Source organism: Rhineura floridana, chromosome 11 (genome assembly GCF_030035675.1).
Source record: "Rhineura floridana isolate rRhiFlo1 chromosome 11, rRhiFlo1.hap2, whole genome shotgun sequence".
In the NCBI taxonomy this organism is placed as follows: Eukaryota; Metazoa; Chordata; class Lepidosauria; order Squamata; family Rhineuridae; genus Rhineura; species Rhineura floridana.
In genome coordinates, this window is record NC_084490.1 from 38,142,115 (window position 1) to 38,213,815 (window position 71,701).

General features: G+C 45.0%; 2 protein-coding genes across 6 annotated transcripts; both read left to right on the top strand.

Annotated features, from left to right (window-relative positions):
- Positions 1 to 6,250: 6,250 nt before the first annotated feature.
- LOC133366624 (zinc finger protein 436-like) lies at positions 6,251 to 18,234 on the top strand. 2 transcript variants are annotated; one of them, XM_061589914.1, is made up of 2 exons: positions 6,251 to 6,506; positions 9,992 to 18,234. In XM_061589914.1, exon 2 carries the CDS (start codon positions 10,303 to 10,305, stop codon positions 10,948 to 10,950), a length of 648 nt encoding a protein of 215 aa, XP_061445898.1. In that variant the 5' UTR covers positions 6,251 to 6,506; positions 9,992 to 10,302; the 3' UTR covers positions 10,951 to 18,234. The 2 variants fall into 2 exon arrangements, with proteins under 2 accessions (XP_061445898.1, XP_061445899.1); XM_061589915.1 differs by having other exon boundaries at positions 9,995 to 18,234.
- A 4,554-nt stretch (positions 18,235 to 22,788) lies between these two features.
- Positions 22,789 to 51,233, top strand: LOC133366406 (zinc finger protein 3-like). 4 transcript variants are annotated; one of them, XM_061589464.1, is made up of 7 exons: positions 22,789 to 22,915; positions 23,531 to 23,588; positions 24,220 to 24,347; positions 25,251 to 25,373; positions 33,614 to 33,647; positions 43,230 to 43,318; positions 49,204 to 51,233. In XM_061589464.1, the coding sequence occupies exons 3-7, from the start codon at positions 24,248 to 24,250 to the stop codon at positions 49,887 to 49,889; spliced, it is 1,032 nt and encodes a 343-aa protein (XP_061445448.1). In that variant the 5' UTR covers positions 22,789 to 22,915; positions 23,531 to 23,588; positions 24,220 to 24,247; the 3' UTR covers positions 49,890 to 51,233. The 4 variants fall into 4 exon arrangements, with proteins under 4 accessions (XP_061445448.1, XP_061445447.1, XP_061445445.1 ...); XM_061589463.1 differs by having other exon boundaries at positions 22,790 to 22,915; positions 23,258 to 23,588; XM_061589461.1 differs by lacking the exon at positions 22,789 to 22,915 and having other exon boundaries at positions 22,929 to 23,588.
- Positions 51,234 to 71,701: the final 20,468 nt, after the last annotated feature.

A 71,701-nucleotide genomic window follows, 5' to 3' on the forward strand; every position in this document is an offset into this window, starting at 1 on the left:
TGGGTCAGTTGTAGTTTTTCCTGCATATTGGACATGACATCCTAGTTTTTGTGCATTCAATGACATAAATTATATTGCAGGACCTGCAAGTAATGTTTTGTTTGATGTAATATGTTCTGCCTGTCCTAGTGCTTTTGAAAGTAGCTGTCTCCATGAGGTACACACAAGTGATACATTTGGAGTGACAAAGAGGAGATCCAGGATTGCTGATAGGTGGCTTAAGTACAGCTCTCACTAACAGTTTGCATAAATTAGGAGGGTGGCGAAATGTTACAACAGGAGACTTCTTGATGGTTGTAGCAACATGTTCAGAGTTTGGTAGCAATATAATAATATAATTTATGTCATCGAATACAAAAAACCAGGATGTCATATCTAATAGGAAAGTTTTGGGTAGTATTTTGAAGCCAAAACCAAGTACTGTATAGTTTTCTTAGAATTCTTTGTCCCACTGAAGCCTGCTTGGCTTATTATTAACTTGCTCCGCTGGTGAGATATTTTTATTCCCAAAGACTCCACATTTATCTTCTAATTGAAAACAGTGGGGGTGGAGGTGGAAGGAAGACTTTGCAATTTCTTAAATGGCCTTGAGAAGAGGCCTGCACTGATTTTTGGGGCAAATCATAATAGGTTTCCCTAGGTCCTTAGATATGGACTACCTGCAGGTTATAGGTAAGGTCATTTAGATGCTAATACACTGAAGTAGAGCAATCAGGATTAGCTTGCTTTTCCCTTGTCTTTAGGGACACTGTCCTCCTGTCTTTTCTCTCCATTGTTACACTCTTTGAAAATATGTTTATACAGCTTCCTGTTAAGTTATATGGTTGAGTCCATCATTTATCTCTTTGGATTCTTAGCTCACCAAGAGTGCTGGAATAAAGAAACACATGATGGCTGACTCCCTATTTATGAAAATATAAAGTCCAGCAGTTCTCTAGACAAACCTAGAGAAGTGCTCAGTTTATTTAACACCCAGACTGGTGAGCTCTGGATAACTCAATAGTCAGACAAACAACCTGGTCCATTGGCATCCACAGAAGAGTGCTTAAAAGAACTCAGATGTGAAATTTCTGGTCTTCTAACAAAAATATGTAATTTATCCTTAATTTCAGCCTCCATACCTGAGAACTTGAAAGTGGCCAATGTTACACTAATGTTTAAAAGATATGCAGAGGAGATGTGGGTAATTACTGACTGGTTAGCTTAACATTCATTCTGGAAAAAACTGCTGGAAAGCATTAATAAAGATAGAATTACCAAGCATGTAGAAAAACAAGTCTCACTGAAACATGGCTTCCACAAAAGTAAGTCCTGTCTAACTACCCCAGGCATGGGGAACCTTTGGCCCTCCAGATGTTGCTGAACTACAACTCACATTAGCCCTAGCAAGCATGGCCAATGGCCAGGGATGATGGGAGTTGTAGTTTAGCAACATCTGGAGGGTCAAAAGTTTCCCACACCTGCATTACCCTTTTAGAGCTCTTTGAGGTGTCGACAAACATATAAGCTTTAGAATAAAATCCTTTTATGGATTAGTAACTGGTTAAAGAAGAGGAATCAGAGAATAAAAATAAATGGTCAGTTCTCACAAATTAATGGCGGGATGTAAGGAGTGGAGTCATCAAGATATCTGTGTTGGGACTGGCACTTTTTAATGAGCTCATAAGTGATCTGGAGTTACGATTGAGCTGAGAGATAGCCAAGTTTGCTTGATGACACCATATTGTTCAGGACAATAAAAACAAAAAGGGATTGTGAGAAGCTTCCAAAGGATCTTTCCAAGCTGGCAGAAAGATCATTAAAATGGCAAAAAGATGCAACGTAAGCAAGCTAAAATGATGCACATCAGGGTAAATAATCCACATATACGCTAATGGGGCCTGAACTGGCAGTGACTGGCCAGGAAAGAGACCTTGCAGTTGTAGTGGGTAACTCGATGAATACATGGAGCCAGTGGGCAGCTGTGAACAAGGTCCACTAAGGATCATTAGGAAAGGAACAAGAATAAATATGCCAATGTCAATGCTATGATACAAATTATGGTGTGACTACACTTGGTATGGACAGCCAGTGTGGTGTAGTGGTTAAGGTGTTGGACTGAGACCTGGGAGACTAGGGTTCGAATCCCCACACAGCCATGAAGCTCACTGGGTGACCTTGGACCAGTCACTGCCTCTCAGCCTCAGACGGAGGCAATGGTAAACCCCCTCTGAATACCGCTTACCATGAAAACCCTATTTATAGGGTCGCCATAAGTCAGGATTGACTTGAAGGCAGTCCATTTCCATTTCACACTTGGTATATTGTGTGCAGTTCTGGTTGCTACATCTCAAAAAATATATTGTAGAGCTAGAAAAGGTTCAGAAAAGAACAATGAAATGATCAAGGGATTGGAACAACTCCCCAATGAGGAACGTTTGCAACATTTGGGGCTTTTTAGTTTAGAACAAAGGTAAGGGGAAACATCATAGCGATGTACAATATTATGCATGGTATGGAGAAAGTGGAGAGAGATTTTTCTTTCTCCTAATACTAGAAATGGAGTAATCCAACAAAGCTAAATGTCGGAAGATTCAGGACAGGTGAAGTACTTATTAAACCATGGAATTCGCTCCCACAAGAGGGTGATGGCCACCAACGTGAATGGTCTTAAAAGGGGGTTAGACAAATTCATGGAGGATATAACTATCACCTTGCTGTGATTTTATGAAAGTGTGGTTTATAAATATTTAAATAAGTAGATAGTGCGTACAGCTGGTATAGCAGTGGGAAAGAGGGCCTGGCTGGGAGTCCAGAGTCTGGAAGTTCAAACCCCCGCTTGTGTCTCCTGGGTGTAAAGGGCCAGCTAAAGATCACCCCCACAGTGAGTGGCTCAGGGGTTACGTGCCCTGCCACCTGTGCAGTGGTGGGCAAGCTGCATAGTCCCAAGGAGCCCATTTGCCCCCCAGCTGGCAGTTGTGGACAAGGAAGGGGCTGGCTTGTGCAGCTGTGGCAAGCTGAGCAGGCCCTAGCCAGCTGGGGAGGACTAGCCTCAGAGGGAGGCAACAGTCAACCCCCTCTGAATACCGCTTACCATGAAATCCCTATTCATAGGGTCACCATAAGTCAGGATCGACTTGAAGGCAGTCCATGTCCATTTTTCCCTAACTTTCAATTGCTACTAGCCATGGTTGCTTTGTACTACCTCCACCATTGGAGGCAGTATGCCTCTGAATACCAGTTGCTGGAAGTCACAAGTGGGGAGAGCACCATTGTGCTCATGTTTTGTTTGCAGGCTTCCCATCCGATTGGTCAGTGTGAGAATAAGATGCTGGACTTGATGGGCCTTTGGTCTGATACAGCACATTGCATACTTATACAGCTGAGTTTTTTTTCTGATGTAAACTGCTTTGAGATATTTGACAGTAAATGGTCTATAAATAACATAAATAAATAAATGTTCTTACATTCTTATGAAGAAAGGTTAAAGACAGATAGGAGCAGCAGAAGACAAGCATTTAATCCAGTGAAGTCTTGTTCACATATCTCAGATGAGAGAGAGATTTATTGCAGGATGGGAAATCTGTTGTTTGGCTGTTTTATTTTAACTATGTGTGGATGTATGCTCCAGCATAGGGGGCAGGGAGCACATAGTCTCCAAAAGGACAAGAAAACGGAAGCTTCATAAAATGTTTATTAATAATAATATTAAAAATATTTATTAATAAAATGATGAGGCAGTAGTTTTCTCATTTGAGTCCGAAGAAAATACAATAACTTGCAACCGTTTGAGAAGATTTTGTGTGGGCACCCAGGGAGTAATATGTATTTGTGAAGAGGGCTAGGAGGGAATGGGAGAGATGTTAGGAACTTCAGCACCAGTCTTCAAGCACCCCACTGCTATCTGTCTTTCTCTCTCACTGAATTTCAAACTGCATTCTGTACCTTTAGACCATACTAGCCCTGGCCGTAGAGCCGTCTGGTACTACATCATATTATGGTAAACATTCTGACAATAAAACAATTGCAAGGCCCAAATGTTCCTCCATTTCTTATCAGGACTGGGCCGAGACCAATCTTTTATTTCCCAGTGCCAGATATCTTCTGCATACACAGCCCTTCCCTGACAGCACTTACCGACTGAATTGGCTATGGGGGTGGTGAGGGCAGGATTAAGGGGTTGTGCCTTTCTGAAAGTAGTATATGAGGGCTGGAAGGACGTGGCATGTTAACAAAAATGCCTCAGACCTCTTTCCAAGAGCCCCCAAATTACCTTCTTTCTTACTTATTTTTGGCATTTATGGCCTTCCTTCTCACTGAAGTTTCAATGCATCTAACAGTGGCCACTTAAAATAAAACAGAGAAAAACAGTGACGATCATCCATATAATAACTAGCAACAGGAGACAAAAATCAAATACATAAGCAGACAATAATAAAAACCAATTCCCAACCAAAAGAATAAATTGGCCTTGTTCCCAGCTGAAAAAAATTGAATATTCTTAGTATAGATAGATCATACAAGAAACAGAAAATTTTCTAAATAGACAATTTCAGATGCTAGACAAGATTGGGGTAAGGGTTGCCTGGTGCAGTTCCATCTGTGATTTATAGGAGAATTTAGAGGATAATTTGTGATTTATAGGTGAGAGATAAGTGAAATCCCAGAAACACAGCCCACCAATGCTCTTACTCCAGCCTTCATGTGGCTGAAGTTTAAAGTGAACTAAATTTGTGTTATAAACAATATCTCTGGGGTCATGTTGCCACTTGCTGAGCATTGCCAGTGCAGGTCCCAAAACAGTTTCAGGGCACCCCTGACATGCATACCACACTGGAGAAACAACAAAGCCTTGTCCTCCCTTCCCAATCTTATCATCCCATAATTTTAACAAAGGGAATGCTGAAAGAGAACAGCAGTATAAACCAGGTATGAGAGGTAGCAGTCTTTGGGGAGGTTGAGGAAAGAAGCAGTGATATGTCTGGGAGAAGTGGCAACAGGAAGGCTACCAAAAATGTGCACTTAGACATTTCTCTGTCTGTCTGGGGGTTTTTTACTTAGACATTTCTAGATGTATTATAATTTAAAACTGGAAGCTATCTATCACTTCCCTTATTCCAGTTCAGGTCTCGTCAGTGCCTGGATGGAGGACCGCCTGGGAACCATATGTAGGTTGCCTTGGGTTTCTAGCATGAAAAGAAAGGTGGGGTATAAATGTAATAAATAATAAATAAATAAATATGCCACAAGTTAAAACACATACACAAACGCACACCTAGGTTTAAAATCATCCAAGGGAAGGAACATCAGCTGCACACACTGTCTCAGGGTTGTATTTAATGTTTACTCAGAGTAGATCTGCTAAAATTAATGGACCTACACTAATTATGTCCATTAAATGTAATAGGTCTAAGAGTAAAAGTTCATTGAATACAACCCGATATGAGCATGTGGATTGCACAGATCTAATTTTTTTATATGCATATTTGTGTACGTCTGTCCACAGATGAGCACTTTCAAATGACTTTTGTCTCAATGTTTTCTGTTCACACTGTGTTGTCCCCTCCCTTCAATTAGTACTCCCCCCCCCGAGTTCTGGAAACTTGAGCTCCATTGTGGGCGTGAGTGCAGGTATTTGTTTACCTGTGCATATGACCAATTTATTTTTATTATTATTGAGACAAAAGTAGGGATAATGGTATTTACCTACCTTACTGGGTTGTTGTACAAAAAATGTATGTCAAATGCTTTGAAAACCCAACAGCACTATACAGATTATTGACCTTATTGCTTGACCTGATCCTATGCCAGTTTATTCAAAAGTAATTGCCACTGAATTTAATTGCATTTTCTCCCAAATGTGGCAAAGGATGGTTATCTCCAGAAAAAGCAAGTGAGCACCTGTGGGGAATGATGATGGGTCCATCTACGTAGCCGCTGAACTGCTACAAAACTTGAACCGGATATTAATAATATTTAGCATTTATACTGCACTTCATTGTGCTCAAAGCGCTTCACGCACATAATCTCAGTAATCCATGCCATAACCCTTCAAGACAGGCCACGGTTATTTTTAAACCCATATTGCATGTAATTAATGTTCATCTATCTCCGGATTCTAATCAGGATTTTTAAAAAAACACAAACACCTAATCTCAAATCTGAAAATGTTTGCAAACGGTGCAAGCTTGCATTCTCTTTTCCGTATCCTGGTGCCATAAAAGCATTCTTCCCTTTGCTCTTTTTTACTTTTTTCAACCCAGCGCAATGGCTCTGCACTGATTCGGTTCTCTTCGTTGGCTGGAAGAGGGTTAAAACCATCGAGCTGGAGTTGCCGCGCAAGTGGGAGTGGAGACAGGGGACAGGATGCAGTAAGGGGTGCTTTCCTGTGCTTGAACCCACCACTGCCCCCCCCACACACCCCACACACGCACAGGGTGGCTGTTTCCCTCCCAGGGACCGAGGTTGGAACGTGCCTGCCAAAGGCGCGCAAAACCCTTTTGGATTCCTGCGTTGGGATTGCATTGGTGAGAGCACCTAGGACGTATCGGGTGGCGTCCAGTATATGGGGCAGGGAAGGGCAGTGCGCGTGCATGAAAACCACCCATTTATGGGGGAGATGCCTGCCAAGGGCAATTCCCGCCTCCTAGTTCCGTAACCCAGATCCTTTTGCGGCAGGGAGCTTTTTCTTTATTTTTTTCTGACTTTATTTTTCCTTCTCCCAGTTGCTCTTTATCCCTTCCATTTCCGCGACTGAGCAGGGCCTAATTTTGAAAACAGAATTCATTGTCGGCTTTTCAATGTGCAGATTTAAGGCAGCAATCCTGTAACTACTTACCTGGGAGCAAGCCCATTGAAAGTCAGGCTTGGTTCTGAGTAAGCATGTGTAGGATTTCACTGATAATCTGTCTCGTGTGATGCAAAAAGTCTTTATGGGTGTGACTGTCTGATGCTGTATTCCAAGCACCATTCCGTTGTTTTTCTGTGTACCATTTAATACATAGTGTAAGTTCTGTGAAGGGGGGACTTAAATACCTTATTAACCTAAATATCACAAAATTGTGTGCAAGGTTTTGAATTCCCCAGAACTTGAAAGAAAACAAATGGGGATGGGGAGAGGGAGGAAAGAGTTGGCTGTTGTTGAAGGTATGGCGTCTGTATGTGGTCCTGAATGGAGGGGTAGCAGATACTTAGAAGATGCCATTAGGCTGCTATGCAGGTACTGTATCAGGTTGCACCAAGGCCTGCTGGGAACAAGGAACTAAGGATGGCTGATTTCTCCCATCTCTGGAACCACAACAACTGTTACCTTGGTCTGTTTCCATCCTTAGGTGAAAGACACAGGCACCTTGGTAGGAATCAAGAGAACTGAAGCAATCTTTATGTTAGCAAAGGTGGAAATTAAAAACACTCCTACTTGACAAAGTCCCTGCCTAGAGAGTATATAGTCTATGTTAGATAGACAAGATGGTGACAGTAGGATAGGTAAAGTAAGGGGACAGTGGAGATGATGGTAATGTCAATTAAAAGTTTAGAGGGGGAGATGGATTTTGAGGAGGGGAGGCTTTACTCTGAAGAGAGGCGGAGGCTGCTGCATACCAGGAGTGTGAGAAAAAGGCAAATTGCTTATGGTAGAGCCTTAATCCTTTCTATCACTCTTTTCCTAGTTTACAGCTGTAATCCTATCCATGCTTACTTGGGAGCTAGTCCCATTCAACTCAGTGGAACTTGCTGCTGAGTAAATAAACATGCACAGGATTCACCTGCATGTGGCGTATGCACAGCACCTTTCTTTTTAGTTTTCCTGTTCTGTTCTTCAGTCTAAATGTATAATTTTCACATGATATATTTGTTCTATGCAACTCTGTGAGTGTCTGACACAATGGATATCCTTTAAATGAAGTCTGGAATGTAGCCCAAAGTCAGCAAACAGAAAAAAGTTAACAAATTGCAAAAGTTTAGAAAAAAAGTTAAGTATAAATAATACATAAATGTAAGGATTTTAATATATCAAACAGTAAAAGCAAATTTTAAATGCTTATTCCAAAGGCACTCAATTATCACCAGTTCATGAGACAAATACAATTAAAATTTTCTTTTTTACTTTTATTCATTATTCACTGGAATTGGACTGTAAAGGTGATTTGTGGCATCCCACATTAGTCTGTCATATATATTGTTTCCTGTTTGAAAGGAATTTTTATTCAAAAGCCTGGATTTTATGCCCTCAGCCATTGAAGAAGACAGCTTGTCAAAACGAGTCTGGCCAAACACCAAAGGAGCACTTAAAAAAAAATGTATTTGTATCATCAACTGGTGATATAAGTGCCTTTGGAATAAGCATTTAGAGTTTGCTTTTACAGTTTAATATATTAAAATTCTTACATTTTTCTAAACTTAGACCAAAGTCAGACCATTGGTTGATCTAGCTCAGTACTGTTGACACTGATTGGCAGCAGCTCTCCAGGTTTTCAGGCAGGAGTCTTTGCTAGCCCTATCTGAAGTTGCCAGGGGTTGAACCAGGGACCTTTTCTATATAAAAAATGTGCTGAGCTGTGTATGGCTCTTCCCCAGTCCCATGTTGCATCAAGGCCCACAGCTTAGCTTTGCAAATATCTGAGGAGTACAGTAGCAGGAACTTCTCAAGAGCTTTTAGGAGTGCCAGCCACACAAAAGCTGGAAACTCAGGATTTGGACATTCTCCTATCTTTAGTCTCTATAATCTGTAGTCTTGGAGGACTGTTGGCTGAGAGAAGCCAGAGAGCAGATGAAAGTGGTATTTCACATATTGATTTAATTTAAGTAGACAAGTCTTCAACAGCAGATCCCTAATCATAAACATTTTAAAACTTGTTAGATGTGCAGCAGTCCAGTTTTCAAGCCTTGAAATGCTGAGATTAAAATAAATTCCCTGAGACTGCAGTCCTGTGTATGTCTACTCAGAAGTAATTCCCGTTGAATTCAGTTAGATTTTTTGTGTAAGGTTATAGCCTTAAGCATAAAGATTCATACTCTCAGAACTTAGTTTTGCTGTGCTGATATAAAAATCAATCTAAGAATAAACATTAAAAATTACAGAAGCTGGGAGGGAGGATTCTCAAGCTTGTATAACAAGAGTGCAGATAAATGAACTAAAATAATTTGCTGCATATTTTCAAAGGAACAAAAATTACAGCAAAAAAGAAAACATCTCCATTGAAATTTACTTTATATTTTTGCCCCAGCATATAATAAAATGACAACATTGCTTTGCCAAGATACCTTGTTAATTGCCTGCTTTCTTTTGATACATATACAAATACTGACTGAATTATTTTGGCAACACGTCCTGTCATTGATATCCATTCTCTGCTTATGAAGAATCAAACTTTGAATAGCAGTAAGTGAGTTTAGAACTAATTGGATTTCGGAAGACGCTTCACATCAGTGGAATGACTGCTGCTGTGGGTTGCCATCCCTTACCTTTAGCCAACCCCTATCCATCTGCAGCTGTATCGCTCGCTAGCTTCCAGGGACCAGAACAGACCACCATACAACACACAATATCCTGAATTACATTATACCTTTGAGTAGATTCACACTCAGCCAATTTGGGAGCCAATCTTGCCTGAAAAGTACAATTTGAAATTAAAAAACAACATTTCTTTATCAGTGTCCTATTAACAAGTAAGCCTAAAACTTACTAGATCTAAAGGTATAATGTGCACAATGCCCATCAATGGTGCTGTATTATTATTATTATGGCTGTTGCTAAGAGCTGGTGTGCGAACAAAATTGAACATAGAACTTTGACACAACTTAATAGCAAAATGCTGTTTTTTATCTACCAAACACCCCCCCCATATATGCTGTGGGGAGTGGGAGGTGGAACATATACTGAGTGAAAGTTTTCATAAATGTTATTGATTCACATTCCATTGTCTCCCTTTCTCACCACCTTATTCCTCAGCTTCAGCAGTAACTCATGCCTCCTCCTTTTTTTCTTCTTCTTTTGCTCTCTTTTTTTCTCCAGCAGGTTGTAGAGGCAAAGGAAGCCCTGCAGATCCAGAGATTGTTATTGAGAGAAGGCTTAGAAAGAGAGAAGTGATTTGAAGATGGCTTAGAAGAAAACTAAAGAGTCCCAAAATCAAAACGGCTAACTCGGGATGGTTGGCCACAGAATTATCCTGTGGGAGAAGTGCTGAGATAGGCCAGACCAATAGCTTTGCACTGGCAGGAAGTGTCTTTAACCACTACTGGCCAAGCCAGGCCGAGGTGAGGTGTGTCGAGGCAGGCACTTCCTTTTCCTACCCAGGAGCCTTCCCAGGACCAGCAGCAGTCGCCATGGGGGAGAGGTCCCACACGTGCCCCTACTGTGGGAAAGGCTTCCGCCGCAACTCACACTTAACACGACACCTTGCCACCCACTCTGGGCTTCAGCGCCCCTTGGGTGGGAAGCGTCTTGGCCAGCAGGTGCAGGAAGAAGATCGCCCCTACAGCTGCAATTACTGTGGGAAGACGTTTGCCCGCAGCGCTCACCTGACGCGGCACCAGGAGACCCATTCGGGGGAGAGGCCCTACAAGTGCACCTATTGCGGGAAGGCCTTTGGGCGCAACTCCCACCTGACCCGGCACCACAGCACGCATACGGGAGAGCGCCCGTATGAGTGCGGGGTCTGCGGTAAAGCTTTCACCCGCAGCGCCCACGTCACCCGCCACCAGGGCACACACACAGGGGAGCGGCCTTTCCGCTGCACACGCTGTGGCAAGCGCTTCACCCGCAGTGCACACCTCCAGCGCCACCAGGGGATCCACAGTGGAGATAAACCCTTCTCCTGCGGCGACTGCGGGAAGGGGTTCACACGCAATGCCCACCTAGAGCGCCACCGCGCCACACATTCAGGGGAAAAGCCATTCAAATGTGCCAGCTGTGGAAAAGGATTTGGGGCAGCCTCCCACCTTGTAAGACACCAGAGAACCCATAAAGTTTAGTTAGATGGGATTGTTCCTATATTCATCCAAATGGGGATCAGAAATGGCCAGTACAGAGTACTTGGATGTACTTTTGTTATTATATCAGGATGCCACTTTTCCTGTCTTCATTATATAAAATACCCAGGTGATTTGGGAGAGAACTGGGCGCGACAGATTCAGTAGTATTTATACATGGTCTGCAGGGAGGCCACAGCAATGTGAACTTCACTCAGTTCAGATACAGGCCCAGTGACAATAATTTTAGATGGTAGAGCTGCAGAGTTCTCCCACTTTCAGACAGTGTTAAATCTCACTGATGCCACCTGTGCATGGATGTTTTCTCTCTCCAGTGTCACAAATGAAGACCACCTTTTTTAATTCCAACTTGGCTATCAAGAAATATGCCACATGTCAAAAATAAGAAACTCATCGGAAGCACATTACACTCAAGGTGTTTGAAGCCCCTCACGCACCTCCAGCGTCACAAGGGAAGTGCGATCATGTAAATGTTATGCCAAACTGCGGAGACAAAGACGTCTTTCTGGCGGTTCACTTGCAATGAAGTTAGAGTAACTTCTGCCCACCAACCTTCAGCTTTCAGTTTCAGCCACTGGCCAAGTGAAGCCTGTTTGCATCCGACTTAAATCTGCCACGTTACCCAGGAGATTAGTGCAAGAACACAGGAGCACTGTGCCTGTCTCGAACATTTCAGTATCCTTTAGCAGAACCAAGACTTGGAACTCTCTTTCCCCCCCCCCCATGCTATGGCACTTGAAGTGTCTGCAGCTTGCTTTACAATCTTTTTATCTTTAAGCGGCATCTGCAACAAAATGTTACAGTGTGGAGTGCTTTTGTTCAGTATGCAGCCAGTCATGTCTCCTTTCAGGATACTCTATTCCCTCCCCAGTTTTCTGTACCATTCCTCCACCTGACAGACACTCAGTGTTCTGTGGCCTCTGAGCATGCTCTGTCCTCATTGGGTTGTTTTGAGGTTTTTGTTTTTAACGCCCCCCCCCAAAGGAAGGGCTATAGTTCAGTGTTAGAGCATCTGCCTTGTATGCAGAGGGTCCCAGGTTCAATTCTTGGCATCTCCTAGTAGGGCTAGGAATATCTCATCTGAAACTCTGGAAAGTTGCTGCCAGCCAGTTGTCTTTTTACAAAAACAGTAGCCAATATAGTTACAGGCATACCCTGCTTTAACATACGCAATGGGACCGGAGCGTGTATGTAAAGTGAAAATGTACTTAAAGTGAAGCAATTATCTATGCATGTACTGCACTGCAATCGGCACTAGATGGCAGTGGCGTCATGCCATTAAGTGTCCATTATTGCGAAGCGCGCGTACGTTAAGCGGGGTATGGAGCATGTACGTTATAGCGAGGCAACGTTAAGCAGGGTATGCCTGTATACTGATACATTTCATAGAATAACTCTAGTATTGTCTAGAGATAGATAAAAAAAAAACACCCGACACTTGATGGTTTTTAAATGTAGCTTCTTGTGCTTTTTTCAGTAGGGAGTGGAGGGAGGGGAAAGTTATAAATTATATACTTACCTGTTTCCACACAAAATGGTTAGCTGGTTTTCCTCTGCAGAATACATTTATGGGGACATTTGGGGACTCTGGTAAGGAGAATATCCTGCTGCTGTGAAGCAAACGAAGAGAAGCAGAGGCAGCAGGCAGTTTTTTTACTTTGAGTCCCTTAAACTCGCTATCAACCTGTGCCACTGGGAAATGCTGTCTTGATTTTCTCACTTCTAGGGACCTCACCCAAACAATGTATCTCAGCAGTTCTTTGTCTGGCTCATCAGCCTGCAGATGAGTGGCTGTTTGAGGGTATTGGGCGCTCCAGCTCTTCAGAAGCACCGATTGCACAAAGGCCCCACTGTGTTCTTATATCAGGGGCCAAAGAAACCAGAATCTGCTCTACTGCTGACTGAATTACACTTCATTTGGCCCTGGCAAGCAGCTCTGGGAACACTTAGGGATATTGCATGTGTCATTTTAATATGGCCTCCTTGGACTTGGTTGCAGGGCGGGAATGTAGCAACACCAAGACTGCAACTATGGATCAAAAGACCTCGTAAAAAGGTTTGAGTTTACTCACGCACAAAAGAAAGATACTGAAACTCAATAGATGGGAGTAATTGGAGCCAAGAAACAACAGCAACCTGCAAACTCCATTTGTTCTGATAAGAGTTGAAATACTTTATAACATCTTTACTAGCTATTTTAAATCTTTGAAACCTGAATGGATCATGTCAAAGACACGTCTTTGACATGTCAAAGAAAGATACAGGTAGCCACTCTTCCCATCCCCCTTTCTGGTTTTTTTGTTTTTTTTGGACTCTTCGTGGTTAGAAAAAAGGGGGGAGGCCCAGCTCCTGTACAATGAAATATTTTTGGCCAACTTGTTCTATTCTAGCACAACAAAAATCACGGAGTCGTTGGAAAGAATACTGAGAACGATGGGTCAAAAAATGCAGCTGTTTCATGCTCCTGTGAAATCTCGTGTTTTCTTTCTCTACATGTGCATAAGCTCTTAGATGCCAGCAATGAGAGAGCGGCAATAAGAGTTTTCTTCTGCTTCCTATGAACTTAAAACCACATTCGGCCTGATGTTTCTCTCTCATTGCTAGAACAGCGGAAATACAGAGTATGAACTCTTTATTTGTGCAGTGTTCTGCATAGTACAGACTTGTGATTGTTGGCTTTTGTTTGTTTTAAGATTCCCAGGACCAAGCAGTTGCTGGAACCATACTTGGGATATTCTCCTTCATCCTAAATGGCCGTTGAAACCTTTTAATTGCCTTAGGGGCTCATTCTCCCAAAGTCAGACTCTTGCTTTTCTGAATGGGGATATCCCTAGTAAAGTTGATGCCGTACAACACACTTGGAAGTTTGACCGTTCTTCCTCCCTCTTGGGTGGTTAGCCTTGCAACTGGCTTGTATTCCTTCCGCTAGGGCTGAGACTGGAGAGTTTGATTTGAGTCTTAATGCTTCAAGGGAGGGGCACAAGCTCAAGTTATTTTGCCTTGGGGCAAGAGAAGAGTTTGGGGTCTGCTTCCTCAGATATCACAGCCGGAAGGCACCTTTTCCTGTTTGGAAGTGGAAACACACACCCCGCCCTTGTTTCTGCTCCTACATAGGCTCTGTAATACTTTATCTCCTGCCGACCTTAAAGAAGCTTTCCAGGAAAGGTGAGGAAGACTGTTTTCTAGGGATATGCCACCTCTGTCCATAGTCTACAAATCCGGGTCTTTTACTCTCCATGATTCTAGGCCAGTGTGCAGTGGTGGCTGGTACGTGTTGGGAATGGTAGGGCGGAAGGCAGGGAGATCAATAGAAGGTGGAGCCAGTAGCAGGCAGCCAACTATAGTTTTTACTTTTGTCCCCGTGCTCTTCCCTGCTGTGTAATACAAGGGCAACACTGAAAGTAAGGAGGAGGAAGCTAACAAGCAATCCCACCCCACCTCTAGGCTGGCTGTAAGGAGAAAGGCAGATAGGTTGGGGGGGCTGGCTGAGGGCAGACTGACATGGGGGGGCAGTGCCCTAGTCAGCCTAATGGAGCAGTCTCGACTTCCAGTATGATAGTCCCTTCACCCAACACACTTTTGAAAAATAACATGGGTTGACTCCAAACTTCTCTAGGGCTGCAACCCTAATACATCCTTCTGTTGCAAAAAGTCCCACTGAACACAGTGAGTAGACAGCTTACAGGATTGTGCAGTTGGTCACGCTGTGGTTCCACTGAAAATCAATAGGACAAGTTAAGACATTGGTTCCAGTGGGACTAAAAGCATGACTTACCTGAACCTGGATCCAGCCCATTGGCTCTTTCTGCTAAATCCCTATCAGAGAGGTGCCCCTCCCCCTGAAACTACGTTTGCTTTGCACCTACCCTCTCAAACAGCAAGAGTTTACTTTAGTGCAGTCATACCAAAGTGAACAGGAGTCATTTAGTTGCCAATCCATCAACAGTTCAGAGAAAATGGGGAAAATGTAGCACTGTTTGTGAGCATAAGTACAAATGCACAGGAAATTCCAACGGCAGAATTCAGCCACCATTCTTTGGAGAGTAGAAGACCTTCAGGGCACAAAGGGCCCTCTAGAGGAACTGTCTGTTCAGGGCCTGATTCTGATCCTGCCATCCTAGGTAGAGGACTCATTAGGAGTCTGAGGTAATAGGAAACTGATGTGCATTCCTTATTACAGATCTCAGCTGCCTGATTTTGGAAGGAGCAAGAAGGGAGAGAGGTGCTGAGTTTGCTAGTTTTATGCTAAAGAAAAGATATTCTTGATCTTGCAGTTGATTGGTCATTTTTGTTAGATATTTTGCATGCACGTACAGTATGCTGTGTACAGTAGTATGACTGCTAAATTAATACTGGGGAAATTGTAAAGGGTCTCATTTCCAATGTTAGTGGTGCACTCCAGATACAAGAATGGCAAAGGTCTACTGATTTTAGTAGGGCTTCAGAGCCTAACACTCACTGCGCTACACCCATAATGTTGTGTTATGTCTGGCCTGTGACTTTGCAAATGAGGGAGCTGTAGGATATCAACGGCAAACTAAAAATGGGAGATTCTTTTTGTTAAATCTTCAGCAGCTGTATATAGGTAATTTTTTTTCAGGTTGTGCGGTGGTATTGTAGAACTATCATTGCTGCTGGTACACATTCATTTTTTCCTGTATAGTTGTGGATTCTGGTGAAATCAGTTGTGCAGATTTCTGTAGTAGCGCTTTAAGCAGTGCCTGGAGAAAAGCAAAAATTGGCTCCCAGCAGCCAGACCAGCACTGCTGTAATACATGTGATGTTACTGATGACCATTCCCTCCCCCATACCCAAACCTGGGGCAATTTTTAAAGTCTTTGTTAATTTTTGTTTAGTATGTGAGCATATCTTCTACCATCAAGTCCAGTGGTGGGGAACTTCCAGCTCACAGCCGAATTAGGTCCAGCAGGGATCCTAATTTGGCCCGAGGCCACACCCACCCACCTTGTACCTGACATATGTGATGCCAGATGCAGGGCAAGTAAAGATGCAACTGAAAAGGAATGATAGGGAGCCTTAAAACTCACTCCCAATTGTTCCTTGTATTTGGCGCTTTTTAAATTGGGTACCAAATTTAAAAATTGGAGGTGATTGGTTTCACTTGGGGGCTCCCAATCAGAGTCCATCCCTGCTGAAAGCAGGGCTACATTCCAGAGTTCCTGAACCCTGTGGAAACCTGGGTTTCAAAACCGCACCAATCAGCTGTCTGATGGTGACTTCAAGCCCTGCTTGGATTGACTGGGATCTCCAGCATGGCTTGAACTCAAGCTGCACCACAAAGGAAAAATGATGTCAGATGACTCTCAAGTGGGTGCCCCCCCCACCTCTCAGAGTGGCCCACTGTGGATGGGGGACCTCTGGATCTGGCCCAGCAGTCAGATCTTATTCCCTATACCCGATCTAGTCATTTTTAAAAAATGTGCCCCTTTTTAAAAAATGTGCTATGGTGAATGAAGGCTTTCTTGAAATAGTCCTGCACTACTAGAGCGATAATCAAGAGGTACCAAAAGAAAAAAAAGAGGGAAAAAAAGGCAGGGCTATCTCTTCTCACAGCTAGGGAGATGTAAACCGAGTTGGATTTAAGGCCTGCTCCAAGCGTGCAACGGAATGAGGCAGTGGAAGGGGATGCATCACTTCAGACTGTAGGAGGTGGATTCCAGTTGTGAATGTTCCATGTTAAAAAAAAAAACCCTCCCTGCACCGAAAACTAGAATAGGAGAGGGGAGGGGGAGATTGCATTCCAGCTCTTTGTCCGTTCAGCTGGTTTTCTAGTTGCAAGGCGTTTTTGATGTAAAGGAGCATTCAAAAATATGATTCCCCACCTGCCATCTGAAATGGTATAATCCCAGATGACCTTGTTTATTGAACGTTGTTCCTGCTCATGTTTGTAGGAAGGCTAAATGACTTTGGCTATAGAGAATTCATTCTGATTTGTATGTGGAGAGATATGACATCACATCAAGCAGTTTATTACAGCACTTTCCAGTACATTTTCCCCATCACTTTCCTTACTGCAAAACAATCTTTTTTTTTATTGCACAGGAGCACCATATCCACTCTTAATTGCTCAAGCTGAACTTTCAAGTATGTGATTGACTCCCACCCACCAAATAGCAACAGCCCAGAAGCGCCCCAGGACTCATTCAGCCTTTGTCAAACTGGTGCCCTCCAGATGTTTTCAGCTAAATCATGTAGTGTGTCAAGAACTGTTTCTAGATGCCAGGAACTAGTGCCATCTAAAAGTGTACCTTTGAACTCCTTAGCTTATCCCAGCCTCTGCCAGCCTCGTGCACTCCAGATGTTTTGAATTACTGCACTGTGCTAGCTAGGGCTGATGAGAGTTGTAGTCCAGAACATCTAAAGGGCACCAGGTTGATGAAGGCTGCTTCAGGTGTTGGGCTTGGGTTAATGTTCAGTTACCTTTTGTTCACATTTTTAAATTCTCTTTTATTATCCGCTGCTTTCTGAGAGCAGTTGGGTTTCTTGAACTCATCTTGCTGAGTGAGTAGCTACACCAGGAAAAAAAAGGGGGGGGGTTGCAGAAGAGGCAGCGGGAATGTTGCTCTGCATGTTAACATTTCTGAAAGAGGAACGATGGTATATTCCACATTAATGCTCCCATCCTAAATATATTTTCCCTGAAGTAAATCTCCCACATCGCTTCACGTGATTGCAATTCTATTAGTTTCTATAGAGGTAAGTATGCTTATGACAGCAGCCTTGTTTTAATTTCTAGTTTATGATTTAGTTATAATTTTTAGGTGTTACTTGGCAGAAGTGTGTGTGTGTTCCCGAGTAGTGAATAATAATAGAAAGCCTGTTTCATTTCACATGAGGCTCCAGCAATAGGGAGCAAATTGCCTCCCCCCACCCCCAGTCCCACTCTGGTGTCACCTATGGGGCCAGGATATTTTACTCTGCCTCAGCTTGATGTTTGTGAGCATCTTTGACTTTTTGAGGGCTGGGTGGGTAGGAGGTTAGTTTTACTTTGCATCCGAAGTGTTTGGGGGCAGGGATAGTTTGGAATATCTGGACTGTATTTTCTATTATTTTTATTACTGCCAATGGGTATGCCTTAACAATCATAAATGCTGTCGCAGCAGTATCATAGCCAAACTTAACCCTGGGTTTCCTCTCCCTATGAAATGCCCACCACCACCTTCCTACTTTTCCTGGTATTGCCCATGGTATCTTAATCTATTTTCCTATCTTACTAACAGTGTCTGTATGAAATAAACACTTTTTTCTGGTCCCTAATGTCTCTTTTTGCTGTCAGCATTCCTAAGTAGCTGGGACACTATTTTCAGGTGTAAATGGCACAGCTAGAAGACTTACCTGGACATTTCAGTGGGTGCCAAATGCAGTGACTCCCATTGACAAGTGTGTCAACAAGAGCAAAATTAAACCAGTATACTCAAGCAGGGGTGGCTAGAACGTAGACTGCGATGTACTGGTGGCTCTGGATGATAAGCAGTAGATAAGCAACGGGTTATGATTCCCAACTGTTTAGCAACAAAACACGAAAACAGCTTTTCCCACCTAAATTAGTTTGCTGTAAATGAAGAATGCTAACAAGGAATGATGAAAAGGACTGTGAGTTCAGTTCAGTTCTCAGTAGCTAAAACACACCTCCCCTTTCATGCTGATGGGCTCCTGGGGTAAGTGGGAAGGGAGCTTTATGGCAAAGTATCTTGGTCTCCCAAATCCTATTCCCACACATTGCTTCATTTCCAAATTCTTTAAATCAAAACATTTCTGGCAATGTTTAGTCCCCAAAGAGATTGAGGGGTGGGGGGGGAAGCCTATGCACACAGCAGTTTTATTCTGGTTCTATAATTCTGTAAATGCAGAAGAGACAATCCTGGGGGTATGGCTGTGAGGTGGCATGGTGCAATTATCCTGAAGGGACTCTGCACTTTTGAATTTGCCATTATACTACTGAAGATGAGTGGAGGTGGGGTGTAATTGTTCAACAACAATTGATGTAATAAATCATTGTAAATTTACATATTTCAATCCCAACATTCTGCTCTTCTGTACCTGCAGTCTAGGAGGCTGGTGGGGCTAAGGGCGAGTCAAGCTGGATGAGAAGGTACCATAGGCTGGCCCTGGACCTCAGGCTGGTGGATCCCCATTCCTGTTGTAGACATCGTAACTGGCCCAAAGTCACCCAGTGAGTTTCATGGCTGAGTGGGTATTTGAACCTGGCTCTCTCAAGTCCCAGTTTGACACACTGACACATAGACCAAAGGTACTATTCTTCTTAATAGGTACAATACTTCTGAATATCAGATGCTCTGGAAGCAACCAAGAGGACAGACTGTTGCCTTTGGCCCTGCAATGTAAACAAGTTTCATTTCTGCATTGTGCTACATCTCTTCTTTTTCTTAAATTTATTATTATTATTATTATTTATTAAATTTATATACCGCCCGACTAGCAATAGCTGTCTGGGCGGTGAACATAGAAATACAATAACATAGGAAATACAATAAATGACACAATATAATACAAAATAATACAGTCTAAAATCAATACAATAACATTTTTAAAATTAAATCAATTTAAATTAAAATGCTTGAGAGAATAGGAAGGTTTTAACCTGGCGCCGAAAAGAAAGCAGAGTCGGCGCCAGGCGCACTTCGTCGGGGAGACTGTTCCATAGTTCGGGGGCCACCACTGAGAAGGCCCTAGATCTTGTCACCACCCTCCGGGCCTCCCTATGAGTTGGAACCCGGAGGAGGGCCTTCGTAGTAGAACATAGTGTACGGGCTGGTTCATATCAGAAGAGGCGTTCCGCAAGGTATCGTGGTCCCGCACCATATAAGGCTTTATAGGTTAATACCAACACTTTGAATCTAGCCCGGAAACATATTGGCAGCCAGTGCAAGCAGGCCAGAACAGGTGTTATATGCTCGGACCGCTTGGTCATTGTTAGCAGTCTGGCTGCCGCGTTTTGCACTAGCTGTAGCTTCCGAACTGTCTTCAGAGGTAGCCCTACGTAGAGCACATTGCAGGAATCCAAACGCGAGGTTACCAAAGCATGTACCACTGATGTAAGGTCCTCTTTACTCAAATAGGGACGTAGCTGGGCTACCAACCGAAGTTGGTAAAATGCATTCCTTGCCACCGAGGCTACTTGAGCCTCAAGTGAGAGGGAAGAGTCTAAAAAGACTCCCAGACTACGAACCCGCTCCTTTAGGGGGAGTGTAACCCTGTCCAGGACAGGGTATATATCCACCATCCGATCAGAGAACCCGTCCACCAACAGCATCTCAGTCTTGTCTGGATTGAGCTTCAGTTCGTTAACTCTCATCCAGTCCATTGTCGCGGCCAGGCAACGGTTCAGCACATCAACAGCCTCACCTGAGGAAGATGAGAAGGAGAAGTAGAGCTGCGTGTCATCAGCATACTGATGACAATGCACTCCAAAACTCCTGATGACCTCTCCCAACGGCTTCATGTAGATATTAAAAAGCAGGGGGGACAAAACTGACCCCTGCGGGACTCCATATTGGAGAACCCACGGTGTCGAGCAATGTTCCCCGAGCACTACCTTCTGGAGACGACCCGCCAAGTAGGAGCGGAACCACTGCCAAGCAGTACCTCCAACTCCCAACTCTGCGAGCCTCTCCAGAAGGATACCATGGTCGATGGTATCAAAAGCCTCTGAGAGATCAAGGAGAATCAACAGAGTTACACTCCCTCTGTCTCTCTCCCGACATAGGTCATCATACAGGGCGACCAAGGCCGTCTCGGTGCCAAAACCGGGCCTAAAACCCGATTGAAATGGATCTAGATAATCGGTTTCATCCAATAGCGCCTGGAGCTGGCCAGCAACCACTCGTTCCAAGACCTTGCCCAGGAATGGAACATTCGCCACTGGCTTGTAGCTGTTAAAATTGTCTGGGTCCAAGGAAGGCTTTTTCAGAAGTGGTCTCACCACTGCCTCTTTCAGACAGCCAGGGACCACTCCCTCTCGTAAGGAGGCATTTATCACTTCCTTGGCCCAGCTACCTGTTCCATCCCTGCTAGTTTTTATTAGCCAAGAGGGGCAAGGATCCAGTACCAAAGTGGTTGCACGTACCTGTCCAAGCACCTTGTCCACGTCCTCGAGTTGAACCAACTGGAACTCATCCAACAAAACATGACAAGACTGTGCTCCGGACACCTCACTAGGATCAACTACTATAACTTGAGAGTCTAAGTCCCGGCGGATGCATGAGATCTTATTCTGGAAGTGATCAGCAAACTGATTACAGCTGCAAGGGTGTCAACTGCTATTGAGATCACAGCACATAGGGAAAGTTATTCCTTACCTCCCTAGCTGCAGCAACCCACCCCCCAACCAAGCACCCTTGGCACAGCAGTGAGCCTTATGAAAAAGGTTCTCATTGGTGGCAATAGATACTTTTTCCCTAAGCCTTGTAGCTGTGTGGGGGTGGGGGCATGACTGGGGAGGGATCTGCGAGCTCCGATCCTAAACGTGCACATCCTGCTGCAGTTGATTTAAGAAAATGAAGAGATGTGGCTGTAAGGTAGATAATTATTTATTTTTAGCTTATTACATTTATATCCTGCCTTTCACTATGGAACACAAGACAGTGTATATGTGGTTCTTGGGCAGTCACTCATCCACCCATTGACTTAGCAGCAGCAAGATGCTGGCCTAGCATTCCTTCAGACCGCACTCTAGGACCATATTAAGCATAGTGTGTAGTTTGACCCTCAGGTAACTGATTTAGGGTGTCAAGAAAGGTCACTAACTTGCTTATTTATTTGCAGATTTATAAACCACTTCATAATAAAAAGTTACCAAAGTGGTGTACAATGAGATAAAATACAGAAGATTACAGAGTCAATAAACTACAACCATTTCTAAAATTGTATAGTTAATGTTCCTTAAAGTGACTCGGTCACACTTTAGAGAAAGCCTTGAACAAAAACATCTCCAATAGCGGCCTAATTATCAAAACGTTACACTAGGTACTTGTCTAATGTCAGTTGGTAACTGATTCCAGATGGCTGGAGCTACAACACTAAAAGTGTGGTCTCTAGTTTGTATTAAGTGCACCTCTGGGGCATATGTTACTCTCAGGAGTGCAGTTGCTGGGCACGGATGTACGGGGTAAGGCTATCCCATAAGGTTAAATATGTAACTTATTAATGATTATTAGGTGAAATGTAGAATTTATTTTTATATATGAGGAGGGTACTACCAGGAACAGGTAAAGGCACTCTGATTTAACAGTCAATCCCTCTTCCCAGGGAGGGGAACAGTCTCCTCAAAACAATCCACACAATTTACAAACTACAGGATTCTTTGGAGGAAGTTATGATTGCTTCAAGTGGTATCATGGTGCTTTAAATCTATGGTGCAAATGGGGCCTGAGATGGGCTTTTGTTCTGATCTAACAGACAGCTAGCCCAAAACATCCTGAGGTGGAGCAGCAAATGGCACCCCCTTGCCCCTCACTGAATCAAGGGGCATTGTACCCCCAAGTCTGGCACCCGAGGAAGAAAACCCCATAAGTGTCCTTACCTCTTCCCGGCAGGACCCTCCCCAGGGCCTTTTTTGTGATAGAACTCGCTGGTACACAGTACCAGCACCTCTTTTTTTGGTGCCCATTGGCAGCCATTTTGTGCTGCACTGACAGCATCTTATCAAGGCACAAGTACCGGCACCTCATTTTTGAGGGGGGAAAAAAAAGGCACTGACCCTCACCGTAATAAAAAAAAAAAATCCATTTTAACCTGAATGACATGATACTGCTTTAAATGTATAGGGCAGAGGGGGCCTAACTAGCCCAGAATCCTGTTTCCCGCAAGTGGATGCTTCCAGGAAGCTGGCAAACAAGGCATGAAGAGGATCGCCTTTTACACTGTCGCTCGCCGCTGCCCGCCCACCCCAGTCCCGTGACACCTGGTATTAAGTGACATATTGCCTCTGTGAACCTGGAGGCCCCCCTTGAATTATCGGGGCCAACAGCCCCCGACTATCGCCTGGTCACCCTTTTAAAGCCCTCTAAGCTAGTTTAAAGCCTTCTGCGGCCTGCGGATCCAGCTGCAGTAGCAGCAACGGCACCGGGGCAGCTTTTCTTTCGCCCTAGGCCCCGAGTCCTACCAGGGGGGCTTCACGCCAGCTCTTGTTGGGGGGGGGGTTGTTCCGCGTGCAAAACAGAAGCGACGCCGCTAGAGGGCTCTGGCCATTGTCAAAAAAAGAAAAAGGGGGGAGAAAAGAGGCGACTCTTCTCATTTTCTCTCGCAGCTGCTGCTGGTGCTCCCGCTGACGATTTTGGAGGCTGAACTTCCCGGGTCAGAGACGGAGAGCCTTGTTGTTGCTGTTTCTTCTGCTTTCGTAGCTTCGACAGTCCAGCGGAGATCCAGCCTGAGCGCCTGCCGCCCCGACACGGGGGGGGGGGTGTAGTGGGGGGAAGCCCTCGGTTTTAGAGATTTCCTTGTTCTCCAGTCGCATCCTCAAGGGAGAAACCTGTATTAGCCTCAGTTGGGATTTTTAAAATATTACTATTATTATTCCAAGGACAGATCCCGAACTCTGCAGCTCTCAGGAACCAGATCCTGAAGCCAGAGACTTCCAGGTAACTCTTGATTGCTGGGGTTGCGCACCAGCCAAAAGTCCAGCGACGTAGCCAGGCAACTTCCTTATTAAAGGGGGGAGGGGGGAACCTATAACAAACCAGAGAAGCCAACGTATGGCAATTCTGCTCGGCGCTTCTGCTTACCAAAAAAACAGGCGTCTATTTCACCAAAACCCGGATCTTCCCTACATGTATATATACAAGAAAAGAAGCTTCAGGATGTGAGAATGATGTAGACCCTGGGTTGGGTTGGTAAAGGAAGTAAGAAAGGTTGCCTCTTCTTCCCCCCTCCTCCCCTCGCCTTTCTGGCAGGATTCATGTGCTTCTAAAAACAGCATGCCATGCAGAAATTCAGTTTTCCCCATCGCCGCACTTCCATGCCTGGAAAAGGCTTCACCTGTTGAATTTCTGCACGTCTCACAAAGTTGTTAAAAGCAGAGAAGTCTTGCCAGAAAGAGAGAAGATGCAGCAAGATTGATATGGAGGGCAGAGAAAGGAGGCCCATCTCAAAGGAGTGTTTAGCTTTGAGATCAGGAGAGCTAATGCTGTCAGCCAAAAATGTGGCCACATTACAGGCCCAAAGTAACAGGGTTGGTGTTGGATTCTGAGCAGGGGAAACTTATTTTTTCAGAGGCCACAGCCTTTTGCAGAAGTGACTGATGTATTTTGCTGAGATACAGTGGGCCCTTCTGGACCCATGCCAGAGACCTGTCTACAGGGACATTGTGCAGGACAATTATGGGACTCTACTCTCACTAGGTAAGGATTTTTTATTTATTTCTTTTTATTTATTTCGTTTTGAAACTACAACAAGGTTTTAAGTAGTAAAGACAGCTATTGCAAACAAACTTCTGCTGGTTTCAGAATATGCAGCCTTTTGAATTACAGAGAACTCTTGATCAGGGAGGAGAGTTTCTGTTTAATCTAGAAGACTGCAGGTTGCTAGGCCAGCAAAACTCTCACCAATAAAAATGTATCAGGACACTTTTTTTTAATAAACGTGTAGAAAAGGCTCAAAAGATTAGGATTACTCCATCTTGTGGTGGATAGAGAGATGATACAAAGTTATGAGAAAATTTACTGCCCCTATGTATTCAGCAATCGTACATCACAGAAATATTTGTGGCATTTGATAGTTGTGGCTAAATTTAATAACTCAGGTAGAATTCCCATAGAATTCTGCTGGTTAGCTCCAGAATCTCAGGAATTATAAGCTAACGTTAGCATCAGCCATCACTGCCTCTTTGGTTTGAGTTGTGGCCTTCCTTACCACAGCTCAGGGTTGGACTTCCCAAGTGGCAACCTAATTCACCCTTTATGTGCAACAGTGCAATGTGTTAAGCTACAACACCATCAAATGGGTTTTGTTTCTTAATTTTGATTTCTGACCCTGTCCATCCAAAAGGCTTGGGCTGCTAACACCACTTGGCCCTCCAGATGTTCCTGAACTACAGCTCCCATCATCCCTGCCCATTGGGCATGCTTGCTGGGGCTGATGGGAGTTGTAGCTCTAGCCAAGGGCCAAAAAGGTTCCCCACACCTGACTTAAAACAACAATCAATCAAACCAACAAGGTAAGGTAACAGTTAAAATATAAAATGGCATATCTTGAGACAAAGCAAACATTTCCCCATAGTGGCTTCACTCTCTTTCCTTTGGTAGATGGAGGAACCATGAATCCCAATCCCCAGCCTGGAGGTGCTGAGGCTGGGCAGACACAGAAGCAGTTACCAGGACGGTCTGAAGGCACTCTTTACCTGGGCCAGAGTCAGGCCGGGCAGCAAGGTGAGGATCCAGGGAAAGGATGGGCCAAGCCACCTCTTCCTCCTCCAGTGCCGAAAGACAACCCCAGTATCCCACCCAGGGTCTATATGGGGCCTGGTCCAAACCTATGTGTCCAGTGTGGGGAGAGCCTAGCTCAGGCTCAGCATAGTCTTGTCCAGCCCCAGAGAACCCCCCGCTGTGCTGATAAGTTCTACCCATGCTCTGATTGTGGGAAAAGCTTTGGAGTGAGCTCCCACCTCACTATTCACCGGAGAATCCACACAGGTGAGAAACCTTACGAGTGCAATGATTGTGGGAAAAGGTTCACCCAGAGCTCAACTCTTGCCCTCCACCGCCGCATCCACACAGGGGAGAAACCTTACAAATGTACAGATTGTGGGAAGTGCTTTTCTGTGAGTTCTCATCTGACCAAACACCAGAGAATCCACACAGGAGAGAAACCTTACGAATGTCAAGCATGTGGAAAAAGATTCAGCCAGAGTTCCACCCTCATCCTTCACCAGAGAATCCACACAGGGGAGAGGCCTTATAAATGTGATGAGTGTGGGAAAACCTTCAGTGTCAGTTCACACCTCACCATCCACCAGAGAATCCACACAGGAGAGAAACCGTATCGCTGCACAGAATGTGGAAAATGTTTCCGACAGAGGTCTGGCCTCAGTACACATCAGAAAACCCATATGATCCTTGTGAGACCTTACAAGAGTCTATCTTAAATGGCCAGGTCCCAAAACCTATATTCCAGTTCACATCAAAACTTCCCATCTCACAATTAAAAAACAAACACCAAGAAGAGGGCTGACCACGTTCAGAATTCTGCCCTGCGAAATGCAAAATTCAGCAACTGGAAAATTCAGGTTTTTGTTGTGATTAAAAACAACAACAAAAAGACTGATGCAAATGTGCATCCTTTGCCTTAATTTGCATGCTTTATTGTAGGTACACTGTTGGAATGTGTGGAATTTTTATGTGACTCTTCTTTGGTCATAGTCTAGCAAGTGAGAATTAGGACTCTCAATAAGTTAGGAAACAATAGGTATGTAGTTGCTGAATGCTACTGACTGGGAAAGTAGTTAACTTAAGGAAAGGAAAGGTGTTGAAGATCAAGCCTGCCTGAAAGTTACATCCTCTGGACTTGGAGGTCCTGCCCAGTTTAAAAGCCTTGATGATGAGCCAAGCTTTGGATCACAATCTGCCAGCCTTTTGCCTTACAGCTTCAGCAAGGCTTTGCTCAGTGAAGAGGCTAGACATGGCTAAAGGTAAAGGTGTCCCCGCACTTATAGTGCGAGTTGTTTCCAACTCTTAGGGTGATGTCTTGCGACGTTTACTAGGCAGACCGTATATATGGGGTGGGATTGCCAGTTCCTTCCCTAGCCTTTCTTTACCCCCCAGCATATGCCGGGTACTCGTTTTACCGACCACAGATGGATGGAAGGCTGAGTGGACCCTGACCCCTTTTACCGGAGATTCGACTTCTTCTGTTGGAATCGAACTCTGGCCGTGGGCAGAGCTTCGGCTGCGTTACCGCCGCTTACCACTCTGTGCCACGGAGGGTCTTAGACATGGCTGGCATCCTGCATTTTAAGAGCTTCATTGGAGACTTCTGGGAGGCTCAGTGGCACTCTTAATTAGATGGGTACTTCAAGGGTGCCACCCTCCCACCACAGTTCAGTTAGGACCATTTCAGAAGCAACTGTTGCTGGTCATTTGTTGCATGAGATCCAGGATGTATTCCCTCAAGAAAGGACTTCCACTTCAGGGGATATTGCATTTACCAAGCAATCAAACCACAATCCAGTGTTAAAGGGAGCATGCCTTTCTTTCCCAAGCTAGCAGTTTGGAGGGCTGTCTGAAATGCGATTGTGTGAGTGTAACAGACAACAACTGAATATTTCCTGTGACGTCACCAACGCCATCTTATCTTAAGGTTTTTTTTCTCTTCTCAGCAGTCCTCAAAAGTACCACTCAAATGTGGAAATGTTCCGTAACCATTTAAAAGGAAATGTGTAGAGGGGAGGGGAAGCTACTGTTTTCCACAGCAATCTGCCATTTTGTAAACATTTTCTTTTGCTCAGTTGCTTCATTTCTAGCTTGTTTTAAATGGCTTATCCTGTAATTGTTGGTTATTTTATATGTAGTATGGTTGTAAGCTTTGTGGTGGGCTAAGGCTTTGCCTGGGAGGTGGGATAGAAATGCACATAATCGGTCATCAGTAGTAACCTTTTTTAAAAAAAATGTTTTTAGAAGGGTGTGTCTTCCCCCATTCCCTAGAGCTCACATTTCCTGTGTGTTTTTTTAAAAAAAAGAGAGATAAAGAGAAGAGACCAAGAACAGGATATTCCAACACAGCAGGGCTGCCCCATGGGATTGCCCAATTGCAATGCAGAGATCTAGGCTGTGTAGATTCCATCCAGTTAAAACGCATGGCTTCCCCTAAAGGATCCTGGGAATGGTAGTTTACCCCTCACAGAGGTACAATTCCCAACACCCTTAACAAACTACAATTCCCAGGATCCTTAGGGGGGAGTCATGTGCTTTAAATGGATGGTGTGTACACAGCCCAGTCCGTCCCTTTAAAAGTTCTGAAGCCAGTGCTGACATCAGGCAGGATATCCAGGCAGAAGTCCCAGCCTCTGTTCAGCAGAAGAGCCCCAGCATGCAGCAGGGCTGGTTCGCCACAAGATGCAGTGATAGCTGGCCAGCTTGGATGGCTTTAAAAGGGTATTGGAGAACTTCATGGAGAAGAAGCCATCAATAGCAACTAGTCATGACAGCTGCGTACTACCTCCAGGATCATAGTACGCCTCTGAATACTAGCCGCTGGGGATCAACAGTTGAAAGACCGGTATCAGATTCATGGCCTGCCTCCGGGCTTCCCATAGGCATCTGGTTGGCCACTGTGAGAACAGGATGTTGGACTATGATAGGCCTTTGGCCTGATCCAGCATGGTTCTTCCAATGTTCTTCTCCATTTTGGAGTATTACACCAGGGGTAACCAACACGGTGCCCTTGCCAGACTACAATTCCCTGTCATCCCCTACCATTGGCTATGCTGGCTGGGGCTGATAGGAGCTGGGAGTCCAGCAGAATCTGGAGGGAACCATGTTGATTATGCTTGTAATACACATTAACATCAAAAGAAGGGGGAGAGGATGCAGCCCCAGCACCTCCCATCCCTCCACTGGTTCCTTTGTCCACTTTCCTTCCACTTCTGCACCTGATGCTCCAACTGCAACTCCAGTTTTACTTCAACAGACAGTGGAGGGAAAAGGTGGACCCCTCAGCAGAGGAACAGGATGCTGCTAGAAGTGTGGCTCTGTTATCTGTCACTGCCTCAGAAAAAGAAAAGGTGGTGGTGCTGGATGCCAAAGGCCAGCTGCAGCTGAGCCTTGTCTCCACAGAGTCTCATGGCTGTGTGGGAGGGATGCGCTTTTCCTCCTTGGCAGGCTATAAAGCGGAAGAGAATTTGGGGTGGAGAGAGCAGCATAGATTGGGAAGGAAGAGATATTTAGAAAGTGAAGCATTGGTTCCCTGTGGGAGATGCAACAGGAACAGAGAGGGAATGCTTCCTGGGTTACAGCAACCCAGTAGCAGGCTAGCTAAGTAAACTCTTCACAGAAACAGGTATTGAGGGAGGAGGGAAGGGAGAAGGAAATCTGCCCAGTAGTCCCAGGATTATACTAGGAACCAGGAATCTCCCTGGGGCTCTGAGAGCAGTTATAAGTTGCTGCCCTCATCTGGGGGAGATTTCAGAACAAGAAAGACATTTCAATGGGCTAAGGGAGCAGACACAATAGATATTTACAAAATTATGCATGGGTGTAGAGAAAGTGGACAGAGGGTTTTTTCTCCATCTCTTTATAGTATTAGGACCCGAGGTCATCCAAGGAAACTGGGTGGGTGAAGTTTCAGGGGAGAAGAAAGATGGGACTTAATTACAAAATGAACATGTAGTTTACAGAATTGTCACATGATGCTGATTGCTGCTGGCTTTTAAAGGGGATTAGACAAATTCAGGAAGGAACAGCTTGTCAGTGACCGAATGGAATTTCCATAATCCAAAAGTGGCATGCATCTGAGTACAGTAGGGTCCCGCTTATACGGCAGGTTCCGTTCCAGACCCCCGCCGTAAAGCGGAAATCACCGTAAGGTGGAACCCCATTGATTTTAATGGGGCGCGTCACGCAAAAATGCCGCAAAAGCAGCTTTTAAAGAGGGGAGGAAAGCCGCCGCATTAGCGGAATGCCAGGAAGCAGAGCGCCGGGAAGCAGGGCCCTACTGTACCAGTTGCTGGGAGACAACAGAATACACTTTTGCCTCCACGCCCTGTTTGTGGCCTTCTCAGAAGTATCTGGCTGGCTACTGCATGAAATAAGATGCTTGACTAGATAGTTTTTTGGTCTGATCCAGCTCATTCTTAGCTTTTAAAGGGACACTGTCACAGATGGTATACCTCTGAATGTCACTTGCTAGGAATTGCACGTGGGGAGAGTACTGTTGCACTCAGGCCCTGCTTGTGGCCTTCCATAGGCATCTGGTTAGCCACTGTGAGAACAGGATGTTGGACTATGATGGGCCTTTAGCCTGAGCCAGCAGGGTTCTTCTGATGTTCTTATACAATCTCTGGTTTGGATTTGGAAATCCCATATCCTCTCCCTTCATTGTGTGTGGGTAACATGTTAGTGCTTTTGTCACAGGATCAGGGCTAGCAAAGCGATAGTACTAAGGAGAATGTCCATTTTGTTTTGTTTCTAATTGGATGTCGTTAGATAGATGAACACCCCAGTCAACAGGAATTTTAGCAGTTTTAGGTACTCTTCCTTTCCATCTGTAGCTTCTATTATCAGCAGCCATTTATATTTCTTCATCCACAAATCTGTCACTCAAGGTTCACTCTATAACCTCCATGGCTTCATTCCAGGCATATTAAAAGTTCAAAGAATTGCACAGGAGTGTCTTGCGTGGTTATTGTTAAACTTCAGCTGGTGAAGTTCTTGCTTAACACTGATTGTAAGACCGTGCTCAGGATAAAGGAAAGGCAAACTTGGTGGGGACTCTCTTTCAACAAAAAAAACAACAACAGATAGGGCATTGTACAGGTATTTTGGGGGCCCACCTTTCCATGGGAAACATCTTTTCATTAGCTCCTTTGTTTCACAAATAATAGCCACTTGCTCCATCTGATAATGGGGAAGGGCCGTATCTCAGTGGTATGGCATCTGCTTTGTGTGAAGAAGATCCCAGGTTCAAGCACCAGCATCTCCAGTGAGGACTAGGAATGTCCCATCTGAAACCCTGGAGGGCTGTTTCCAGAGTGTAGACAATACTGAGCTAAATGGACCAATTGTCTGACTTGGTATAAGGCAGCTTCCTATGTAATGGAGACGGCAGGTGTATTACATCTGAATTTCCCTTCTATGGTACCAGGTTTATGTTTGGGCAACAGGAGGGAGGACATTTGAAGCAAACGTCAGATACCTGCCGGGCTGTCACACAGAAGAGGGCTAAGACTTGTTCTCTACTGAGGACAGGACTAGACTTCAAGACTTCCTGCATGGAACTGGGTTGGGTAGGGTAGATGACCTACCAGATGCCTTCCAGATGTTACTGTTGTGTTATTCTCTCTTCTTGGAATGAAACCAGCTAGGTTACTGAATGGGTTGCTGTCAGTCTAGTAGTTCACAAGCATGGAGGGACACAGCAGCTCCTTCATCTCTCAGCCAGCACATTTCATGCAAAGAAGAATTTGGGTGTGCATCTTGGGATCCCAAGAGCCCAGTCCTAACCATGTTTAACTTAATTCAGCAGGGCTTACTCTCAAGTAAGCATGCATAGGGTTACACAGAAGGAAAGCTCTCACCACAGTTAATTCCCTTTATCATGTGACCTCAGGCTGATCAGACAGAAGGGAAGAGGCATAGAACAGCAATGGGGAATCGCTAGTACAAGGCCTAATCAGGCCTCTCCCTTTGTTTTGGCCACACCACACCCACCTGCCTACACTGAGGTTGCTTTGGAGCATCAAGCTGGGGAAAATAAGTTGTTGTGCGTCTTTTTTTTCTGTTGCAAAATCATGAGGTGCTTGATTTTCTCTGAAAGAATTTATTATCTCCAATAATATTAATATCAACAATAGTTTAATTCATTTATGAATTGCTTCCCAAAGCAATTTACAATATGATAACATATAAGACAGTTGTATAAAAACAGGCCAGACACTTGCATATATAAAAACAAAATTTTAAAGGTATAAAACCAGTTTAAATCAGTACATGCATAGAATCATTTTAAATGCAAGATAGATACCAACTGGGATGTTTATTATTATTATCAACATTTCTATCCCACCTTTCCTCCAAGGAGCTCAAGGTGGCATACAAACGTTGTTCTCCCTCTCCCAATTTTATTCCAGAACAACCCTGTGAAGTAGGTTAGGCTGAGAGACAGTGGCTGGCCTAAGGTCACACAGTAAACTTCATGGCTGAGCGGGGATTTGAACCCTGGCCTCCCAGGTCCCAGTCCAACACTTTAACCACTACACATTGGAATAAAGATTTTAGAATGCTTGTTGGAAAAGGAACATGCATTTAGCAAGCACTAAAAACACTACTGAGAAGGCACCTGTTCGATATGCAGTAGGAGGGAGTTCTAGAGGGTAGGTGCCACCGCACTAAAGGCCCAATTCTAATATTGTGCAGAACAAACCTGAAAGGATGGTCTCTGCAGAACACAGTTGTCAGCTGGATATGAAGGGGGTGAGACTATACTTTATGTCCCGGGCCAAAGCTGTATACAACTTTATACACCGATACCAGCACTTTGAACCCGGTCTGATAGCTAATTGGCAACCTATGTAATTTTTTCAGCAGTGATGTAATATGGAATTATTTTGCCCAGTGAGCACTTGAACTGCTGCATTTTGCACTTGCTGTTGCCAGTCTTTGATCATTCACATTTTGTGGAGCATCCAGATTATGTCATTTGCATTTCTATTTCTCTGCCTCTCCCTTATGTAGTTCTTTTCAGACCTGATTTGTGATTAATTTTAGATTTCAAAAAATCAATAATAATCTGAGCCTTTTCACTGAGGGCAGAGAAATCACTATCAAAGCATTTCAGGGCCTCTGCTCCTTTAAAATGAAACGCTTCCTCTTGGTAGATTTAGCTAATTTTAATATTTCCTGCTGCTGTCAGACAGGGATTAATAACTAAGCAGTCTCCCTTTGTATTGGTCCATGTGGGTTTCTTTTCCCATGGGTGTAAGCATACGTGGCTCAGTGTTCTCCAAACTTGGGTCCCCAGATGTTTTTTGGACTACAAGTCCCATCATCCTCAGCCACCTTAGTCAGGGGTAATAGAAGCTGTAGCCCATCAGCATCTGGGAACCCTAGGCTGAAAAACGCAGGGTTAGGGAAAAAATGAGAGGAAACCAATCATTTAAGTTCAATTTAAATTTAATACATTTATAGACTGCTTTTTAAAGAATATTCTTCACAAAGTGGGGTACAATAAAGTTAAAACAACCATACAAATATTAATAATGGCATTAAATACAAATACATTTCATAATAAGCTAAAAGTCAGCATATGGGAAAATCCACAAACCCAGTATAAACTCAGAATACTGACAAATCATTTGAAACACAAAGTAGTGCTATTAATATATGGTATTGTCTGCTCATGCAGCACCAATGTACCATCCAACTAAAGTCACACAGGATATTTCCCCCTTTTTTTTTCTAAGGAAAAGAACTGATTCAATGGTGTGAGAGTAGAGAAACTGAGAGCTACTGATGGGGAATTTTGTGGTTCGTTGGGCTGGGGGTCCTTGAAGGAATTGCAGACACAGGCTTGCAGCAAGCAGGTAGGCCTTTATTGGATGACAAGCGTACGCTTGGTCAGTCTCCCTCTGAGTGAGTGGGGAACTGCAACATGGTACTGCTTGCCTATAGTTTTTATACACTTCAGAACAAAGAAATTAGCTTTAACAAATCAGGAGTTTACACATCAGTATTACATAGGCATTACAGTATTACATAGGCATTGCATAGGCATTACACAGTTTTTGTTATGCTCTAGTCAAGTTGGTAATGTTCAGCACTTCACATCCCAGTACATTTTCACTATGAGCTGAGCACTCCAGCTAATGAGCTAGGCGTTTTAGCTACTGCAATTCTTCCTAAGTCTTGGAGATACCGAGATGTTCAACACAGTGTTCTATGTTATTTTGTCTTTTTAGAGTTCAAGCTGTGCCAAGCATTTCAGCTTAGCAGGTAGGAGAGACAGCTCCAAGAAGAAAAGGGTTCTGGCTGGCTACTAAACTTATTAAAATATTATAAACATTTATAGCTTTATAAAAGAATATATTTTGCTTATTGTTTGAATAGATAAAATTCTCCATCACTACCTTATACTAAATCAGACCTTTGGTCCATCTAATCTAGTATTGTCCACACTGACTAGCAGGGGCTCCTCAGATTTTCAGACAGGGGTCTCTTCCAGCTCTATTTGGAAATGCCAGGGATTGCAGGGACCTTTTGCATGCAAAGCAGATGCTCTACCACTGACACATACCCTTCCCCAAAGAGCAAAGGAAACCTACATGACTGAACTATCTTATGGCATTATTATTGTTATTTATTTTTTACCCCATGTTTCAGCCAAAGAGGATTTCAGAACAGCTCCCAGATCAGTTTAAAAAGTCAGTCCCTGCCCGCTGTCAGGTTTACAAACAGACTGATTTATTTATTAAGACCATTTGTATATTGCTTTGCATAAAAGATATCTCTAAGTGGTGTACAGAACTTAAACAAATTAAACACATAAAAATACACCTCAAATATACCAGTGTTACAATAGTAAAAATTACAACTAAACATTAACTACTATCAGTTCTTTCTTCTGACACACCTCCCCCACTCTTATCTCCTGGCTCCCACCCAAAACCCCACACATCCACCCTGGCTTTTAGCCAAGGCCCAAGTAAACTCACAGCTCACCCTTAAAACAAAGAGGGCTCCTAGAAACTGCTGCCATCCCCCTAATTTCTCCCTCTAGGCTTGCTTTTATGGGCAGGCACCAAGGTGGACGGAGCTTCCTCAGACCACCCACAGCTGTATCCCACACACCCAGTTCCAGTCTGTAGTATAGTTCAGTGAGTTTTACAGGGGATCCCAAGGATGACAAACAAAACACCCTTCCAGACAGTTCTTCCTCTGGTTTCAGCACACTTCTCTGCCAGCTGCTTTTCCAAGCCCAATTGTGATAACTGTGTGGAAGATGTAGGCATAAAACCCTGCATGTTCACTTGCCTGCCTTCCTGTTTGAAAGCCTTCTGACAGCCATTGGCTGAATGCTGTGATGCCACAGGATGTTTGCAAACATTTTAAATGTGTGGAGTAAATTGTGTCATTAGTATAATGCTGTACTGAAAAAGAGTGCAGCTGCTTGGGCTGAAGGAAGTGAAACAGCTTGGAAAAATCAGCTCCCATACAGGGAGAACCTGAGGAGCCATCTGCAGGAAAGGCGGAAGGGAACAAGACCCACACGGAGCAGACAAGGAGACAGAGGGTGGTATTCAATGCTAGTCTACTCTGAGTAGTCCTACTGAAGTCAATGGGCATGATTCTGAGTAGGACTTAGGTGAATACAATCCTGAGCCTGCACTCCTACACACACTTACCAGGGAATAAGTCCCAAGGAAAGCAATGGGGCTTACTTCTGAGTAGATGTGCCTAGAATTGCACTGTGCTGGTAGATCCATGGTGGGGAAATTAAGGATCAGGACTGTAGCCAACCTTCCTCAGTTATTGGGAAGAGGTTTCTAGTGCTTATGAGGAAACAACATTTTTGCTTACTGGGGCTGCCTCATTCCCAGACTGGACTCTAAAAAGATGGAAAATCAGTGATTTCCTCATGCTTACCAGAAATGTTGGTTCACACCATACATTTATTCCACTTTAAACAGTCATGGCTTCCCACACACACACAAGAATCCTGGGAAGGGTAGTTTGGGAAGGGTACTGAGACTGGTTAGGAGACCCCTCTTCCCCTTACAGAGCTACAGTTCTCAGAGTTCCCTGGAAAGAGGGATTGATTGTTAAACCACTCTGAGAATTGTAGCTCTATAACGGGAATAAGGGTCACCTAACAACTCACAACACCTGTCACAAACTACAATTCCCAGGATGCTTTGGGGGAAGCCACAACTGTTTGAAGTGAAATAAAGGGACGGTGTGAATGTAGCCCTAGCAATACTCAAATGTCTGTGTACTTTAGTGTCTGAATGGCTGGCATTAGAAATCCACAAACTGCAACACAAACAGTTAATTTAAGTTCCAAAGCTTTTATCCACTTATAATTAGTAAAATTTCCTTAAATACTTCCTTAAGGCTATAATTCTGTACTCAGCTGAGAATAGGTCCCACTGAACTTGGGCTTACGACTGAGTAGACATGCATAACATTGCACTCCTTCTCCCTCCCTTAAGCACTCTGGTATAGTGGTTAGAGTGTCAGACTGGGACCTGGGAGCCCAGGGTTCAAATCCCTGCTCAGCCATGAAGCTCACTTCATAGTGACCTTGGGCCATTCACTGTCTCTCAGTGTAACTGAACTCACAGGGTTGTTGTGAGGATAAAATTAGGAGGGGGAGAACCATGTTTGTATGCCACCTTGAGCTCCTTGGAGGAAAGGTGTGATATAAATGTAATAATAATAATACTGTTCGTACTGTAAATAAAGGACTCTTATTTTCCTCCAGGTTCACTTAGGTGGTAAAAGTGATGGTGATCTGGAAAAACCTACCCTGAAACAGGCAGAATTTTGTGTGGGAGAAAATTGGGTAGGATGGGTCACCTGGGTAAGATTTCAAGCACTGCCACTTGAGGGGTGGGGAAGAGACTAACTACTACTATTCTTTAAAAAAAACAAATGCTCCTTTTATTAAAAAATGTGTTCTTATTTTTTTTTAAAGTTGAATCCTTGAAAATATACCTGCATTTCCCTGACAGATGAGTGGTGTGCAATATAATTATGTTTCCATATGCTGTGAGATTGGTTAGGTTGAAAGATAAGTGACTGGCTCAAGGTCATCCAATGAGCTTCATGATGCAGTGGGGATTTTAATCCTGGTCTCCCAAATTCTAGTCGGACACTCTAACTGCTACATCAGACTGGCTCACCAAATTGTGTGTGTCCCATACATACGTAGACACACGGGGCCAGCCCAAGACAATTCGCTGCTAAGGACAAGATGGCACATGCACAACTGGCAGCTAAATTTTACTTCAGCACTGGCAGCAGCATCCATGGTACCTGAGGGCCACAGGCTAGCTTATTAGAGAGCCAGTGTTGGTGTAGTGGTTAGGGCCTGGGAGACCAAGCTTCAAATCCCCATTCAGCCATGAAGCTTGGTGGGTGACCTTGGGCCACTCACAGTCTCTCAGTCTAATTTACCTCATAGGGTTGTTGTGAGGATAAAATGCAGAAGGAGGATAACATGTATACCACCTTGATCTCCTTGGAAGAAAGGTGGGGTGTAAATGTATTTTTAAAAACAACATCTTATTTTTTCAATTTATATCCCACCCTTCCAGCCAAAGGAGCCCACGGCAGCAAGCACATCAATAATACTTTTTTTAAAAAGTATTGTAAAAATAGTTAAAATGCCATTAGCCCTCAAGGAGGCAATAATAAAGCCCATTCTGAAAAAGTCCTCCTTGGATCCCCAAGAGTTGAACAACTTTCGCCCAATTTCCAATTTACCATTCTTGGGCAAGGTGATCGAGCGAGTGGTGGCTACTCAGTTACAGACACACTTGGATGAAGCGGATTATTTGGATCCATTCCAGTCGGGCTTCAGGACTGGACATGGAACTGAAACAGCCTTGGTCGCTCTGGTGGATGATTTGAGGAGGGCGTTGGACAGAGGTGAACACACATTCCTCGTCCTCCTGGACCTCTCAGGTGCTTTTGATACCGTTGACCACGGTATCCTCCTGGATCGCCTGAGGGGAATGGGAATAGGAGGCACCGTTTTACAGTGGTTCCATTCCTATCTCTCTGATAGGCACCAGCGGGTGGCATTGGGAGATGAGGCTTCAGACCCTTGGCCTCTCAATTGTGGTGTGCCACAGGGTTCTATCCTCTCTCCCATGCTATTCAACATCTATATAAAGCTGCTGGGCGGCATCATCAGGAGATTTGGGCTGCAGTGCCACCAATATGTGGATGACACTCAGCTCTATCTCTCATTTAAGTCCTCACCAGAGATGGCTGTGGATACCATTTCCAAGTGCCTGGAGGCCGTAAGTGAATGGATGGGAGGAAACAGGCTGAGCTGAACCCCGACAAGACCGAGGTACTGCTTGTGGGAGATAGGAGGAAGTTGGGTGATTTTGACCTGGTGTTGAATGGGGTAAGATTGCCCCTGAAGGACCAGGTTCGCAGCCTCTGTGTTGTTCTTGATTCCCAGCTGTCCATGGAGGCTCAGGTCGTGGCGGTGAGCCGGGCAGCTTGGTATCAATTACATTTGATACAAAGGCTGCGACCCTACCTCCCTGTCCATCTGCTCCCACGGGTGGTACATGCCCTGGTCTCCTCTCGCTTAGACTATTGTAATGCGCTCTACGTGGGGCTACCCTTGAAGACGGTACGGAAATTACAACTGGTACAGAACGCGGCGGCACGTCTGATCAAGAACAGCCGCCGCCGAGACCATATCACTCCAGTACTTAAAGATCTGCACTGGCTACCAGTTGTTTACCGGGCCCAATTCAAGGTGTTGGTTTTAACCTTTAAAGCCCTACACGGTTTTGGTCCAGTTTATCTAAAGGAACGCCTTCAGCATCACCAGATAGGCCGCCAAATGAGATCAGCCTCCCAAGACCTTCTCTCAGTCCCCACCAGTCAAAACAGCTAAGCTGGTGCAGACCAGAGAGAGAGCATTTTCAATTGTGGCCCCCGCCCTCTGGAACTCTCTGCCTTATGATCTCCGCCATGCCCCCTCCCTGACAGGCTTCCGCCTAGAACTGAAAACATGGTTTTTTAGGCAGGCATTCGAGACCTCTGTCTAATTTAGTTTAAATTTTTGTATGATGGGGGTAGGTTTGGATTGAGTATAATTATTGTTGTTTTGTATTATATGTTATCTTTTACTCTATGTTATATTTTAGTCTATGTACGCCGCCTAGAGTGGCCGTTAATTCGGCCAGATAGGCGGCCTAGAAATAAAATTTTATTATTATTATTATTTATTATTATATCAAGCAGTCATCTCAGAGTTGCCAGCAATAGTGTCTTTCAGCTTAAGGGGCACAGGGCAGGCTGTGTGGCACAGACAGACTCCTGCCCTGCAATGCCTCACTGCTACTCCTCCCAGCATCTGCCACCTGAGGAAGGAGCCTCACTTGCCTAATGGGAGGGCTGGCTGGCCCTCCCTCCCTGTGTGTAGTAGCACATTCAGAAGTGCAGGGCACATTCATGATAGTCACAGCCACTCCCACCCACTCTGCACTTTTTGCTGTCAGGTTGAGAATGAGATCTTTGTTAATGCCTTCTCCCACAATAACAGATGTCCCTAGGAGCCTATAAGCATGAAAGGGCTTCCTTTCACTCTGATTGGCTCCAATCGGCAGGAAAGGACAAGGAAGCATATTAAAAGACTCTTCTAAGTGGCTAACATACTCCCCTTTCATACTGATTGGCTTGTAGGATGCTGGCAACATAGGGACCCTGCTAGGATCCTGTTCCCAAAAACATAAGGGGTCTAAGACCATCTCCCCCAGACCCTGGATGACTACACCACTGTGTGTGCAGATGTGAAAATATATTTTTTCTCTCTGATATATATATGTACACACATACAAGCATGCAGAGGTGTATTTCTTCATATTACAGAAGATATTGCACCTGGTAGAATTCTCCCTCTTCTGGAGGATACAGGAGCCCTCTCATGACTTTTTGTGTGTTGTTTTGTTTTATCCCCTGCTGTGTGTGTATGTGGGGAGAAAGAGAGAGAGGTGTTGTCATAGGGGGTTATAGACCTGTTACTTTTTTGGGAGCAGGGTCCCAGCCAGGTCCCTTTATATGATCCAATCAGCATGAAAAGGGAGTGTGTTAGCCACTGAGAAGAGTCCTTGTCCTTTTTTGCTGATTGAAGCCAATCAAAGTGAAAGGAGGTGAATCAGCCACTGATTTCACCCTGATTGGCTCCTAGGGGCATCTGTTGTAGTGGAGTGTGGACTCGCAAGACAACAGGGAGAGGATGGGAGACGAGGGAAAGTGGAAAAGAGGGAGTGGCAGTGAAGGTATGTGGCATGACTATCATGAAGGAGCCCTGCACTTAGAATTTGCCACTACACCACTGGAAAGACACCGGTTGAATTTCTACCTGTCATGGAGCTCCTTAAAGCGCAGCATATCTTCCAGAACTTTTTTTTTAATGGAAACACAACCCTAACAGCATCCAAAGCCCTTCCCTGTTTTTTCTGTGTTTACAAGTAGCACCTCCAGTTCGTCCTCGAGACTTACTTAAAGAGAAAATCAGGGGTTAAAACCATGGAGCGAACCAGGCCCCTTCCCTGCATGGGGCCAGAGCGGCTCCCCGTGGTGGGGACTGGGCTGCGGATGGTCCAATTCCTTTTTCCTCTTCTTCGGCCCCCCTTCCAATAATCATCGTCAGCGCTGTCTCCTCCGCCTCTTTTTTTCCTGAGCAGGATCCAGGTCCGGCTGCCCCCTACTTCCCCCTGCTGCTTGAACAAGGAGTACCAGTTCAAGCCCAGCTTTGAGCAGTGAGGTTAGAAGGGACGAGTCGGGTAGGTGGGGGTGTGGCCAGTTTAAGTGGCGAGGGGTGCGTGGCAAACTGGAACAGGGAAGCTGTCACCCTCCTGAATATGTTTGTTGGGGGGGTTGCTTGTGCATACCCTGTTCTTCCCTAAGGGAGGATGTGCGTGTATGGGCACTGCTGACACAGAGTTGGCAGCTCCAGATTGCCAAGGAAAGGGACCCGTGCAGCTGTGGCTGCTTGCTTAATGCAAAGAAGTAATGCTAAAGAAAGAAGCCTTTGAGCGATAACCTCTGGCCTGCTGTAGTCACACACAGTCGGACTCAGAAGGTGGGTTTTCCTGTATCCCTCAAATGCACGCAGATGGGTGAAGTTAGGCTTCTAAGCTCTCTGTGTTCATTATTAGAGCAGCCAATGGATGGTGGTCACTTCTGATAAAATACGAGAGCTTCGGCTATGGGGCAGTATATGAATGAAGGAATGAATGAAATAATGAATACAAAGGGTGTGAGCTTGTGCTGGTGGCGTATGCTGCTTGGAAATGCCTATCCAAATTTTCAAGTGGGTTATTGAGGGCTAATGGCACTTATTCAGTCATGAAAGAAAGGCACTCTGCACAAGCCCAGAGGAGTTTTTGTATAGTTCCATAAAACTCTTAGAAGACACCTTCCGTTCCATTAAAATTGATGCTCCACAGATCCAAGCATGCCCCCCCAAAAAACAAGTACTCCCCTAAGGTCCATAAATCTGAAACTAAACCTAATGACATAGAACTGAAACAACCCTGAATTACTTCCCTGCTTACCCCTGTCAACTCCCCCCCTCTTGTGTTTCCTTTCCATCAAATATTAAGTTGGAAGCTTCTCAAGGCAGATACCTGTACTCTATAAAGCACCATACACTCTGATAGCCCCTCTAGTCCTGATGTTAAACTATGAGTGCCATTAACTTACTAGCCCAAATGGCACCATCCATGAACAAGAAGGAGGTACCAGTAGACTTGGGGAAGCCCAAAGTTTGCAGAAATACAAAAAAGTGGGGGACAGCAGGGGGTGGGGGGAGTTCAAATAACAGTCCAGTGAGGAATGAGGGTCAGTTGCTGAAAGAAACCAGTGAGGGATGGAGGAATGGAAGGGAGTATCACAGCAGGGGACATGGCAGTCTAACTAGAACAGTGAACAAATGCATGTCACGCTGCAGCATTTTGTTGCAGCTGGGTCCTGCTTGTGTATACTAACAGCACTCTCAGTTCTCCAAATGCCAGTCCTTCCACGTGCAAGTGTGAGATATCTGCATGCTGGGGGAAACTGCAGGACCGAAGAAATACAAAACACACACAGAAACCTAAGGAGGCACCCTCTTAAAAACCAGCTCAGTGAGGACTGAACATTCTGGCTGATTTTTTTGGAGGGGGGGCAGGGAGGAGGGGAAACCTGGGCAGGGGAGAGGAATGGCATGGAGGGGCTGGAATCCTGTATAGCAGCACTCCACACTGCAACATTTTGTTATAGGACCCACTTGTAAGGAAGTAAAAATAATATAGATAATCCTGTGTTTATTGGCTCCATCCCATTGCCATATATTAATCTTTAAGTTTTGGGATTAATTTGTACTGTTGTGTGATACAGTACTAAACCAAGAGGAAGGGAAGCACAATCACAAGTGTTTCTTCCTGCTCTTTGAAATATCAGATCCAAGGGCAAACAACAAGATGCCTATTCCCTTTATACAAATGTAGGAAGCAGCCTTATACTTCCCCAGACAATTTCACCATCTAGCCCATTCTCAACTGTGGCAGAAACCCTTGAGGGCAGAGTTCTTTTCTGTTGCCTGCTATCTGATCCTTTTAAATAGGGATTCTGGGAATTGAACCTGCAACCTTCTGCATGCAAAAGATGTGCTTTATGAGCCCTTCCTAGGGCATTCATATGCCGTGCATGTGAGGGCCCAGAGTCATCTGGCAGGCTGTTGTTAGAAAAGAGGGCTATATTAGATTGACCTCGGCTCATTCAGCAATACAGTTCTTATCTTCTCATGAGAGAGGAAGTTGGATTAAAAGCCTTTCTGGTTCCAGAAGAAGAGTTGCTAGTATGTGCTCCCTAGTGTTGCAATTAATCTAGAAGAGTGGAGGCGGAATCAGTGTAGATGTAGAGCTTTCTTTTTCTGAAAAAAAACAAAAAAGTTAAAAACTCAAGAAGAAGAGAGTGGAGGTAGTTCAGATTGAGTATGTTAGGGTAGGAAAACACTCACTGTTCTGCCGGTTCCAGTGTGTCTCCACCTCTCTCTTCTGAAAACGTGGACATACAACACTAGTCAAACCCCATCTCTTTTTACTGTAAACCTGGGGGCAGCAGCTTGAGTGTGCGTTTTTTAAAATCAGCTTCAAAGAGATTATTTATTTGTTTTATTTCAACTGATCGGCAGATCAACCCATTTCCCCTCCCGGTGTGGCTAATGGAAACGCTTTGCTGTAGGCAACTAGTGTGTTCCCGGCCTTAAGCTGTGGGGCATTTTGAATGGCTTGATCTGCATGATTTCTATTCTGGTATTTTCATGTATTTGATTGCTGTGGTCTGAAATGTGGCCCATACCTTCAGGCTGGGGCGAGACTCCAGATTTTAAAGAATAACAGCTGCAAGCCCACTTGTAAAGAACTTTGTATCTGAAACATGTGGACTGCCTTCAAGTCGATCCTGACTTATGGGTACCCTATGAATAGGGTTTTCATGGTAAGTGGTATTCAGAGGGGGTTTACCATTGCCTCCCTCTGAGGCTAGTACTCCCCAGCTGGCTAGGGTCTGCTCAGCTTGCCACAGCTGCACAAGCCAGCCCCTTCCTTGTCCACAACTGCCAGCTGGGGGGCAATGGCTTCTTGGGACTATGCAGCTTGCCCACAGCTGCACAGGTGGCAGGGCACGTAACCCCTGAGCTACTCACTGTGGGGGTGATCTTTAGCTGGCCCTTTACACCCAGGAGACACAAGCAGGGATTTGAACTCGCAGACTCTGGACTCCCAGCCAGGCTCTCCTCCCCACTGTGTACAATTCTCTGTGTCCTTACCTTTCTCTTAGGCCCAGCCCTATGCACCCCAGGAGATGCAGGACTCTGTCTTGGTGGCTGGACATCATGCAGAAGAATTATGAGACCCTCATTTCCCTGGGTAAGGCCATCAGAATTTTGGTGTTTGAGACCTGGGAATTCTTTGTATAATGTATCTGGCTTGTTTCCCCATTTCATGCATATCTGTGAAAGTCCAGCTGCTATGAAGTGTGGTGGAAGAAAGGATGTTCACTTCCACATCCACAAGAGGAAGTAGGTAAAGCTTCTAGATATGTCTAGTTTTTTTCTCCCCTCTCATTCCCTTGGAAGGGTTGTTATGGAGCCCAGGAGGTGCAAGGCCAAGAACTATACTCCCACCCCCACTCTCACACACCCCCACCCGATGGTATGGCTGGTGATGCATTCCAGAGGTTTTGTGCGAAGAATAACAAGGGCAAAGTTAAGAAACCAAAAACTACTGCATAAATGTTATCTTTTCTTTGGCAGACTTCCCTCACCCACAGTGAATCCCATTGTTTGTTAGAAGGAGCCTTTGTTTTTCAGGGTCAGTTAGAAATATACATGCAGATACACACACACACACACACACACACACACAAAATCACCAGATTCCCAGACCTCTCCTTGGTAGGAGGGGGGGAGAGAGGAAAAAGTCTTTTAAAATGAGGCTTGAATCTAGTGAAGGAGAAGGAGGGGGGCGCAGGGTGATCGGAGCTCCAACACGTGTACTACGCTCTCAAAGAACACATTGAAGGACTGCAGGGACAGAACCGGGGAGAGACTCTGGGTTTTGGTGCAAAACCTTGAGACCAAGAGATTCCTTCCTGGTTTTGAATCAGAGCTCTTTCACATAGCTTCAGCTGTATTCAGTTGCCCACTCAGGGCCTAGGAGAGGTAATTATTCCTATCTTTCACTTCTTATAGTAATAAGGTTACTTTAGTTTAAAGTTATGAATGGGTTAGGATATTAATGATTAAGCTGCCACGCACCCAAGTAATTCTGTAATGCTATTCTACTCTTTCTCTCAATAAAAGAAAGCTTTGCTTTATTTTGGTTTGGACCTGCATTTCTTGGGTTAAATATATACACACCATTTAGGCACACTTTAGGGCAAAGCGCTTGTTCTTATCCTTAGCAAAAGATACCCCTCCTCTGAAGGAGGTGTGTTTCATGGGGCATGGGGGTGGCAAGTTCACACACTCAGGTTCCCAAGAGCACATGTCGTAACAGGGTATTGTGTATTGGAGCACCTTCCTGAAAAGTTAGACTTTGTTTCTACATCTTTGTTTTCCTCTGGCCATCTGTGCATAAGATAGGGATGCCTAACTGTGGCCCACAGACCACCAGTGGTCCATGAGCTTCATTCATGGAAGTGGTCTGTGGCAAGAGTGTGGATTTGTAGTTGAATCCTGGAGAGAGCACATCCATCCTATTATATATTCATATTGATTCTGAATTGCATTTTATTGCCTCTTTTATTTCTTGTATTTCATATACAGTGCCGTGAAAAAGTATTTGCCCCCATTTGATTTTCTGCGTTGTTGCATATATTTGGCGCTGAATGTTGTCAGAACTTAAACCAAAACCTAATATTAGAGAAAAGGGAACCTGCGTGAACAATATTAGGCAGGCACCGTCTCTGCTATCTTTTTGGCGCCTTTTGAAGGCTTTCCTCTTTCAACAAGCCTTTTAGGTTGAGACCTATCCCAGTCTACGTCTGTGTTAGAATTGCTTAATATGTTTTTTAATGTCTTTAACCCTTTTTTAAAAGTTTTTTTTTATAAAATGTTTTTATCGCTGTTTTGTTTTAATGTATTTTAAGATCTATTTTAAGTTCTGTGGCACAGAGTGGTAAGCGGCAGTAACGCAGCCGAAAGCTCTGCTCATGGCCGGAGTTCGATTCCAACGGAAGGAGGAAGTCAAATCTCCGGTAAAAGGGGTCGAGGTCCACTCAGCCTTCCATCCATCCGTGGTCGGTAAAATGAGTACCCGGCATATGCTGAAGGGTAAAGAAAGGCCGGGGACGGAACTGGCAATCCCACCCCATATATACGGTCTGCCTAGTAAACGTCGCAAGACGTCACCATAAGAGTCGGAAACGACTCGCACTACAAGTGCGGGGACACCTTTACCTTTTTTTTAAAGTGTTTTTAGTGCTTTGTTTGCTGCTCTGGGCTCCTGCTGGGAGGAAGGGTGGGATACAAATTAAATAAAAAATAAACAAACAAACAACACAAATTTTTGATACTTCATTTATTTATTTATTAAAGAAAGTTAGGCAACACGCAATGCCCCTGGTGTGAAAAAGTAAATTGCCCCCTTAGACTCAAAACCTTGTTCCACTACCTTTAGCAGCAGTGACTGCAACCGAACACTTCCTGTAGTTCCTGATCAGTCTCTCACAGCGCTATAGTGGACTTTTGGCCCACTCCTCCACGCAGAACAGCTTTAACTCAGTGACATTTGTGGATTTTTCGAACATGAACTGCTCCTTTCAGGTCCTGACATAACATCTCAATGGTGTTTAGGACTGGACTTTGACTAGGCCATTCCAGAACTTTACATTTCTGGTTCCTCAACCATTCTGATGTAGACTTGCTTGTGTGTTTTGGATCATTGTCTTGCTGCATGACCCAGTTGTGCTTCAGCTGATGGACAGATAGCCTGACATTCACCTGTAGAATTCTCTGAGACAAAGCAGAATTCATGGTTCCTTCAATGATGGCAAGCCGTCCAGGTCCTGATGCAGCAAAGCATCCCCAAACCACGACTCTGCCACCACCATTCTTGACTGTTGGTAGGAGGTTCTTCATGTGGAATGCGGTGCTTGGTTTTCACAAGACATAACAGGGCCCACGTCGCCCAAAACGTTCCATCTTTGTTTCATCTGTCCATAGAACATTGTTCCAGAACTCTTGAGGATCATCCAGGTGCTTTTTGGCAAACTCTAGACGAGCATTCATGTTTGTCTTAGTGAGCAGTGGTTTCCGCCTTGCTACTCTGTCATGAATCTCATGTTTGTACATTGTCTTTCTGATGGTGGAGTCATGAACACTGACCTTGGCTGAGGTGAGAGAGGCCTGCAGATCCCTGGAAGTTGTTCTGGGGTCCTTCGCAACTTCCTGGATGATTTTACGCCTTGCTGTTGGAGGGAATTTAGCAGGACGGCTACTCCTGGGAAGAATCACTACTGTCCCAAACCTTCTCCGTTTGGTCAATATGGCTCTGACTGTGATTCGGTGGAGCCCCAGAGCCTTAGAAAAGGCTTTGTAACCCTTTCCAAACTGATAGGCATCAACAAATGTTTTCCTGAGGTGTTCAAGAATTTCTTTTGATCATGGTATGATGTGGCTTTGGAACCTGTGTGCTGGCAACTTCAATCTGATGGCAAGGGCCACAGTTAGTCAGATTTATATTGGGTAGGGCTGGCCCAAATCAGGCCTGATTGTTTACCAAGGTATTCAAACTTATGGCCCTAATAATCCCTTTCATTGGATTGAGTTAATAGGGGGGCAATTACTTTTCACACAGGGGCGTTGGGTGTTGCCTAACTTTCTTTAATAAATAAATGAAATAAGTATCAAAATTTTGTGTTGTTTGTTCACTCAGCTTCTTTTTTCTCTAATGTTAGGTTTTGGTTCAAGATCTTACAACATTCAGTACCAAATAAAAGCAACAATGCAGAAAATCAGATGGGGCAAATACTTTTTCAAGGCACTGTAGAATTCAAAGTGTAGTATGAAAAAATACAATATAAAAATAAAAGGAACAATAAAATACAATTAAAACTCATGCAGCATCTAGCACAGTGCATTACAGTTGTGACAACAAGCAGAAAAATCATTAAGTGGTCTGCCAAGACTCCAAAAGTTTCAAGTGGTCTATGGGGCAGGGAGTAGCTTGGGACCCACTGGCCAAAGACATCTGAAAGGTTTTGAACACTTTTCTCCTTTCCTCTACACAATTCTGGCTCACTACAAAGAGCAGCATTTTGCCATGTTGGTTAGCCAAAGAGGGCATGAGTGTCATTGTCTGTGTCCTGTATCTCATTTCACGCAGGATCCTACATGTGTAGAATTGCACAGGCCTGCTGATGAGTTAGAATCATAGAATAGTAGAGTTGGAAGGGGCCTATAAGGCCATCAAGTCCAACCCCCTGCTGAATGCAGGAATCCAAATCAAAGCATTCCCGACAAATGGCTGTCCAGCTGCCTCTTGAATGCCTCCAGTGTCAGAGAGCCCACTACCTCTCTAGGTCATTGGTTCCATTGTCGTATGGCTCTAACATTTCCTGATGTCCTGTCGAAATCTGGCTTCCTGCAACTTGAGCCCATTATTCTGTGTCCTGCACTCTGGGACGATCGAGAAGAGATCCCGGCCCTCCTCTATGTGACAACCTTTCATGTACTTGAAGAGTGCTATCATATCTCTCCTCAGTCTTCTCTTCTGCAGGCGAAACATGCCCAGTTCTTTCAATCTCTCCTCATAGGGCTTTGTTTCCAGTCTCCTGATCATCCTTGTTGCCCTCCTCTGAACCTGTTCCAGTTTGTCTGCATCCTTCTTGAAGTGCAGAGACCAGAACTGGATGCAGTATTCATGAGGAGGCCTAACTAGTTCTTGCAGTCCAAGTCAAAAGTGCACTTCATTTTACCATTTGGTTGATCATCCAGACTAATTGTGCCCTAGGAGCTGTCCACCCCAAACATACAATCTCTACAATCCTGCGTAATTGCCAGTCCAATAGTGCCTGTATCTATATCATTCTAGCCCCATGTGTCATTTGCCATGGCAAGTGGTGTGAGCAAAATTGCAGCTGCCTGTTTATGATCCTTCCATTCCTTCTTTTTAGTATCAAAATGTGAACCATAAGTACCACAATATTGTTGAAGTTCAGGAGAGCCTTACAAACAGTAGAAAGTTTGTCACACAGAGGAGGGCCAGGATCTCTCCTGTATAATACCAGAGTGCAGGACAAGGAATAGTGGGCTCAAATTACAGGAAGCCAGATTTTGTCTGAACATCAGGAAAAACTTCCTAACTGTTAGAGTGGTATGACAATAGAACCAATTACCTAGGGAGGTGGTGGGCTCTCCAATGCTGGTTGTGTTCAATAGGCAGCTGGATAGCCACCTGGCGGGAATGCTTTAAATTGGATTCCTTCATTGAACAGGGGGTTGGACTTGATGGACTTATAGGCCCCTTCCAACTCTACTATTCTATGATTCTATGAAATAAGGCCACAAAAGTTACTAGTTACAGAAATGATATTGCAAATTGTTGTGCCCATGCATGCCTATTATCAATTTGTGGTTGTGGATGGCCTGAAAAGGAGATGGGTGAAGTTTTGTCTTCCAATTTATTAGAGATAATTCCTGCTTGCCACAACCTACCAGATGAGAGGCTATTTGCAAGACAGGGTTATTGTGATATGTGCCATTGCTTGCTGAAGTGTGTTATGCTTGCACAAAGGACAGGGCCTTTTCCTGTGATGGCTCCCAGGTTTTGGAATACCCTTCCTAAAAAGGCTCGAGTGGCATCATTACAATCTTTTCAGCACCAGGTTAAGACTTCCTTGCTTGTCCAGGATTTTTAAAGGTGCTGAACTTGGTGTTTAGCCATCGTCTTTTAGATATTGTTTTATGAAGATTTGTGTGTGCCTGGGCTCCAGTTGGATGAGGGGCAGTTTTAGAAAATCTTCAAATAAAATGAGAGATAAGAGGCAGTATGCATTTGAATGCCAATTGCTGGGAATCACAAGTGGAGAGAGCGCTGTTGCACTAAGTCCTCCTTGCAGACTTCCTATAGACATCTGGTTGCCCGCTGTGAGAACAGGATGCTGGACTAGATGGACCGTGGGTCTCATCCACCAGCAGGGCTCTTTTTGTGTTCTTAAGTGAAGCAGTCTCCCAGTGTTTCTCTGTGCGTAATTTGCACATCTTGTTACTTTTTCCTGAAGTTAAGATTCACTGATGTTGTCTCAACAGATGTCAGGAAGGAACATGAGCAGGAAAGCTCGGTTGCTAAAAAGATGATGTCAAGAGAAGAACCTGCGAGGACTGAGTCTCAGAGCCCTGATCTGGAACTGAGTCACAGCAAGCTGGCTGTCAGAGACTTTGCACTGGTGCTTCCCACCAAACCTGTCCCCATCTCCTCTAGTGAAGGCCGGAAACCATACAAGTGTATGGAGTGTGGGAAGGGATTTGGCCAAAGCTCGCACTTGATGCGTCACCTGGGAACACATTCTGGGGAAAAGCCCTACCAGTGTATGGACTGTCCCAAGGCCTTCACACAGCTGTCAAACCTGCGGCAGCACCAGCGCATGCACACTGGGGAGCGTCCCTACACCTGTGATTGCTGCGGAAAGCGCTTCTCCTGGAGTTCCAACCTGGCCCAGCACCGGCGCCTCCACACTGGCCAGAAGCCGTACGCTTGCATCCAGTGTGGCAAGTGCTTTTGCGAGAGCGCCCGGCTCCTGGAGCACGAGCGCACCCACACGGGCGAGCGGCCCTATGTCTGCCTGCAGTGTCGCAAGTGCTTCAGCCGGAGCTCCCACCTCGCCCGCCACCAGCGCCTCCACGCTTCGGTCACAGGCATGGAGGAGGACCAACCGCCTTTCTCTTGCAGCCAGGGTGCGACCCTCCTCCTACACCGCCATGCCCACTGCAACTAGAATTTATGTCCATTGTTGCTGGAACACTGTGGCAGAACCTAAGGAGGGTCTGCAGGGATTTGACCTGTTTTCCTTGGCTTAGAGGCAGCCACCAATGAAGCTTCGTGATTGACTGTGTAGTAGCAATGTGAGCTCAGATCTTGCCAGGCTTCAGTGAATCTAGAGCAAGGATGGGAAACCTGTGGCATCCAGAAGCTGCTGATGTCCAACTCCTGTCATCTCAGATCATTGGCCGTGCCAGCTGGGGCTGATGAGAGTTGGAGCCCAGGAACGAAGAAGGAATAAAGCACCAAATGGTAGTCGAAAGAGGAGACAAGTTCTGGTGCAGTGTGGGTGATTTGGAGCCCAACAACGGCTGGAGGGCCGCACGTTCCACACTCCTGATCTAAAGGCAGGGAGCACTTGTGGTTGTGCAAAACACACCATAACAACCTATGCGACTGTACTATGTGCAAGAAAAATCATCCTGGATGTTGTGCCATTGCTTACTATGATACTATGCTCGGGGTATACCACATGTACAGGAGGTTGCTACACTCCAGATAATCTGCAGCAGGAGAGATGCACCCCTTGGCACAAATGCTACAGCATGTGCTCTGGGCAGGGTCGGCCTAACCATAAAGGCAACCTAGGCAGTGAGTAGAGTGTTAGATATACAGAGCTATGGTTAAATGCCCTGGGGGGAAGAGCTGTCACGTGCACTTCTGGAGGAGGCTGAGCAGATCAGAAGCTGGGTTGATACCCTTCCTATTCTGTTCTGGTCCGTTTGCACTGGCTACCTATTTGTTTCCGAGCCAGGTTCAAGGTGCTGGTTTTGACCTATAAAGCCTTACACGGCGTGGGACCACAATATCTTGTGGAACGCCTCTCCCGCTATGAACCTACCCGGTCACTTTGCTCAGCATCTAAGGCCCTCCTCCGGGTACCAACCCATCGAGAAGCCCGGAGGACAGTTACTCGATCTAGGGCCTTTTCTGTAGTGGCCCCCGAACTGTGGAACAGCCTCCCCGAAGAAGTACGCCTTGCGCCTACGCTTCTATATTTTCGGCTCCAGGTTAAGACCTGGCTATGCTCCCAGGCATTTTAAGCGTTTATGTTATAATTTAAATTTTTTATTTTTTATTTTTTTCTTTAGTTGCTGCTTGTGTTTATTGTTTGTTGTCTGATTTTATTGTTGATATTTTGTATTTTAACCTTTTTGTACACCGCCCAGAGAGCCACTCACTATGGGCGGTCTATAAATGAAACAAATAAATAAATAATAATAAATAAATAAGGGTTCAGGGGACACAATCTGCGCCAGCCATCCAGACACAGTTGTAAAAAGGGAAAAATGAAAAAGTATGAAGATTAAAAATAAAAATAACAGTATCCAAGTTGACTCTTCATCATTTAATTGTGCTATAGGGGGCATGCATTAAGATGTGGGTGGGGAACCATAACATTTTTTAATTCATCTAGCCCAGCAAAAGATAAACTCAGGTCAGCCCTAGCTCTGTTTCTTGGTACCATGGGGCATTGATGTGGAAGGGTTGTCCTGTATGCTACACACCAGAGAAATATAAGGTAGGGATGGGGAACCTGGTGCTCTCCAGATGGTGTTGGTCTCCCACTTGCATCAGCTCTAGCCAGCATGGCCAATAGTCATAGATGATGGGAACTTTAGTCTAACAGCATTGGGGGGGGGGAGCACCAGTTCCTCATCCCTGCTGTACACCCACGCTGTCCTCGCTCCCAACCAAAGAAGCAGATTCAGGACCCAAAGACTGGATTTTTCTGCATAAAGCTTTATTCCAGAAATTAGAACAGAGATCTAGCATCTCATGCTAGGCCTAAACCAGGATTCAAACAGCAACAGGCATACGGTACTAGGCTTTGGAAGCAACAGCAGATGAGTCGTTGCAACACCAATAACAAGAGATGGGCGAGGGAATTTGAAGTGAAATGTTAAGGTCTATGTCAGCCTTTTCCAACCTTTGGATCCCCAGATCTTGCTGGACTACAGTTCCCATAATTCCTGACCATTGGTCATGCTGGCTGGGGCTCATAGGAGTTGTAGTCCAGCAACATCTGGGGAACCAAAGGTTGGGAAAGGCTGGTCTATGTGTCCCTCATCCTCAGCTTAGCCATCAGGGTTTTAAGAAGAGCCCTGCCAGATCAGAACAAAGGCCAATAACAGTCCAGCATCCTGTTCTCACAGTGGCCAACCAGATGCCTACGGGAAGACCACAACAGCACTCTCCCAGCTTGCAATTCCCAGCTACTGGCATATAGAGGTATACTGCTTCAGCCAGTGGAAATAGTTCATTGCCATCATGGCTAGTAGCCACTGATAGCTTTATCTCCATTAATTTGTTTAATCCCCTTTTAAAGTCATCCAAATTTGTTGCCATTATCACATCTTGTGGTAGTTTGTTCCACACGTACACATGTAATATGCAATTCCACACTGTGATGGAGAGCAGGTTAAAGAAGAAAACATATGTTATAGTAGGTAAGGTGGAAGATTGTTGTGGGAGTCGCACAGTAAAATCCAGGGTGTTTTTCTTTGGTAGAAAGAGAATGATGAGATGGTTTGACCTGGGACATAGGTAGAGAGGGAAGTTCTCAAAGGTGAGCTTTCATTGGAGAAGATTAGCATTGCCTCACAATCACAGGCTATCTCCCTATCTCCCAGGCTGAACCACATCATAATAGTCTGATTGTGTGATGCCAAAGGGGGAGGGGTCAGGGGGCCACAGTGCTCTTAGCTGTCATTCACAGCTCTCTCTTTCAAAGAGAAAAGATGCCTGTCAAGAGCTAAATCCTAAAGCAGTTGGAAGTACAGTGAGATATGTTTCCTTCACTGCTGGCCAAGAACTCAAAAGAAGCCACAGGGCCACTGAACTGATGAAGCGTGTGGTATATAAGGGCCAGCCTTGGAGCTGATCTGTACCTTACCCTTATCAAACCACAATGATTTGACATGGCTCAGATCTTAGGCCACCTCCATGCATTTAGTCACTGCTGTCCACGTGATCAGGACCAGGCACTGCTAGAAGCACCAGAGGTTGGAGACAGCTCTACTGGGAGGTAAGACAAGGTGGCTATCTCAGATGGTGGATTTGGGATACCACTCAAGTCAGGGGTGGAGAACCTCTGTCAGCCCAAGGGTTGTATTCTCTCTCATGGGCAACCTTCCAGGGGATGCATGCCAGCAGTGGGTAGGGCCAGATGCAATGGATGTGACTTAACTTTTGTACAATAATCCAGCAGTGGGGAACTGGATCCGGCCAGTGGGCCATACTCTTAAAGTCCCTCCCACACACACCCATGAGCCAACTGGCCACCCACCTCTCAGAGTTCAAAGGGCGCACTGTAACTGCTAATCAGCATGTGAGCATTCCTTAGTACAGCTGATCCTGGTAGGACTTTCTGTCAACACTAATCAGCTGATTGGTACTGTCAGCAAGCCCTGCTTGCAAAGGAACAACTAGGAGCTCACTTTAAGCTCCTAATTGTTCCTTCATAGCCACATCTTTACCTGTTCCACACCTGATGCCACATATGATGTCAGGTTTACGCCATGTGGTTGTGGTTTGAAGAAAATGGGCCACCACCACCCCAATCTAGTTCAACCCACATCAGTGCAGAAATCCAGAGCTGGAGCATCCCCTATAAACAGCTGTTCCGCCTATGCTTAAAGACCTCCATCGAGCAAGAACCTACCACCCCTCATATACTCATCTGGAGAGTAAACATGGTGGGATGTATGCTGCATGGTGCTTTGGTGTCCATATGCAACCAATGGACATGCACGTGTACTAGAGGCAAGATGCAGCCATTCCCCATGTAGAAATGTAACTTCTAGAGTAAAGTTCCTGTGGAGGGAGCTGAAACCTAAAGAATGACAACTCTGAGCAGCGAATACAGTTTTAACCGGGCATCCTCAAATGGCAAGAACAAGGCCAGGAACCAAAAAAAATAAAAAAGTGGTGCATATGGCATGTTGGGAAAAGAGGAGGGAACTATTGTCTCTGGTGTGTGGGTATGAGAGAGAGATAATCATACTCTTAATGGGTGTATTTTTATTTCCTGCCTTGCCCTAGTGGCTTACACAGGGCTTTGTAACCTACGACTCTCCAGATGTTGCTGGATTACATCTGGGCTACCTGACTATTGGCCATGCTGGCAAGACTAATGGGAGTTGAGTCCAACAGCATCTGGAAGGCCACAAGCTCTTAGAAGTGAGAAGAAGTCAGAGTCAGAGCGACTGTGCAGTGGTTTGCTGGGTGTCAGGGCTGGGCCATGGGCAGCAGTCTGGAACGAGAAGCTAGGGCCAAAGTGCAATCGGCGCCAGAAGGCAAGCTAGAGTGTATTGCTTAAGGGGATAAAGATGTCAAGAGCTAGAGTCCACCCACAGGACGATCCAGAGAGTGAGGTCAGCTCCCAGTCCAAAGTCAAGTGGTGGTGGGTCAACAAGAAAGACAAAGTCCAACAACAGTCTGCTATGTCACACATAGGGAAGCTGAAGCTGGGTTCACAATAAGGTGCATCAAGGAGCTCAAGTAAGGGATTTGTTCCAGAGCTTTCTAAGCCCCACGGCTGTTGGTCACTCGAGCTAACCTAGGAGCTGGCCCTCACAAGTAGACTGTTACTCTCAAGAAGGTCTTAGCTTTCAAACGAGTGCTCTGGCTCCTGCCTGCTCCTGCACTTTCTTGGGCTTGGAAATGGCTCAGCTGAGCCTTCGTCTCTGCTTTTGAGGAAAGGCTCTTTGTAGGGGACAGAGATAGATAGGGTACAGTAAGGCCTGACACTCCTGGTTCTGCCTTGCTGCTGCTGCTGCTGACTGACCCCACCTGTTCCTGTGTATGGTTCCCTTTGGGGACCATCAGGTACTCCTCTGACAAGGACGCGTCTAGCAGGGGCATGACACAGAGAAGGACCTAAGAGTCCAAGTCAAAGTGCAAGAAACACAAGATGCACCAAACTTGAAATACACCTTGTTGGTCAAGTAAAGTTCCACTGGCCAAAGAAGCCCTCTTATACTCCTTCCTGCCCAGTTGAACCAATGGCCAACCTTGGTGGACTCCGTTTTTTTACTGAGAAGCTGCAGTGATATGGACTCACCACATGGGGCAGTAGTCAGCACAGTCCCTGATACTGTACCTAGTCCCAGTGAAGGACTCATCTGACAAAGGATTCCTCTGCCACTATGTGTGACTGGCACAGAGTTGGGGGACAGTGCTCTGGTGTGCTCCAGCAGCTGTATTCTATTTCTTATCCTCTAAGGATCTCTAATACTAAGCTCAGATTAGTATATATTTCAATAACAGTTAAGCTGCAACCTTTCCTTTTAAGCAAGGAAAGACAGAACTCTTTTAAGGGAACTTTATGCCTCTGGTGCAGGGGTCACCAATATGGTGTCTGTGGATGCACATGTGCCCACAGAGGCCTTCCTTTGGGTCCACAGGGTCCTCTACCCCTACTCTTCCCCCTGGTAAAATTAGGCTTGCAATGTGTGCTTGGTTTTGGAATGAAAAAGGATGGAGTTTGACTAGCGTCGTGTGTCTCCACCTTCAGAAAACAGAGCTGCAGACCAGATCAACAGCAAGTGTGTAATTCGATATCTCTTCTATCCTATATACATACACACAATGAATCCTGTTTTGTGATCATTCCTGTTATCCCCACTAGGGGGAGGCATAGCTGTTTGGTCGCCGTCAAGCTGTACACCATCCTCCAGACAGATTGTAACAAGGGCTTAATGAACTTGTTGTTAAGGTAGTGTCCCAAAGAAATAAAAAGCCACACAAACAATGAACATGTATTTTATCATTCACCTACTTCTGTAGGTGTAAGATTGTACTACATTTTATATTACACAGCATTTTTCTTCTTGAAGAATGGCGAGAAAGTTTCAGAGAGTAAAGGGTTATATACTAACTCTTTCCGGATTTTATTGTATGCAATGAATGTACAGAAGCAACTCAGTTTTTGCATAAGGTTTTGATGTCTTCTCTTACATAATTATTGCTGGCATATCATACTTCCCAAGGACTCAAACTGCAATATCTTGTCCCACAAAAAAATACTATTTTAACTTCTCCCCCGTCCCCATTAAGAATATTTTAAGGTTATAATCTGATTAAGATATTAATCCTATGCAGGTCTAATCAAATGTAAGCCTATTGAGTCCAATGGGGTTTACTCCCAAGTCAATGAGCACAGGACTGCAGTGTCAACAGACACATGCCTGACCACTGGCCCTGGGGCTGATGGGAGATGTTCAACATCATTCATTCATTCATTCATTGGCGATCACTCATGGCTGAGTAAGATTGTCTTCCAAGATAAGGTATTTGCTTGGAAGACGCCTGTGTGTGAATTTGTTTTATGTGGGGAGATTGGAGCACAACGATCAACACACAATCTTGACAGAAAAAGGCTTTGATCCAATGGCATGGATACCACGACGATTGGAAGTCTTTTATCTGCTGCAGCCTTCATCCGCCTTCACAGCCGTTGTAACGTACACATTGTTATCCTCCGCCTGTTCTGCCGTTGAGGACATTCTTGGATCGTTCTTTGTCTGGTTCCTCTCCCTTGACCTTACCGCCATGGGTGCCCCTGCTGGGAGTACATGACTCCCGATGGCATCGCTCACAGGGTTCACTGGAACACACAAGCCCACTCACCACTACAAGGTGACAATCCAGTGAGGGATCCATGATTGTTGAACATCTGAAGGGCCACAGGTTCCCCTCACCTGCTCTGGCATGTGAATAAAATCATCCGTCTTATCCAACTAAGTAGATTCATTACTGCAAAGACTTCCTGGCTGTGCAAAGAAACTTCCCTTCCTCTCCCCATGCACCCCCTGTGCCCATCTAAATGTGTTTTGGGGGTTCCCCCAACCCCTGGAGATATGGGAAGGGCATGGGGAGGGAGAGGAGGGGGGAGTTAAGACTTAGTGAGTGGAAATCCTTGTGCTAGTGGATCTATTTAATTGGATACTACCCATAATTCCGAAGGGAAAAACTTTACTCTCTTCATTTTAGTATGACACATAACAGATGTCATAACAGGCATCATTTCAGAATTATTCCCTCCACTGCAAGAGGGACGGAGCAAGGCTAAGATGGTGCCTTCTGCTGTCAGTTTTTCTAAGTACTTTGACTTAAAAGTTATTGATTTTTTAAAATGTGCTGCCTAGTTATTCAGGGACACCTTTTTAATTGATCAAAACATTAGGCTAATCAATGGAATATTGCCTCCCTAATTTATCTATCATACTTGTTGTCAAAGATTGCCCCCCTGGGGTCCCTTGACCTCAGCACCCCAAGGGGGGTTCTTTGCTTCCGAGAACAGTCCCAACACCTTTGGGTCTCTGCATCCCAGGCAAAGTCTCCCTCCTTTCAGGATTAAGTTCACGGTAGTAACTGCCACCACCCCTTTTCCAGCTTTCTACTCTGAAGAAAGGGACCTCAGAGCGCCAACAGAATTCCACGAGCAGACTACTTGTTATAGCCTCTACTCTGGAGCATTAAACCACACTAATCAAAGACTGAATTTAGAATAATTAGTTTCAAGCAATACACACCATTTATAAAAGGGTAGTTTATTTAAAAGAAAAGAAAGGTATATACAAAAAGAGAGCAGCAATTGTTTCCTCAAAGCTAGTCCCTCAGCCGGGTTACGAGAGATACATTGGCGTAACAAAGGTGAGAGGTTCAGTACAGACAAAAGAACATAACAAAAGCTTGCTAGTCTAAGATTTTCTACTCACAGTACAGTAGCCTGGTTTCCAATGGCTTTTTACTGGAAATCCTTAGATGAGTCAAGGCAGATGGAAATAGGGAACAACAAAACTGAAGGATCATCCTTCATTTTTATGGAGTTTAGCAGTCAACGGGGGGGGGGGGCGATTAGCCATATTTGGCACCCCTGCCATGATCAGCTTCTTTGAAGATAAGGGGACTAGACAGCCCCACCCAGGGGTCCTGATCTACAATGCCCCCTCTTCCTGACTTTTGATCTCAGGAAGCAGATAAGAGATAACAGCTAAGGTTCAGTTGCATCTTCTTGACATTTGTAAATTGCCTGTCTGGCACTGACCTGTGGATCTTCCTCAACGGGGTGTCCCAGGGATCCACAAGGCTCCCAGAATTCTCTCTGGTTGAACCATTTTATATTAACCAAAGATAACAAAGGTAGCTATTCTTGACACTTGTAGTGCCTTACCCCATTTTATTATTGCAGCAAGCCTCTTGCTTTTATCTCCCAAAAGAAACAGAGACAGGGACTGGCTTAAGCCCACCTGTGTGGTTGAGCGGAGTTGTGGCTGAGCTGAGGAGGAATGCTAACTTGCTTCTCCCTGATCCTCCAGGTCCAACAAACTAGTCTACTGCACTGCACTAGTTCTGCATTGTCTTGCAGAATGTGGTTACACAAGTTGCACCAAGGGGTGATAGATGCAATGAAACCATGGTGCACAAGGGTAAGGAACCTGTGGCCCTCCAGATGTTGTTGGATTACAACTCCCATCATCCCTGCCCATTGACCATGATGTCTAGAGCTGTTGGGAGCTGGAGTTCAGCAACATCTGGAGGGCCACAGTTTCCCTCATCTTGACCATAGTGATATTTCTGGTCCTACAGTGGGGACCACTCAGACATGGGGATTATTGCATTACTTATTAAAATGGTAGTGCTTCTGCCCCTATTTCTAAAATTCTTTTTACACTGCAGAATCTGTTGCATTAAGGAACCATGGGTTTTTTGGCCAATATACCAGCATTTCACACAACTGTCTCCCACTGTAGCAACGAACAGCGCCTTGTTATACACATGCGCACTATAATTCCCCCATAATTCACTGCTTGTCTAGCCATAGGGGTGTGTGTGGGGAAAGGAGGAAGGGAATGCTGCTAACTGCACCTACACTGAAACACTGGTAAAAATTTTGTCAGGCAAAAAAAAAATTGGTAGGTGCCTAAACAGTGGGACTGCATCATATGCCAGGATGCCTGTCACGTAAGCGGCTGCACCTAATGTAAACCTCCCACGAACTTCCCAGTTTTCAGGCTTGCAAACTGATTATTTCTGATACAGTATTATTTATCATGAGAATAGGTGCTAAAGTTCCATTATATTCCACTAGATTTCTGGAACAACATTTATGTTGTGTGAAAGGTCAAATATAATGCACAAATTACTGTGGAAGAAATAGTCAGAATAATGGAATAAAGTGCAGTGTGAAAGCAGTCTAAATGTGTGTGGCAAAGAAATGAGACACAGCCCCATACAAGTTTGGGTGCACAGCATTTTTCCCAACAAGGGTTGGGAGTAAAAAAAGTTTCTAACACAGAAAGAGATGTATGGATTTTTTAAAAAAATTCCAACATGTTCTGATAATATTTTTCAGAGAAAAAATACAAATCCAGATAAACATCATCCTCTCTTCTCCAATTATTTTTATTTCATTGACTGATTGTTATGTTAATATCCCACATTTCCTCCAAGGAGCTCAAGGTAGCATAGATGTTTCTCACCCTTCCCATTTTATCTTCACAACAACCCTGTGAGGAAGGTTTGGCTGAGTGACAATGACTGGCTCAAAGCCACCCAGTGAGCTTCATGGCTGAGAGGGGATTTGAACCTTGGTCTCCCAGGTCCTGGTCCAAAATTCTAACTGCTTCACCACATATTAAATATTGAAGATTGTTCTCCCTTAAACATGGCAAGAAATTGAAAATATCCTTCATAGTTGCAGACAGGTGTTGAACCAAGTTGTAGTTCAACAACTTACTCAGTTGTTGTATTCAACTAAGTCCTACTCAGAGTAGACCTACTGAAATTAATGAAATGGAAAATGGACTGCCTTCAAGTTGATTCCGACTTATGGTGACCCTATGAATAGGGGTTTCATGGTAATCGGTATTCACAGGGGGGTTACCATTAATGAACCTAAGCTATGTTTATTTACTTCAATGGATATACTCTGAGTAGGACTAGCATTGAATACCACCTATTGGGAACAAAGAGCTACATGGAGAGGGGGAATAGAAGTGCTCCCATTTTGCATTACGTTGCTATCCCACATATGGCATGCATTCATTTGTTCGACATCCAAGTAGCCTCTCTGCCCAGAAAACATTAATGACAATGTCCACATTAAAAATCCAATGCAATTTAAAATGGACACTGGAAGCAAGGGTTATTTTAAGTCTTAGCTTTTTCTGCCTCTTGACTGCATAATCTTATATGAACATAAATGCTCAAACGTCACGTTTAGTTCCATGGGACTTACTTCTATCATGAAAAGAAAGGCGGGGTATAAATGTAATAAATAAATAAATAAATTATATGTGGGTACAGGACTGTACCCAAATATTGGCTCTGTTATTATCGGAGGATGATGTTTGCTAGATGGCAGTGTGATAATTCCACTAGACTGCCAACTGTCTTTACATCTATGTACACCGCCCAGAGAGCCTTCGGGCTTAGGGCGGTATATAAATTAAATTAAATAAATAAAAATAAACTGGGATTAAAACAACCTTTGTGGACACTGTTTTTTGTCACCTCCTTGGACAGCAGCATTAACATGTGAGTTTCTCCTGAATCTTCTGCTCCATTCCAAATGGCAAGGAGGTCACAGATCTCTTCATGCCTCTCTACTGGCCATGCTGTGGACAAGCACTAGAGAGCATGAATGCACATCCACAGATAAGTTAAAAAACAAAACAAAATGGTGTAATGTTGTGAACCAGGATTCAGCCACATAATGGTAAACAGATACAATTCAGTAGGAAGTGGAGTTGTCCACTGAGCACAAAACAGAGGAAACCAGAACTGGTAACTGGTTGTTAAGATGGTGTGGGAACCTCATTCTTGATAGCACGTATCACAGTAGTTACAAGTATTTCTTATAACCATTCTAATGCAGTCTCACCATAGCAGTAAGAGTAGCTGCTTGGACAGATGTAAAGTCAGGTGTAGGGAACCTTTGGCCCTCCAGATATTGAACTACAGCTCCCATCATCCCTGTCCATTGGTGATGCTTGCTGGAGCTGATGGGAATTGTAGTTCAGCAACATCTTGAGGGCCAAAGGTTTTCTGCACTGATATATTCAGTGCTATAATGACAGCTGTAAACCGGTATCTCATTGTGTCTGAGACTAAGGGTGGAGACATACCATTGTGCCAGTTTCAGCCACCTCTCTCTTCTGAAAACAGGGACACAACGCTAGTCAAACCCCACCCCTTTTACTCTAAAACTGATAAGATCAGCTCAAGTGGTGTTTTTTGTTTTTTTTTTAAAGTCAGCTTCAGATAGCTGTCACAACTGATTGGTAGATCAACTCGTTGCCCTCCAGGTGTGGTCAATGGAAAAGTTTTGCTGCAGACTCAGGCAGAGACAGTGACTGGCCCAACACTTTGCTATGGGCTGTCCTGAAAGATCTGAAGTCAGCAGTAGGGAAGTGTGGTGTGTCCAGCTGAAGGCAGAGTTGCTTCAAAATGCAGCCAGAAAGAACATTCTCAGTGCTTTTGAAGCAACTAGGGTGCCCACAGCCTGAGTTGTGAATCAAGATGTTCCCAGTCCTCTGAAGCCAGCCACACACTCACTTGGTAGCTTTAAGACAAGCTACTATCTGCTTCAGTTCTGCGGCTTGCATCAGCTTGGTAATAAAAGGTTGTCTAAAAGGTTGTAAGGATTGTGAGAATGTATGCAAATTGTTCTCTCAACAGTTGAAAGCACTACAGACAATATGCTACCTATAAGATGATCAAATACCAGTGGAAGGCATCCCAACACACAAATGGAGGCCTTTTATTTCCCCTCGGTGTGTTGCCCATTCTGTCTGCCATAACTCTTTTGCAAATCACTTTGCTTTTCATAATGTACCTGAGTCTAGGCAAGACCTGCATCTTCGAACCTGTGTCTAGCGCAAAACCATTCCATGGGGACAGGCTGGATGACACAATATCACTAAACATCCCAGAGAGCTTTTTCCTCTTTGCCGTCTTGGTAGTAACATCTCCCCAAAGGGAAACGGGCCTGCTGGAGAACTGTAGATAATGGGCTCTAATTGTAGCAACTTGCTTAGGGATTGATTAAAAAGGCATCTCCAGTCATTTCTCAGCCTAAGAGTGTAAATAAGCTCCAAGGGAAGAGAGCTTTCAACATCACCCCCTCCTACCTGGGAGGCAGCCAGTTAATTAGCCCAAGCTGGATGCTATTAAAAGTTTCTACTTTTTTGAGACTAGTTATACTCCGACAGGTGCATCTCCAGAGACCATGGAGGCAGCTGGCTCATGAAGGCTTGTTGCCAAGACATCTCCTCCTGCTTGCGCTCTGCTCTGCTTTTGAAGCAAAGGCATTGTGCATTGTCAAGGCCTGAGCAGATGGCTGGAGGCTGGTGGTTAGCTCCCAGAAGACGCAGGGTCTGTGTAACTGATTTTCTTGATGCAAAAAATGAATAATGGAAGCAGAGCAAGTCTTAAAACAGCGAGTGGGCAATCTAAGCTCTTGGGACATTAAACATGGTAAGCAATTATGACCAGCTTAATATGCAAGGACTATGTATTTCAGGAAATTTCAAATTATGGGGTAGGTGAGCATTAACGCTCCCCAAGACAATTATGCTGCAACAGTTATTAGTGGGCAGAGATGGTTGCAGTAAACAGAAGGGATAAACATGACTAATGGTAGCTGCCAGCGAATAGAACATGACTTCAAGTGGAGCTAAGCTGCACACACACACACAATGATATATGCAAACCTCACTTCCACTAATGAAGGTGTAATAGATCTTGGACTTATTTTTAAAACAGTTATGAACAGGAAAATAGGAGCTGCCTTATACAGAGTCAGATCTTCAGTCCATCTAGCTCACACTCCCCGTGTGGTGCTAAAACAAAGGAAAAGAAAAGGAGAAACAAGAAAAAAAAAGGAAATTAAGAATATCCAACAGACTGAGTCTTCTCAGAGGGATGACACTGATGCACCGGTGCATTATATACCTCAAGAGACATTAGCTCAGACCACAGAAAGTCAAACATCCATGATGGCCAATCATCACCAACGGGAAGGTAACTCTGCTAACAGTAATAATACGGATAAACATCCGAAGAGGCCACATTGGGAATTGATCTTGAACCAAAGAAAACTAGTATTTTCGAACTTTCCTAAATCCAGAGGATGGATTACACAATTGGAGCGAAAACATCACCTATGGGAATTATTTGAGAGAATAGTCCCAGGACTTATTAGCAAAAACTCAATAATAAATGTGCAATATCTCTTTCAAAATTATGCTATGGCTAGAGCAGTTATTACATTTCGAGATACCAGAACCCCGAATCTATTATACAAAAATAAAGCCAAATTTCTATTTCAGCAATTAGAGATGACAAGATACTTCGAAAATCAGGCCCTGCCCCAAAGCCTCTTAAATTTAATACCATTAAGTCTGGATCAAAACAATCATTTAAAATCTACAAAAGAGACCAACGCTGAAGTAAAGAAACATCTCATCAACCCTGCTAAAGTATTAGATGAACAGCAATTAAGAACAGAAAACATCATCGATGTTCCGGCAAACAGGCATAACAAACTTGAGATACGGAATACATTACCTGAAGAAACGCTGCTCCTGGACCTATTTCCGGACTTCAACCCTGACCAACAAATGGAGACTATTGAAAGACTAAAAAATCTACTTCAATCCCTGGAAAGTGCAAGGAAAATGTCCTGTTCAACTGATCCATATGAAATTTCAAACACATCTAATTCTCGGGAGGATGCAGTCTCAATACATGCGACTTCTTTGGCTCATGTTTCAGATATTAGATTTCTTAATGCATCTGTAACATGTTCCCCTCATATCTCTTTTGTCCCTACTGTAAATGGCATTACTCCCTCGAGTTCCCAATGCCATATAGCCATGGAAAATGAAACCAGAGGAACACTATCCCAAGCCAACTCAACCATGCACTATTCATCACATTGACTTAAATCAAGTCAAAATATTGCTAGATGGAATAGTAAATCAATGGAGGGGATTCCGGGGGCGGCCATTGACACTCTGATGGGTCGAGGGAGATACGGTTTTGGGAGACAGCAATTTAATCGAACTAAGGAAGAATCTAATAGAATGCTGATAACTCCTAAGTTGCTCTCCCACTCAGATAACCTGGATAGCCTTGATGACACTTCCCCCGGGTTAAAAATGCTGCTGGTCAATGCCAGGTCAGTAAATGGGAAATCTAGTGCTATTCAGGAATTGATTCTGGATGAGCATGCTGACCTGGCATGTATTACTGAGACCTGGTTGGATGAAGCGGGGGGGGGGTTAATCTCTCTCAGCTTTGTCCTCCAGGTTTCTCTGTACATCAGCAGGCTAGACCCGGGGGGCGGGGAGGCGGAGTCGCAGTGGTTTTTCGAGAAACTATACAGCTGACCAGGTATCCTCTCCCACAGTCTTCAGGGTTTGACTGCGTTTACTTGAAGTTGGGTGCCCGGGACAGAATAGGGATTCTGTTGGTGTACCGCCCACCCCGCTGCCCAACCGTCTCCCTTCCTGAGCTAACCAGGGTGGTTTCGGGGTTAGTATCGGAGTCCCCTAGGCTTGTGGTACTGGGGGACTTCAATGTTCACGCCGATGTTCCCCTTTTTGGAGTGGCTCAGGATTTCATGGCCTCCATGACAACCATGGGTCTGTCCCAAGTAATATCTGGCCCCACTCATGTTGCTGGTCATACTCTGGACCTTGTTTTCTGTGTTGGTCGAGAGATATGTGATCTTGGTGTGGAGGACCTTTCATTAGTTCCGTTGTCATGGACAGATCACTTCCTGGTTAGATTTAAACTTACTGGGACTCAGAGCCTCCACAGGGGTGGGGGACCAATTAGAATGGTCCGCCCCAGGAGACTGATGGATCCAGACGGTTTCCTGACAGCTCTTGGGGAGTTTCCTGTCACCTCGGCAGGTGATTCTGTCGAAGCCCTGGTTGACCTCTGGAATGAGGAAATGACCAGGGCGGTGGACACAATCGCTCCTAAGCGCCTCCTCTCGCGGATTGGAACCAAATCTGCTCCTTGGTTTACGAAGGAGCTGGGGGCGATGAAACGTGAAAGACGAAGGCCGAGCGCTGTTGGCGGAAAACTCGGAGCGAATCTGATCGAACACGTGCTAGAACCTATTTAAGGACTTATTCCGTGGCAGTGCGGGCTCAAAAGAAAGTTTTCTTTTCTGCCTCCATTGCGTCTGCCAAGTCTCGTCCAGCGGAACTGTTTCGAGTGGTCAGGGGCCTCTTAAATTCTGACCCCTGTGAAGATGATAGTGACCATGCAACAGTCCGCTGTGATGAATTCGCACGACATTTTGCAGATAAAGTCACTCAGATTCGCTCTGACTTAGACACCAACATTAATACAGTCTCTGTGGATGTAACTTTGGCCTCTACTTGCTCGATTAGAATGGACTCTTTTCAGCTTATTCAATCCGAGGATGTGGACAAACTCCTTGGAGAGGCGCATCCTACCACCTGCATATTAGATCCTTGCCCCTCCTGGCTTATAAAAAATGCCTGAGGAGGACTAATTGAATGGGTCAGGGAAGTGATTAATGCCTCCTTGCTTCAGGGCAGAATACCGTCCTGCTTAAAGGAGGCAGTAATAAGACCCTTATTGAAAAAATCCTCCCTGGACCCCTCATTATTAGGTAATTATCGCCCAGTTTCTAATATACCTTTTTTGGGCAAGATAATAGAGCGGGTGGTGGCGACCCAACTCCAGAGATTTTTGGATGACACGGATTATCTAGATCCCTTTCAATCTGGTTTCAGGCCCGGCTATGGGACTGAGACGGCTTTGGTCGCCTTGGTGGATGACCTACGCAGGGAAATGGACAGGGGGAGTGTATCTCTGTTAATTTTGCTGGACCTCTCAGCTGCTTTTGATACCATCGACCATGGTATCCTTTTGGGTCGCCTAGCTGGGATGGGACTTGGAGGCATGGTTTTATGGTGGCTCCGGTCCTTCCTAGAGGGACGAACCCAGAAGGTGATTATGGGGGATGTCGGTTTGACCCCTTGGCCATTGACCTATGGAGTCCCCCAGGGTTCTGTTCTGTCCCCCTTGTTATTTAATATATATATGAAGCCGCTGGGAGAGGTTATCCGTAGTTTTGGGGTTCGATGTCACCAATATGCGGATGACACCCAACTCTACTTTTCTTTTCCATCTAACGAAACTAAGGAAGCCGTCAAGGTTCTGAACCGTTGCCTGGTATCAGTGAAGGACTGGATGGGAGCGAACAAGCTGAAATTAAATCCTGACAAGACAGAGGTGCTCCTTGTCAGTCAAAGGGCAGATCAGGGAATAGGGATCCAACTTGTGCTGGACGGGGTTACACTCCCCCTGAAATCACAGGTTCGCAGTTTGGGAGTTCTCCTGGACTCGGCCTTGAACCTGGAGGCACAGGTCTCGGCTGTGGCAAGGAGTGCCTTTGCTCAACTAAGATTGGTACGCCAACTGCACCCGTTCCTTGACCTGTCAGACTTGACTACGGTGACACATGCCTTAGTTACATCCCGATTGGACTACTGTAATGCGCTCTACGTAGGGCTGCCCTTGAAGACTGCTCGGAAACTTAAACTGGTACAAAGAGCTGCAGCCAGGATGTTAACTGGAGCTGGGCTCAGAGAACATACAACCCCGCTGTTGTACCAGCTCCACTGGCTTCCAATCTGTTTCCAAGCACAATTCAAAGTGCTGGTTTTAACCTATAAAGCCCTATACGACTTAGGTCCAGGCTATCTGTTAGATCGTGTCTCCCTCTATGACCCTGTCCGAGCTTTGAGATCATCTGGTGAGGCCCTGCTCAATATTCCATCCTTCTCACAAGCTTGCTTTGTAAAAACACAGAATAGGGCCTTTTCAGTGGCTGCCCCTAGATTGTGGAATTCCCTCCCTAGCGAAGTTCGACTGGCTGCCTCACTTTCATCCTTTCGTGCCCAGGTTAAGACTATTTTATTCAGACGGGCTTTTAACTAATATTGTCTTTTTAACTTTTACTGATTTAATCTATTTTTAATTGTTTTAAACTGTATATTGCTTGTTTTTAATTGATTATGGTTTTTATTTGTAAGCCGCCCTGAGTTCCTTGGAAATAGGGCGGGGTATAAATATTTTAAATAAATAAATAAATAAATAAATATTGCTGACAGGGTTTCACAGGGAATATCCAAGCCTTACCTGGAGATGCTGGGAAATTGAATCCACCTTCCACAGTGCCCAGCCAAATGCCTCTGGAAGCCCACGGGAAGGACACAAGCAGGGCAACATGGCAACAGTTCTCTTCTGCTGGTGCCCCCAGCAAATGGCATTCATGGGCATCCTGCCTCCGACCATGGGCATTTAGCTATTATGGTGAAATATAGAGCTATCAAGCTGCCTCAGCCTAGGTCACACTGCTGGCCCAACTGCCCTGGTACTGTATACTGCAGGGATGGGAGAACCTTTGGCCCTCAAGATGTTATGGGACTCCAGTTCCAGTCATCCCTGACCATTGGCCATACTGGCTGGGCCTGACAATTGTTGGGAGTCCAACAACATCTGGAGGGCCACATCTTTCTCATCCCTGGTCTGCTCAGACCAGCCGAGTCTCACCAAAGTCTCGAGCAAAGGTCTTTCCCTGTCCTGCTGCTTGAGATCCTGTAACTGGAGATGTCAGGGATTGAATCGATGCCTTTTTTTCCCCCTCCATGCAAAGGCTGGGCTCTGCAAGTGAGTTACAGCCAGGCTGGGAACAGAACTGACAACAGGATTGTAAATGCAGCTCCTTCCCTGTCCCCGGCCACCTCCTCTGACCGCAGATCCCACGGCCCAGTGGGAAGGATTCCCCTAGCAATGCCTCAGCTCTCCATTTTAGAACTCACAGCTCGGCTCGCATACACGGCAGCCCAAAAAGGGCTGCCTTGTCGGTGGGAGAAATCTAAGCCTTTCATGGACAGCCTTTCCAGTTTGCAGGATGCTGGAGCAGATACCTTCCTGCAGTCAGTGATTCAGTCACTATCTCTGTGAGCAACAAGTGCAGGACAAGGAAAATCCATAAAGTGGAGGGGTGGAGGGGGAAAGCCCTAGGCTGTATGAGTCTGCATGGCTGCCTCTGAGCCTGGGTCCCCTTTCCAAGCTGAAACTGGCCCTTCCCCAGTTGCTTCCCCCTTCCAGGCCACCATACTGCCTTCCCCAGGGTCCTGATCCCCTGCTTTCCATGCAGCAATGGCAGTCTCAGCGGACGGTTCCCCTGCCTTCCATGCTGCGGCAGTAACGGCAATGGTACCCTCGGTACCAGCAGCGGTTGTAGTGGTGGGTTTCTCCTTCCAGTCAGTAGCAGCAGTGGTGGCTGCAATGGCCTCTGGGGTGTCAGGCTGCCCACCTTTCCACGCCATGTGGGTGGTCATGTGGCGCTCCAGCAGGGTGCGGTGGGAGAAGTACTTGTTGCAGATGCAGCACTAGAAGCGTTCAGGGCGGTGGGTGCGCATGTGGACGTTGAGCGAGCTCTTCTGGGTGAAGCTCTTGCAGCAGATGGAGCACTGGAAGGCCCGCACCCCGGTGTGGGTCACCATGTGCTTGAGCAGGTAGTCCCGCAGGGAGAAGCAGCGCCAACAGATGCTGCACTGGTGGGGTTTCTTGCCTGTCGTGGAGGGAAAGAGTCAAAGACACAACAGTTCAACAGAGAGAGCGCAGAATTCTGGACTCGGGGGGGGGGGAACTGCCCTGCAGCCTTGGACTGAAGGGACATTTCTTTGACAAGGATACAGAAAGGTGTCCATAAAGGATACCTATGAATCAAACAGCCCAAAAACTGTGAGCTGGGCCCCTCTAGATTAAAGGAAGGAGGAAGTCGAATCTCCGGTAAAAGGGGTCGAGGTCCACTCAGCCTTCCATCCATCCGTGGTCGGTAAAATGAGTACCTGGCATATGCTGGGGGGTAAAGAAAGGCCGGGGAAGGAACTGGCAATCCTACCCCATATATACAGTCTGCCTAGTAAACGTCACAAGACGTCACCCTAAGAGTCGGAAACGACTCACACTGTAAGTGCGGGGACACCTTTACCTTTTATACTACTTTGAACAAGTCATGGCTTCCCCCAAAGAATCCTGGGAACTGTAATTTGTTACGGGTGCTGAGAGTTGTTAAAAGGTAAAGGTAAAGGTGTCCCCGCACTTCTAGTGCGAGTCATTTCCGACTCTTAGGGTGACGTCTTGCGACGTTTACTAGGCAGACCGTATATATGGGGTGAGATTGCCAGTTCCATCCCCGGCCTTTCTTTTTCCCCCAGCATATGCCGGGTACTCATTTAGCAGACTCCTATTCCCTCACAGAGCTACAATTGCCAGAGTTCCTGGGGGGAAAGGATTGATTGTTAAACCACTCTGGGAACTGCAGCTCTATGAGGGGAAGAGGGGTCTCCTAACTGCCCTTAATAAACTACAGTTCCCAGGATTCTGCGGAAGCCCTGACGGTTTCAAGTGGTAAGATGGGGGAAGTCGTGTGCTTTAAATGTGTGTTGGATGTGCTTTAAACGCATGATGTGGACCTGTGAGTGCTTTGTAGGCAGAAAAGGTTCCAGATTCGATCCCTGGCATCTCCAATTAATAAAAAGAAAGGGGAAAAAAAGAATGATCTCAGATAGTGAGACCATGAGATCATGAAGCGCCACAGCCAGTTGGAGAAAGCAAGGGGAAGCTAGATGGGCACATTTCCTATGAAATTTCCTATTGAAATCAGCAATTTCCTATGAAATCCTATGAAATCAGCAACGGCAACAAAAAACCACCCTTACTTTTAAGTTATTTTCCAGCTATAGCTCTCTTGTGCCCTCTCATCACTGATCTTTTGGATGGCTTTGAAAGAGGATTAGACACATTCATTGTGTAACTGCAAGGTTTTTATGCATGAGCTTTTAAAGCAAGTTACTTCACTGTTTCAGGGCTATGTGACACAATTATGTTGTGCGATCCCAAGCCCTGCCACCCTGTTTTATCAGGAATCACTTCTCACTGCAGTAAAATTCATCGGAACCAAAATGGTTCTAAACCCTGGACTTCTGCCACTCACATAGTTCTATCAGGAGCAATTAACTCTTCCCCACTCACTGCAAAAAATGGCTGCTGGACTTCAAGCTTGGCTAAAAGCTACATCTTCACACCACAAAGCCCTGTCTCCAGATATGTAAAGGCGGTGGAGTTAATTGGTGCTGAAATGTACTCCACACATGCTCAGAGGCACTCTCGTCTTTCTCATGATTGCATACATCCAGCCTCTCAAACCGCTCCACAATTCCGTAACCTCGGATCTCGAGTCTAGCTACCCCTGTTCAAAGAGAACCCAGGAGTCTGGGCTTCCCTCCACCACCTGGGAACATGGGCATTTGGGAGTGAAGAGGGCGTGGCAAGGGCTGAATGGGCGTGGCCTGTGCCAGAGCTGGGGGCGGGGCCCATCTCACCTACCTCCTCGGTCTCCTGTCAGGACTACCCACCACCTCCGGTTTCCCTCCCTGTGACCCCCTTCCGCACACGTCCCCTTCCTCCCGTTACTTCCGCACCGCAGAGCGCTGCGAAGCGCCGCTCGCCCACTGAGAGAAAGTCTACAATCACACACGCGAAAGGCTTGAGTCTCACGCGCTCTCTAGTGCATAGCGGCGCTCCTGGCAGCTCTTATAAATAAGCACACTATAAATAAAATTAGCATCACCATTCTTGGATCCGCTGTGCAAAATGGGTTGGGGTGGTGGGGCCTCTGCTGGTCTTGGGGCCCTGGCAAATGCCCAGCCTTGCCACCTCTGGAACCAGCCCAGCAAAAAAGCCAAGGGTGTTTTGGGATAGACAGAGGCTCAGTAATATGGGATGCCTTCATACTATATGATGATGCGAGTTGTAGCCTGCACCATGAGAGGGAGGGGATGCGAGTAAACCAGCTAACCCGGTGTTTTCTCCACTGCCACAGCCAGAAAATAAATGCCTTTATTTTTACTGCCTGTCTTTACTAAACCAGTCATTTAACCTTTGTAACTTGCTTACTTGCCCCAACGAATTCTCATTGCTGGGTAATGCGTCAAGGCAATTAGAAGAGGAGTGAAAATCAAAACATCAGACCAAGCTTAAACCAACAACAATTCTAGATTTTACTAAATGTTTAAAAAAACAGCAAATTAATAATTTGCTGGAATAACAGTTTTAGGGAGAAAACAGATCTGAAAACAGTTTTAGCAGTTCACCTTAAGCAATAGTAAGATATAAAAATAACATGAAAATAGGCACATCCATTGTATCTAGGTGGCTGCTCTACTTTAGCCACAATCTAGCAATGAAGCAATTTCTTTCAGCCTGTCCCAGTCCATTGAAAGTGTAGCTTCCAACCTTCTTGGTTCCAGCTCAATTTTCTTTTGTTCCTGGAGTCTGGATCCTCTGTAACACCCTCCCTCCTGACTTCTTCAGATTTCCAGCTCTTTATCTCTCTTGAATTTTCAGACAGCCCCTTGGCAAGAACATCTAAAGAGGAAGTAACAAACACAAAATAGCCAAATAGCCTTTATTCCTTCACACTCTCCAACGTTTCACAGATGAAAATAGGGTCACATATTGATGATGATGATGATAATGAATTGTATTTCTTCCCCAATCAGCCTCTAGATGGGTTATAGCATATTAAAATACAATTACACAATACACAAGCAAAAAATAACCCCACCCATAACTGCAAAATCAATAATCCATGCAACACATTACACTGCTCACATTTATTTATTTATTTATTTA

Coding starts and splice junctions, on each gene's coding strand:
- LOC133366624 (XM_061589914.1), top strand. CDS start 10,303: ATGGGGGAGAGGTCCCACACGTGCCCCTACTGTGGGAAAGGCTTCCGC.
- LOC133366406 (XM_061589464.1), top strand. CDS start 24,248: ATGTATTTTGCTGAGATACAGTGGGCCCTTCTGGACCCATGCCAGAGA. Junction 24,348..25,250: donor TGGGACTCTACTCTCACTAG/GTAAGGATTTTT, acceptor TTCCTTTGGTAG/ATGGAGGAACCATGAATCCC. Junction 43,319..49,203: donor TGAGACCCTCATTTCCCTGG/GTAAGGCCATCA, acceptor TTGTCTCAACAG/ATGTCAGGAAGGAACATGAG.